Below are 72,089 nucleotides of genomic sequence, written 5' to 3'. Positions count from 1 at the left end.
TGGAGAAGGGGCACAAGCACATGGATGGCCTCTGGAGCTGTTACCTGACCCTGCTGCCAGGCACAGACGGTGCCCACTGGAAGGGACTTAGCCTAATTACGGCCAAAAAAAGAGAGACATCTTCTTCCCTTTCTCTCCCTGTCCTCCTCCACATTCTCGTCCCAACCGGGGGCTCAGTGATGGCTAACAACGCCATATAATCCCCATTACACTTCCTTGGCAGAGCCCTAAAACTCCAACTAAACGCTCCAGTGGGGAGGAAGTAATTCGATTTGCTCCTCACAGGGCCGAGGAGGCCAGCAGGGAGGCTGGGCCGAGCAGCAGGTGTGTTGTGGACACAAAAAAACCCAAACTGGCTCTTAACTCGGTTAAAGAGCACTATCTCCACGGTTACACGAGTAACACTAGATGGGGGCACTTCTTAGTGAAAGTGTTCAAGTTGATTAAAGCCGTAATCCATGGCACGAGTGATCTTTTTTGCCGCACGTGTGTTTTTTGTAGTAGTTTTTTTTGTAAAGAGCTTTTAAGAGGAGGACCTGCAGATTGTGAATGTGGGATGGAGGTATATGTGTACTTGTGTGTGATGGGGTGTTCAACTGTGGTTTGGATTCTGTGGTTCTGTACACCTGGGTCTTACACAACAGATTTATCCATCTCCAAAGCATCTGTGGTATCCACTGAGGAGCATTCAGGTTGTCCAGCATGGAAGTGAACTGGGTCCAATCTGTCTCTGAATGTCTGTGGTTTTTCTACAATATCTAAAAACAGATAGACTATGACTTTCTCCAGTCAAGCGAAATACCCATGTAGGTCAGTCAAATATCACATACACTGTAAGATATAAATCTACACACCATTCTTTCACTATAATCACATAATAGTGTAATGTCATATTCAGAGTTGGAGGTTTTGAGCTGTAGAAAGTTTCCCTACGGAGGGGAATTTCCTCTGAGCTTAGCTCTTCACTAACTTCACAGTACCATCCTGCACGAAGAAGAGAGGGAGGAACAGTCGCAGCATTCTCTTCTCAAATGGCAGCGTGATGAGGATGAAGAAATGGGCCTCCCTCCTCCTCCTCCTCCTCCGGTCTGGCCCAGTGACCCATGCTACTCAGCACAACGCTCTCCATTCACGCTCCCTCCCCACCTCTGGCCTTTCGGCACAGAAGTCACCGCCACTTTCGCCGGCGTCAGCATCATCCAGTCTCAGTGGCCGCCCCACGAGCGCAGTCACCGCAGGGCGCACACAGGACCCGATTCATTGCATTCTTAAAGAGCCAAATTCGTGTCTTAAGAATCTGCAGGGTTCTATGGGTACTTGGCAGTGACGTCGCACGCTGAGAATGCTCACGGATAATTTTGTCATTTCATGTGATACTTGTAAAGAGAGCTGCAATCCTTGCAGAGTTGACCAATGTTTGATTCTGAAATGGGATGGATTTTTAAAGCAAATGTGAAGAAGAAATGGAGAAACACTGCCATCTTGTGGTAGTACTCAAAATGGTCTGAGAAACAAGACAATAATAAGTGGAGAGAGCAACTGATGACTGTCATTTTACTGGAACTACTTGATGTGCAACATATTGAATGAATATAATTGAGGCCACAACGCACACACCATAACATAGTCACATGCCCTTATAAAGTAGCCCTGCCCTATGACTGTCTGTAGGAGTAAACTAAAAACAATCTCCAAGAAAATATCAAATTTCATGATGTTAATGAGAATCACTTGAAGGGCTTTAGATCTGTAATTTACTCCTCCCGATACCCCTATGGGGAACCCAATCAGACGTCCCTGGCTTTGCATTACAACACCACCCTCATCTAATCTTCACTTTCTTTCCCATCTAATCCCTTATCATTTATGAGCTGCCATCAATCCACTGGCCGGCAAGCCCGTCTGTCATGACGGACATAATTTACAACAGGCTTGCACAGTGCTGAGGATCGCATGGGGGATCACATAGCTGAAAGAGTCTTAGAAGACCCATGGGAGAGACTTTGGCACATGCTGCTGTGCTGAAGGGACTAATCACTTGGCAAGAGATTGCAGTGGATTGACACTGAAGAATGTGCAATTAGTGCATCTTACCTAACACATCATGACTGCAGTTTAAAATGAGCGGCCATCAAGTTACAGAGGACTTTTTCGGCTAGTCTTCTCATCTGATTGTATCAGTCTTGTGCTTTGCTACACAAGTTCCACACGAGCTGTCAATCGCCTAAGGAATTTCTCAAGGCCCTCTGAATGTAACAGCATGTTATGGTCACTGTAACCAAGGTGACAGGAGAAAGTTCGTCCAGGCACTTTGGTTTACCGAAGACCTGGGCCATGATGACATTCTTGGGGGAGCAGGCCGTAAAGCGCCTTTAACGGGAGACTTGAGACATATTAAAAACACGTGCTGATGTAGTTTTCGCCTGTACCACTGTGTGTAGATGAGACATAGAATGACTTTAGCAGACGAGGAAACTGTCCCCCAACCTAGTCAAAAATGATGACAGAACATGTCTGTGTCCCTAAATGCCCAACATTAAGCACATTTTACAACTTATGTGTCCATATCTAAAAGTCTTAAGTTTTGCTATGGAAACCAGCTCAACTGTCAGGTAATCTGCATGACAAATCCTCAAGTGACAGCCAGCTATTTCAAGGCGTAGGCTACTCTGCATGTGAATCTCTGCCAGTCTGTTTCACATGGCATAGGTCTCAACAGGCAGAGATAGACTTCTATCATAAAAGACATCTGCAATGACTTCATATCTGTACTGCCGCACCTTGTCCAAAACAGATAAAAGTCTGCTACTCTTTCATGGCGCCCACATCAACATCAAACTTCCATAACCACTTTGATAATTGATTTAACAGCCCTGTTGAAAAACAGATCAGCTAGACCATTTTAAAACTTAGTATGGATTGCAGGGAAAACACTGAGTCTCTACCAGTTTTGCTCACATGGATTTGGTAATTTGTTCCCCATACAAGATTCCTTTCGACCTTCAAGCTGGATTGGTTGTGCACAGGAATGGCCACCTTCAGGTGCTCCGAAATAATCTCAAAGGGGTTCAAATTACAGATCTCACTTGGTCTTAATGATGTTAGTATGTTGCATAGCACACCTAAAGCCCTCCTTACACTGAAAGACTTTGCAAAGATTTTTGAAAGACTATAGTCTCAGACCCTCTCACATCTAAAGACATCATAGAGTTTTAAGTCACAGACTGATTTTGCAATGACTAGGGACCTTGCAGGGTCACTATTTACAAGCCTGCAACTAGAAAATCAAATGAAACTCAAATGCTCATCAGTCACATTTTCGTGTTTCTGCAGCATTGTTTCATGCATGACATCCCTAACCAATGGAGTTGTGCTGTCACCTGGAATAGCTGACTTATAAGAAACAAAATAACAAATGATCATATTCATGGGTTTCATCAGGACCTTACCACAGGTGTATAAAATCAAGCACCTAGATTATGAATGCAGACTGCATGGTGCTTGATTAATGCACCTGTGGCAAGGGACCTGATCTAGTTGATGGGAGCGCGCTGCAACTCCAGTACAACTCCCATGATTTCTGTCCGACTTTGGACATTTAGTCGCTAACTGTACAATGTAAGGCCAGCATTACTTGAACTTCTAACACATTTGCCTTCAGCAGTGATTTGGCACGTGTCTTTTTTTTTTGTTTACCATTATTTGGGTCATAGTATGGCCCAAATGGCCTCTGGGACAATCCAATGTAATTTGTATGAAAAGCAGTCTATTTTAAAACAAATGGTGATTTCAAATTCCCCAAAATGCATCAGGAATCCTTGCCATTTAAACAACACAACAGTTGTAAGGGACTCCTAAACAAGCCTTAACAAGATTACTGCAATGTCAGAAAATCCTATTTTTACACTAAAACTCAGGTTGCACGCCTGGGTGTTTAGTCTGTACATCATACATGTTTCAGAAAAGTCTTTGGGATCATTCCAGTCTGTAGCATCAGGTCAGGGAACCTCCCTCAAGCCTCAGGTCTTTTAGCATTTAAAAAGATCTACCTTCTGATCTCATGAAGGCTTGAGGTGTTCAAATATCATTCTCCATCCACCAATGTCAATATCTCCAGTTAAGGCCCAGGATGGAACCAATCATTTGAATATCCCAAAGGTAGTAGAACACTACAGGAACAATTTGTTTTAGGGTCCTGGACTATCCGGAGCCAAAAACACCACATACATTTGCATAATCTCCACAAATTAATACACAAGTACATGCCATGTGCCAAGACACAGAAATATGCAAAATCTGTAAAACAGCAAACATTCCACCCCCTCAACACCTCCCATAGGTCACCCAGTTATCTCCAGAGAAACAAATGCATGCAGAATGCATGTGTGACGTGGCAAGGAAATTTGGAGTCGACTACGCCACCTAGGGGGTTACACCCTAGGACCAGTTATACTATATTCCCTATAATACCCACAAGGCAACACAGATTCGTACACTCTTAGGCCAGAGACAAGAGTTAAGTTAACATGATTTATTGATACATACACAGATTCAACCATAAAAGCAATGCATCAGGTGTAAATACAGGAGACGCCTGGGTCAGATCTACTGGATGGTTAATGATGGCAACCCCACTGTTACGCCGTAGCTGAACCTGTGACCCGTAATCAAAGGGAGTGGAGCAGGGCAGGGGGCTTACCACAGCGAGCAGGATTTCCAAAAAGGGGGAAAAGGAGGGACCCAGAAGACACGCCACCACACGTGAAGGATAATGGCACTGCAATTACACTGCAATTCAGAATAAAGCACCCGTTATACACAGCAGAGAAAAGTGGGGGGGGAACTCCATGCACCTGAAGGTTGGCCTGCCGCCTGTGGGAAACCCACCACACCTGTCGGAGAGAGAGAGAGAGAGAGAGAGAGGAGGAACAGAGACACAAGAGTTGGTAAAAGGCTTGACAGTAATTATATGGCAATCATTCATTCACCAATAGCCCATTTATCAAACTAGGCTACTTATCTCAGGCAGGGGGAGGGGAGGCAGTCAGGCTGTCCACCAGGGCCCAGAGGTTGATCCTGACAGTGAAGCCGCCCTGGTCACAGTAATTTAAGTTACAGTGCGCATACAAAACACACTCACACACACACACCCTCAAAGATACCAATAGGCCAACAGTTAGAAAAAGCATGCGAGTCAAGCATAGGGAGAAACAGTACAGCACTGCATAACCGCATGCACCAAATCAAAGAAAACAACAAACAAAATAAACATGCAGGTTAAACAAAAAAAGACAACACACCAGGTATAGCCGGCGATAGGCGCCAAATCAAAGAAAACAACACAGAATAAACATGCAACTCAAGCAAAAGGACGGGACAACACACCGTATAGCCGCCAAATCAAAGAAAACAACAACCAGACGTAGGCATGCAGGTAGAGCTATAGAGAGGGCAGTACACCACTGCGTAGCCCCATGCGTTGTAAACTACAAATAGTCCCCAACCAAACTAGGCACGCCGTTCAATCCCAACCGTATGAAAACGTCATCCACAAATCCACAGCACAACAGAACAGCAGCCTTTCCAAGGCGTGGAGGCACTGGCTGTAATCCACTTCCTCCCACACACGACAAGTGGCGATGAATCCCCTCTCTGGGACCTCAGGTCATGAATTGAGCTTATGAGAGGCTTGGCTACGGCTCCAGCTGATTCCCACCAAGCACCCAGCGTCAGAGCTCGCTACAACAGCCTTGGCAGTGAATATGGACCACTCAAGCTGACTTAATTAAAACACACTCGTCGGAGAAGTGGCTACACAAGCCAACTTGCCACCACACACCACCGAGTACCGACGGGCACCCCGGAAGCAAAACAAAGACAGGAGAAAGTACCTCCCCGTGATATCCGCTAAGCTAAATATCCAAATAAGAGTCCGCCCTGCAATTAGGGTGATGGTAGCTCCACCAATCGCGCCCAGAGGAAATGGCACAGAAACTATTGTGGAGGTGTAAACCAATCTGCCACACATGGAAATGACACCCCAAAATCAGGTGGGGAAATGTGCTTGCATTGTACAAGAAACTGGAAATAGTCAGGTAGAACTTTGTGGAATGTGGGCATAAGTGTGACAGCAATTGTTTTGCATAAATTGATAGGTAAGGGGGTGTCAGAATCTGACGGGTGCCGCTTCAGCACCCGTGAGCATTTTCTTTAAAATGGCATCACCTGCCACACCCCTTTTTTTGATAATAGAAAATCATCTAAATAGACAATAACATATAAACCCATCATGTATGGTCTCAAATTAAAGCTCTTTCATACAGGAATCAGCTTTGACATTAAAAACTTGAAAAAAAAAAAATAGTTTAGGTCCCTCCAGAGAGCAAAATACCTTTTGCAAAGTGACCTTTAAGGTCAAATTAGGTTCCTTTTTGCTGCATAATGGCTTATACCTCTAAATCGTGTCATGTTTGGTATTAAATTAAATAGATTATGGAACTGCCATGTAGCTTAATACATACAGGAATACAATCATTCAATAGTAATTCATTTTAATATGAATAATTCATTTTAATATGAAGTCTGATGTACCTTAGTTCACCAACTTGCCGGTTAGTTAGCACCTTAGCTATAATTTCCCTTGAATCAGTCGCTTAATTTCAGACAACAATGTTGTGAGGTACTTGTTAGCAAATTAATTATAACTGTCCTTGGATTACCCCCCAGAATTGCAGACAACGATATTTTTCATTTTTTTTAAAAACAAACACCACAGGATTGATACAAACTAGTTATGAGGTACTTGCCAGTTAGTCAGCACATTAACTATAATAGTCCTTGTATTTGCCTCCTTAATTACAGAGAAAACTGCAAAGTTGATTACAGGAGGTGAGGACAGAATCAAGAAAATCAAGGAATGACACGTATCATTTGGAATTACAACAAATATAACAACAAATGTAAATCAGGTTTATAGCCCAAGTACACTTGCATAAACAAGGAATTTGGTCTCTGCATTTATCCTATCTGTGAATTAGTGAGCACACATGAGGTGACGCACACGCTAACCCGGAGCAGTGAGTTGACTTGCTACAGTGGCACTCGGGGAGCAGTGAGGGGTCAGGTGCCTTGCTCAAGGGCACTTCAACCGTGGTTGTGGGCATGGGAGAGCAGCGCTCTTCAACATTTCTCCTACTGGTCGGGGATCGAACCGAGCCAGAAGCCCTAACCAGTAGGCCACGGCTGTCCCATATCAGATTTATTGGCCAAGTATACTTACCAGTGCAGGAGCATGCCTATGTTCCCACAGCCCTATGTCCCCTAACCCACACCTCAGGCCTAACCTTAACCCTAGAAATGTGGGAACATAGGGCTGACCCTTCCGATACAAGGAATTTGTGCTCTGCATTTTACCATTTGGGGGTAGTGTACAACTCACCCACAGACACAGGTACACCCATTCAAACACACACACTAGAGCAGTGAGTACAATAGGAGTACACATTCTCACCCAGAGCAGTGAGCACTAGGAGTACACATTCTCACCCGGAGCAGTGGGCAGAGTGGGGATCAAACTGGCCACCCCTGTCACAGGTCCGATTCCCTAACCAGTAGGCCATGGATGCCCAAAGTAATTGACATTAATGTTATGGCTGCAAAATTAGGAGACAAATGTTATTTGTTGGCTGTTCATACATTGTGTGTGTCATATGTGTGTCATATCCATATGAAAACCTCAGCAATCAATTTGATGCTCAAGAGGAATCTTGATTTGAAGAATTTTTAGAAGCTGATGAGCATCAAGGCAGGAATGGATTTCCTTTCTTGCCTCTACTATGGAAAGACTGTTGAAAGCCTCAGTAACTTGATACATGCTATTCACCAAGAAAAGAGACCCTCCTAAAATAAAGTCTTCCTCCCAACAAGAGAATATGCAGCGGAACACATCAAGCATGCATGACTGCAAGTCTTTCTGTGGAGCGCTGCTGACAAAAAAAAACATCTCCCCTGTGTACTGATGTATCCTTGTTTGGCTGGAAAACATAGAGGATGGAATTCCTGTGCCTGTTCATGGCACCACTGACATTGTACCCAAAACAGGTCTACAGCTTGTTGCTTGTGGATGCAAGGCAGTGCCAGCATGCTCCAGGGCCTCTTGCAGCTCTCAGTCAGATCGACTACCATGCACCACCGACTGCCATTGCAGTAGTGGTGGTGACGTTGGTGCAAATAAAAATTTGATGACTTTCACTTTCAGTGGATACTGATGACATCGAGGGAGAAATGTCTGAGTGAATGTTTTTTGGAGACATTTGATGTTTGTGATGTGTACAAGGCCAGCCTGGCAACATGTTCTGTATATAATTGTTTTCAGAATCTGTGAGAAAGTACTTCTTTGTTTATTTGATTAATTGTTGGGTTAAGACAATTTCAGGACCTTACAGATATTACAGATATGTTCTCTGGAGGGACTTGAAATCATTTTTAGCATTTTGTATTGACATCATTGATTTCTGTTTGAGAAGAGCTTTCATTTGATACCATATTGGGTTTATACAGTACTGTGCATCTAGTTATTCTTTTAGGGTCAAAAAAAGGGGGCGTGGCAGATTAAAAATGCTTGAGGGTGCCAGAGCACCACCCGTCAGAGTCGTGTCAGAGTCTACACCCCATAAACTAAAAATTGCATTCGTACCTTACGTCACACCTATCCTGGGGTTCTACCTGACTAAAACCAAAGTCCTTTTGGGCAATTCCCTCCACTCGGCGGCCATATTGCAACGCTTTTTAGGCACTCATCGGACATCCTATTCGCCATAAATGCGTGTGTGCAAGGCTTCACGACACCAATCTTGCTCCAGCGGCGAGTTCAAAACACATGATTGGCACAATGTCTTCACAACACACCATGATTGGCTCAATGTATTCACCTGACACCACGACTGGCTCAATGTATTCACATGTCGACGTTTTGCCAAGGAAAGGGTGGGATATGTGTAGACAAACTAGCCCCATGCACTTCTATGGAGGAATTTGAGTGCTGCGTCTCCTCATTAGAAAGTCTCTGCTAAAACCAAGTTTTAATAAAAACACAAAACAATGAAACACGTTTGGGTGTTTATTTTCTGTGGAAAAAAATGGTACAGCCTAGGCCTTGACAGCAAACTTGCGAATGGAGTACAAGCGTGACTTCCTCTGCATCTTCTTGGTCATCAGGCTTTCCTCGTGCTTGGTCAACTGCCTGCGAATGGCACGCGTCTTCTTGGGCCTCAGGTCCAGGGGCTTGTACTTCTTGCCCTGTTCAGATCACAGAGAAAGATACATTGCTGTGCTTGAATAAACCTGAAGTAGCATGCTCTGCTAGCAATAACTCCCAACAATCCCTGTCTGTGCATATCCCTTTATCTTCAAATGCAACTCATGAAACTGCCTGAAAATGGGAGCAAGAGGATACAAATGCAGCTCTACCTACACAGATATACTAAACCCCATTGTTGACTGACGCAACTGAAAAGTAGGCATTTGTTGGCTCCCACTGCAGATTTGCATCAAATGATTGACTCCACAGTGGCCAGCCACCCCCCTATCCCAGGGGACAGGTGGATCCATTTAGCAAGAAATTATTCACACTGTATCCACAGGCAACAGGAGCAGTGCTGGGTGATTGTCTTGCATAATCATTGCTCATATATATACAGAAGGGTTGGAAGTGCACCAAGCAAAAGACAGGTACAACACATGTAAAAGTCATGCTATAATGCATCTGCCTGACTGGAAAAAAGCAGCATCTGAACGTCTGAAAATCCAAACATCCATCCATAAAACTAAAAAAAAAAAAAAAAAGCCTTTCAAGGGTGTTAGACATAATTTATGTAGAGAATAATCAGAACAGACCAATCAAGACCTCTTTCACAAGGTCCGTTATAAAAACAATTCTTACCTTATAGAATTTCCTCAAGTTTTCTTTCTGGGTCTGGTTGATGACTGTCAAGACTCTGGCAATGGACTTGCGGACAACGCGACTGAAAAGACAACGCACATCTCATTAGAGGAGCTCTCCACACCACTGTTACAGGTGCCTCTTTCCTCAGATCAAAGCCACACGTATATGATTCTGCAACCAGTGAGTTAACACAATCCCAGTAATGTCCGCAAACAGAGGGGGGAAAAAACAGCATAATTTTAAACAGAACTTACAAACACCTGCATATGAGGAACTTTTAAAGCCACATTTGTTGGAAATACTCGAGTTTCAACCTTAGTCACACATTGTAGCTTGTGCAATTCAGTCCAAAATTCACCCCTTTCCAGTAAGAACATTTCTGATTTGATTTTATGCTAAATCCAAGCATTTCCACTCAGGATGCCCTTTTTGGCAGTAAGGTGAACACCCGTAACATTAAGTGGCTTCTTTTAGAGTAACAGCAAATGATTCTCAGATTCTCTCATAAATGCCATGGCAGGCAAGGCCAGATGGGAAGATACATTATTCAGATCATGGCAATAGACCATTCTTCCACAACACAAAGCAAACAGGCAAATTTGCGGTTTCATTTTGGTGAAATTGCTGCATGAGTACTCATGGTCATTTTCAGCAAGTCTGGCAAGAAATGGATGGATCTAATCACATCGCTTTGCAAATTTTATACAGAGCTAGGTTTTGAAATCACTAAGAGAAGATGCATGTGTAAAGCAAACAGCACCCAGGTGAGAAGTGACAGTACTCACATCTTTGAGAGTTTGGAAGCAGCACCTCCGGTCACCTTGGCAACACGGAGCTGAGAAAGTTCAACCTTCAAATCATCCAGCTGCTTCAACAGCTCTTCCTTCTTCTTGCCACGCAGGTCTCTAGCCTTGATCTTTGCCTAAAATTGAACAAAAGTCAAGTTAAACATGTGCATATAACAACTTAAGACAAAATTTTGGCTTTACAAGTAAAAAACCAAGGGGGGGAGGGCTCCACAAGAACACCTCCACAAGTAACTAGATTGCAATCACAGTACAGAAAGCAACGTTAACTGGGTTTGATGGATTCAATAGTTTCTTCCACACGATTAAAACCCAACTACCATAATCTCACAACATTCCACAGAATTGAGTGAGCATAATTCTCAGTGAATTGTTGGCATGAAAGTTAGGCAGATACGTAATTTAACAAAGCTAATGGCACATGAGGTATAACAAGAGATCCTGGCATGTTATGTTATGCCACTGTAGCATAAATACTGTACATCACCAGCCATGCTAATCTAACGTTAGCAGCAAATGATAACTTCATGCTACGAGCTCATTGCCCTGCTCTGAGGCACCGGCCAACTTAACTCAACCAACCTCAAAACAGAAGTTCTGTGTGTGTTCAAAACCTAAGAACTTTACAAATCGGCTGTTAGAGCATCCCATTAAGCTTAAAAATGCATGACCAAGTATAACAGTTGAAACACTAGGCCACACACAGGCTTCCAACATCGATGCTTGGGGAAAGTGTAGCAACACAAAATTGTACTTAATCTAACGGAAGAATCATGGCATAAAACGATTTAATATCTGAAGGAAGGTGGTGCAGTGAACCTATAATTCAGTTTTTTCTTAACTTGTGATGTTTACACAGTCCGTAACATTAAAGATTATTTTAGATTCGTGAATTTGGCAAAATCCTCACCATTTTCTTCGATGGCTGTCGCAGGAAAGGAAGTTGCAAGGGTCAGGGAGGAAATCTACCGGGTTACGGACCAAACCAACTCAGACGTGGGGGTGGAATGTCCCATTATTATCAATCTTCGGGGCACCCCTTTGATTAATTATCCTACATTGAGCAATTTGTAACAAATTCAATTCACGTGAATAATTTAACTACATAAAATGTTACCAGCCGTTCCCACCAGTTATATTATGTTTAGCCAACTGATACTAGTAGTAACAAATATTTTTTTTTTTTTTTCAATATATTGTGTGATAATTCCAGTGATATATGTAATGTGATGTTTAAGGGATTGGAGATTGGATTAAAGTGTCCAGTGTTACACTGATTTGAATAGATGACTGAACTATGGGAATGTGAAAGTATAATATTCTGTGATGACATTTTGGCAGATGTATAGGATGTATACCAATTATGTACAATTGCCACACTGTAACGTTATGGATAATGACCACACAACTGCATACCTGGTCGTTTGGCAGGTATTTTGACTATTTTGAGCCCTGGGGCAGTGAGGTAATTCCGTTTCCGCTCCCCCAAATACTGCCATGTTCTCTCAACAAATCTTGAGAGAAGGGGTGCTGCGAACGGTTGCGAGTACGGGAGGTGCGATTCAGGATTCACCGCGGGAAGTAAGCAAGCTTCACGCGCACAGATTTTGACAACTGCTCCATGCCTCGTGCAAGACGCATACACCGGGTCAACTCATCTTTCTAGTGCTGTGAGATCGCATTGAAAGGTTTTGGTTGCACGTAGTATCACATTTAACGGTCCCAGTAACCAAACTGGAACAGTGCTAAAGTGGACTAACGTTAGCTATTTGGTGTGTTAGCGTCCTTTCCCTCTGCTGAAGTTGCCCCGATGGCGAAAAACACACTGTCTTCTCGGTTTAGAAAGGTGGACATTGATGAATACGATGAAAACAAATTTGTGGATGATCACGATGAAGCAGCGGATCAACAGGGACCAGACGCTGTGGAGGTTGACAATCTCATAAGGCAATATCCTTTGGAGTTAACCGTTAACGTTATTGAACTGTGTGAATGATTCCAAACAATTCCATAAACGAACCAACCTCTAACGTTACCTCTGTAATATTAATGTTGTTAACGTTAGCTAGCTTGCTGGTTAGGTCCATACTGTGCGTAACGTTACATTTTAAATCAACAGTGCTGTGCATGCTTCTGATTTGTATGACTGCTGCTCATTCCTGAGTAGAAAGGTGTATACATAAGTATGTTGGAAAATTTGACGACCTGTAAACGCGCGTGTTTATGAGTGCAGCAGCAGATTATGAGTGCAGCACCAGATCTGGCACAGTGTTGTCTCAACGTTAACCAGGTTAACAAGTCACCCGAAAGTCCCAGTTGAAATTAAACAATACAGTGCGGTGCGCAGTTTTCACACGCTCTGTCGAGAATACCAGCTAACAACTTTGACATTACCGTGACGAATGAAAAAATGTTAACGTTAGATTATGTTGAGTGTCCACAAAAAAGAGAGATAAGAGTAAGAACTGTGGATCTTTTCTACATGCTAACGTTGTTACTTATGAAGGTGGATGTTACGGTTGAAGAGTTAATTTCACATTGACGTTAGTAAGTTCATTACTTAACATGTCAGACTCAACAACATGGGGTTCCTTTTTTCCAGCTAGTTCTCTCCGTGGTAGTTATACCAATAAATCCAATGACTTGAAACATTAACTGAAGCGGTATCTTCACTATGTAATCTTGTGTTAACGAGTCATTTTGGTTACTGTTGGAGTGAAGGTTACATTTAGGAATTCGTGTGCGTATAGGTCAGATCTTCCCTGTGCTTCAACTCAGTCTTATCAATGATTGCATGTTGATGATTTTATCTGTTTGTCGCTGTCACAAATCCTATTTTGGCCTTGATTTCCCTTGACATAGTTCCACAATAATAATATGCCTACAATCTAAATATAGGCATAAAACAGGATAAGAGGCTGGTAGAGAAGTATATTTTATTGAAAACATTCTCGGGTATCAAAGCTGAGACTCAGAGTATGTGAGTATAAACTACCACTAATGATCACAATTTCTTTGTGGCGTTGCTGTCATAGCACCCGTTTAACAAGCTCATACTTTTTCCTCCATTACTGAAACTGCTCAGACCAGGCCAGTTAGGCTTGTATTTGTTTTAGTGATCACCATGGAACAGACAGAGTTCAGACGCCCTCATTGACTTGACTGTAGCCCTATTGTCCTAGAAACAGTAGGCTAGGGTCACCAAAGAGGTGAATTGTGGTCAAGACACCCGTAACTTGATAGGGCACTCCAACCGAACCTCTCCCTGTGCGTCCATCTGAGTGAACGAAGGGCAGAGGTGGTGTCAAGTTTTGAATCCTCATTTGCCAATCTGTGTGGTCTAGAGCGTGACCGCACAGCTGACGTGCTGTCTTTTGCATACAATCTCTTTCTTTTTTCCTTCTTCCTTCCTTCATGTGGGCCTCTCTGACACGGCAAGTTCTTGATGATGCTGGCGATGATATCTAGGGCACCTGTGGTTCCTGAACTAACTGGCTAAGCCCCGGAGACCTGGCCCACTCCCAGCAGCAAGACGCTAATCAAGTGGAGATGAATAATGGAGAATAATGGGTTAGAGAGATGAAAAGGTTCTTTTCTTGTACATGTGTGGTCTTGATGCATCGAAAAGGCTGAAGGGCATATTTGAAATCTGAAATGTACTTAGGTGTCTGTACTGATGCATAGCGTCTATATCAATAAATGCTCACACTCACAGAGATGCACACTGCGACATACACTGTGAAGAAAACCCCACTATAGAGTCTGAGTGAGCTTGCAGTGGCAGGCTTGGCAGTCACCTCAACTAACTCCCATCCAACACTTAAGGAGAGGAGCTGAAAGGTGCTGACTTGCAGTCCTCTTCAGTCCCACACCCTGGGGTGTCGGTGTGCTCCGGCAACACCAGGTCAGCCACTCACTGAGGCGTGCACCTGACCTGCAGCCTGGACGCCTTCCTGTGTGATCTGTAGGCTGAGGCTAGGTGAGCTCATGCAGGGGTGCTGCTGTGCTGGGCTACAATGCATATCGCTTGTTCTGGTAGGCTGTTTTTTTGTTTGTTTTTTTGTGTGTGTTTGCTTAGCAGGTAGAACAGCTTTGAGGTCATGGGCTTCTTATATCAGGAAGCCAAGCTAGGGGCTGCCAAGTGTTGAGAACAAGCCAGATCAAAAAAGTGTTTCGCTAAAGCTAAGGGTACCAGAGATAATCATGAGAGTTCAAGAGTGCAGCACGCACATCCAAGTAGTTGAGTACTGGGTGCTGGACAGGAAGGCACAAGCAAGTAGAAGAACGTTGAGTCCGCACACCAGAATCAGCAGACGTTCTTCTACCAGAGATAATCAGTCAGCCCCCAATCTTCCAGTCTTCAGACCACCAAACAGACGTCTTTGCTAGTCAAAGATGGTGTGCAGAGTCAAGACTTTGCCTGTGAAATGGCCGCTACTTGGCAGTTCACACCCTGTCTGTCTTTGCCACTGTTATTGACTATCCTCCTCTAAACACAAAGCACGCCCAGTGTAAATAAGGGCCTGGAGCCCTAGACGAACAGCTGGTGCAAGTGTCTCACCAAGCTCTCCACTCCCCCCTCCATTCCTCTCCAATGTCACAGTCACAAGGCCTGTGCTTCTGAAACAAATGTGGCTCCTCTGAAGTTTTATTTTAGTGCTTAGGCTATACGTGTCCTCTTTGACAATGTGTCTAATTTGTAATGAATCAAAAGTAATGTCACTTCTGGAGTTTCAGCTGAAAGTTTCCTGTGTTGTATGCAAACCAGCGCAGCCTCTGGGGACCCGTGTCCTAACTGTAGGGATGTGGGTACTTTGCTGGCTTACTACCGAACAGGAAAGTGCTGTTGAGAATGCAGGGTGTGATCTCTGTAGATAAGACTGCAGTTTTACATGGAGGAGGTGGCACCGCTTCAGCCTGGGGGATTTTCCTGCCTGTGCGTGCCTATCCCACAAGTCCACATTACCACTGAAGCCTTTCATAACCTCCATTATGTCTCTCTCTGGTATAGTGATCGAGAAGGGAAGGGGGGAGAGCTTGTTTGGCTCCAAGGCACACACCAGGGTCATGCGCCCGGTGTATTTTTAGCTCTGCACACTCTGCAGCTGTTTTACCGCCATTCATATTTTCCCCATTAATGTAATGGGAATGGCTCAGCACTGAACTGGTTGTGTGTCTTCTGTTACGGATGGGCTGGTTGCCCTGTGGCACAAGATTGCGCCTTGTGGCTCCAGTAATGGGCTGTGGGTCAGGACGAGTTAGGCTGGCTCTGGGAACGGCATTTGTCCTCGGGAGGGATGCCTCCTCCCGGATCCTTTCTCATTTGTCTATGTGTCGTTGTGTATCTCGCCTTGTGACGGATTAGGCGTGTGTTTTGGCAAGATTTCACTGCAAGCCTGGACAACTTTATCAAGCACTTTATCAAGATCTCGAGCAGAAGGTTCAAAGATTTACCTTGTGTACCATAAATGTGTAGGATGGATTTTTGTTTTAGCCAAAGCATAAACCCGGTCATATGAAATGTATTTCTGTATATTGTGTAGCAAGTGGAGAAGTGACTGCCCTTGTCCTAAGGTACCTTAACCAACTGCAATGTACAGGGGACATGATGACGGCCTTTCACATCGCCCTGAGAAACCCGCCACTCAACACCAAGAACCCAGCAGTAAAGGTACGAAAGCCAACCTCTCATCTGTTCGCCAGAGAAAGAGAGTCCACGTGCAAAAAGCAAATGTGTCCCACGGTGTTTCAGAGAGTTGTGTCGATTTTTCAAGCACACTTTAATCTAGCAGGTGCAGCTGGTTAGTTTCCCATCAAAGCATGGCAGGGTTTTCAGCTCTGTTTCACCAGTTTCAAAAGCATTGTGCTGTTGCTAGCGCTGATGACTAATATTCTAATTAAGATTTTCAGTAAATGAGTAATGGACAGCGCAGACAGTTGTGTTCTGTGCGGCTAGTCATCCTTTTGCTGTCGCACGCTGTTATCATTAACGTGTGCTCTCGGTGTGTGTGTAGACTGAGAGGGCGTGACTGAGGGGATACTGACTCAGTCACCGCTTATCACTTCCTGAGCCACACCAAGGTGTGAAGGACATGGCCCAGGACTTGGTCATCTCACACACATGGGCATGCGTCATTGCAGCCTTTATACAGAACTCTCTGATGCCATTCTTTGCACTACGCACATGCTCTCTTTGTCAGTTTCATATCACATTCTTTCTCAGGCGTAAATTAAAAGTTGTATTGGTTTGTCCATTTTATATAACATAACCTGTAATTAGCTTATACTATAACATCCCATTCTGACACTGTACAGTTTGATACTACTATTGATAATACAACAGAGCAAAGCGATCTATAAGCCAAAGACGGACACATAGAAATGCATTGAAACCCCCTGTAATAAATGTGTTGGCTTCCTACACTCTTGCCACCGCATCAGGAGAGAGCTCAGGCAGTAGTAATGAAGGTGCTGACGTCCTTCAAAAGCAGCGACATCGAGCCAGCGGTGAAGTCGCTGGACAGGAACGGCGTGGACCTGCTCATGAAGTACATCTACAGAGGCTTCGAGAGGCCCTCAGAGAACAGCAGCGCCATCCTGCTGCAATGGCACGAAAAGGTGAGACCGGCCCACCCAGGCTGTTCTGGGTCCTACTTTTGCAAAAGTATCAAGGACGTTTACAGTGATGTTCCACTTCTCTTTGATGCGCTTGATCCTCCATTAAGCCGTTTGAATTAGATTCTTTGTGTCTAAGTTAAAGGATAGTCTGTAGGTCTGGTTTGGTCTGCATTTTTTTTAGTTGGATAATATTTTATCTCTATCCCAGCTCAAAGCATGCCAGGTTGAAGTCATTGTTGTAAGTCTAATAATGAGGTGTGTTGGTCTTACTGAGAGTGCCACTGCTGAGTTCAGTTGGTGTGCAGAGCAGAGCTGGATGCAAGACATACCATAACAAGTCTTGGTAAAGATATACAGAAATCATCCCATTGAGATGCTGTAATCAATCCCACACTTAGAGAAGACGCTGCTGTTTGCCAGTGAGTTCAGTAGCCGAGACCACGTCTGTATGGGTGTGGGATTTCTCCCATGCTCAGGGGAGGAGGAGATGGTTGCTTTAACCTCTCTTGTTATTGCATCAGCGAGTCTGTTATGAGCTGCGAGTCTTCAGAAGTGTCTGGTGGGATGTGTTGACTATGCTGGTGGCTAATATAGATGAACATGGAGTAAGTCTGTGTTCTTCTGAATGAATAGATACATTCCAAATGATTAGTTCTCAGTAAAAGGAAAGTTGAAGACTTTTTTTTTTCATCGTCATCGTGACCTCAGGGAGTGTGGTCCAGTGATGGTCAGCGGCTTGTCTGGGCTCTGCTATTTTTGGGAAATGATTCCCATTATTCAGCAGCTCTTCAGCCTGCTCTCTTCTTGGCTGTCCACCGTTAATCAGTTGGTCAACTTGTTTCAGGGATTGATGGACAGCTGTCAATACTTTTTCAAATGGAGATTCTGCAACGCAGCAATGGGGCAGATGTTGTGATTTGTGTAAAACGGGCATAACATTGTGAACTGAAGGTGATTTCTTCATTACGATGACTTGAAATGTATTCAGTGTCACTGTTGTTAGGAAGACAATGCACACATACTAAATTAATAAATTGTGTGTGTGTGCAAGAAATGCAGGATGCAATTTATGATTGGTTGATTTGTTATGAGTTGATTTCACCTATACTCATATGTCAGTAGATCGGTCAGGTATTGGTCACATTAAACCATTCATCAGTATAGTTCAAAAGGTCACTGTTCTCCCTGAATGTTTTTCAGGCCTAGTCTCTCAGTTGGTGTTGAGCAAGTGCCCTACGTGATTATTTTGATGCAGAATGTCCCGTTTTCTCACTCATCAAAGAGGAGGAAGGGCTTTCTGTAAACACGCTGTGTGCTGCCTCTAGGGCTGGATGGATGCGGCTGAGTTTTCTTGTCTTGTTGTGTCTCCTCCTGGGACCCAGCTCAGAGAGTCCGCATCCCAGAGGGGTCCTGTGTCGTACCGATTCCCTCCCCTTCCCCTGCCTCTCCAGTGGGGAGAGACTGCTTCTGGCCTCAGAGGATTATAATTTGTTATCATTATCATTTGTGATTGAAGGAAAGGTTCTGCATGCCAGTGGGAATATTTCAGTGTAATGAATGATTTATTTGAACAAATTGTCTTTCTTGTTTTGTCCTTCCCTCCCTCCCTTCCTTCCTCCCTCCCTCCCTCCCTTCCTCCTTCCTTTTCTTTCATCCATACCTTACATGCAGGCCTTTGCTGCAGGAGGCCTAGGGTCCATCGTGCGGGTTTTGACGGCCAGGAAGACGGTCTGACAGGACGCAGGGGGTCCTTCGGGAGGAGAGGTGGAGGGAGCGAGAAGCGCCACGATAAAGCACTGACTGGAGAACAGATGAGGAGGCGGTCTGCCTAAGGGAAAGTAGATCATTCTTAATAAACACCACACACACCTTCTTCCCGAAGATGAAGACCCATCAAGCGATTCTGGAAAGCGAGAAAAAAACAACAACACACACACACACACACTATGAGGAAATACTATTATTTTGACGGACATTGATATGTACACAGTCAGAATGCTGTTTCTTGAATTGGGGGGCGGGAGGGGAAAGGTTCATATATATATATATATAAAGCTTCATAAATTATTTGAGAAGTCAGTTGAAAATCATCAGCATTGTGTGTGTGTGTGATTGGAAGGGGTGATGTGATTGACATGACTAGAGAAGACAAATGCTGTTAAAAAGGCAGCAGTAAAAATGCAACATTTAACTGTGTGAAATGCGTTAGACAATGTGGCGATTTAAAACACTGTGTGTGGGTATGTGTGTGTCTAAGATAGAAAGGGTGTGTGTGTGTGTGTGTGTGTGTGTGTGTGTGTGTGTGTAAGAATTAAAGCCTGACAGTTGGTGAGCGTATTTGTATGTGATATTGGATGAAATCAGTGTTTAATAATCTGATTTTATTTTTATTTTCCTGTCCCTCATTCTCATGTTTTGTACAGAGAGAGAAGTACATTTAATATAAAGTTCTGGAGCTGTATTTGGACACAGAGGGCAATTGTACAAAAGGGCGAGGGTGGGGGGTCATTGTAAAGTGCCTGCCGTAATAAAGCTCATGGATCATCACCATACGGAAAGACTTCTCATTCATTTTGTTTCTGTATTCTTGATTATTTGCCCTGTGCAGCTTATATGATATAGCTCAGTCATTGTGCACACATTTGTATGTGTGTGTGCTCACTGTTACTCAAGAAAGGTTGTTTGACTTCTGTAGGTTGGAGGGGAGCAGGGAGCAGTTCCTCATTCCCCAAAAGCTGTTCATTCATTCATTCATTCATTCATTCATTCATTCATTCATTCTAAATACTTTATATCCTTTTAAAGGAGAATTCCGGTGTGATATTATCCCCTGCACTTCTTCCAGTAGCAGCAACTGGAATCCATGCATTTCCACGAAATTATTTTTGGAATCTGATCCCTTATCATACCTGTTCATTCTTACTAGTCGCTAGACTTATCGTGACTAAATTCAAGATGGCTGCAAACACTAAACTTCGTGAAGATACTGTCTGTATAAATCCTCTTGTAAGTAAACTACCAGTGCTTTTTAAGTTCTCAATGTCTCGTTTTAAATGTCAGGGCCCTCGGAAGTCTACCAATGAAGTGTGGAGATACATTGAGCCTCGTAAATGGTGTAGAACAGTGATTTATTTGCATGGCTAGCCCGATGCCGAAGCATCACCATTGAAAAAGCTGTTGGTAGCATCGGCTAACTAGCGCCAGATTTTGGAGTGCAGGGGACAAGCCGAGATGGGCTATGAGACATACGTTCACACTCGGTATCATGTTTCAACACACTTTAGGTCAATATCACACTGGAATTCTCCTTTAAGTTAGCTGGCTATGTGGACATCCTACCTATGGCCTGAATAGAGGTGATTTTGAGTGTTTATTTTAGTGTGACCTGCTGGCAGTGAGAGCTCTTCTCCATCCACTGCTCAAGCATAGCCCTGTGTGCTGTCCTACTTTCCTTATTGGGGAAAAAGACACCAGGCGTGATGATCCACAGAGGTGCAGAGAGATGGAGGGAGAGAGAGAGAACAGCTCCACAGAGATAGAGAGAGAGAGACAGATAAAGAGAGAGCGAATGAGACTTTGAAACTTTGTGGCTATAGATACAACTTATCGCCAGCTTCAAAAGAACACATTACCCAAAGGTTTTTCAAAGCGCTGGACTTTGACTAAAATGTATTATGATTGTCATCTGAAAATCTGCACTGAACACACAAACTGTGTATGCCCTCAGAACATTGTCTTGCTGCTGTTGCGTTTTCTTTGAAATTGGGTTTTACGGCTACCTGCTCTCCTGACTTGCATTTGATTTATCCTTCCAGAAAACAGCTATCAGCTCAAACCAAGCTAAAGACTACACACACGGCTTCTGCCCAGAGTGTCATTCCATTGAGAAATAACAAAAGCCACACAATGCAATGTTAGCAGAGGCTAAAGTAGCCTGCTATTCAGGCCATCTACAATAGCTCTGGTTCTTATCAGAATGTGGCATGCCAACCATGCAGTCTGTGCCCTCTTAGCTCTCACTGCCATCTGAAAAGCAGCCCTGGCCAAGTGTCACAAAATTGGCCTTAGACCCCCCTCGGCTCACCGGACCCCACCTCACAGCTGACCCCCTGTGAGAGCACTCTCCCTGGAGAACAGACAGGGCGTTACGGGGCGACGGACGAGCAGAGATAGAGATGAAAGGATGGTCGGCGTGGCGATGAGGCGGAGGGAGAGAGGACTGAGAGGGGAGATATGAAAAGACGCCCAGATGCATGAGCCTTGTGAATGTTTGATGAGAGGGAGCGGGGATCTGGGATCCTGTTACTCCAGTGGCGGACACCGCCGTGGCCACAGATCAAACTCGCTACCAATCAGTGTCACTACCGCAGGCTCAACACTGGCAGAGAGCTCAGCAGCTTTTGTTCAGCTTCACAGAGAGCAGTGAATTCCTCTCGTAAAACTTGAATACCTCTGCAGCATGCACACTTTATACAAGTTCATTAAGTAAAGTGTAACATATTTTTATGTAAAGTGTAACACACGTCTTTTATCGAACAGGAATCAGCTGTAAAATATAAATAACTATATTTTTGACTTTCACTTAAAAAAAAAAAAAGATTTTCATTTGGTAGGGTACTCCTTGCATGTTTAGGTAATATCTCTAAAAGACTGCTTAAGTGGATGCTTTGCAGCTTTTATATGGATAAACAACATGCCCCATGGAGAAGTGGTTCACTGAGTGTGTGAGGATTTCTGATCAAATAAGGCAGTCACCTCTACAGGATGACAGCACAGTAGTCTTCCTATAAAAATATATAATTTATCCTTCATCTAAACCTCCTTCAATTCTGTCACATGAAGTGAGAAAATGTTTGTAAAATTCTCAGTTTCACAGGAGGAAAAACCTTGGAAGGAACCATGGTTGATGTAATTGTTTGCCCTCATGATTCTGACGACATCTCTTAAAAAGATATACTCTTTTCAGCGACCTTTGATAGGTAAGAACTGCAGTTACAATTTAGCAGAGCTCTACACTGAGGAGAGCTGGATGACTGAAGATTATGTTACAGTGGGAAAAGCCAATGGGCCAGCATGACTCATTAGTTCACCAGCGGCTACAACCATCAAACCAACATTACAAAACTGAAATAAGCATTATGCTCACACACGCATTAAACAAAACAGTCATAAAGTTTTAATAGTTTTAAATAGCATTCTGAAAAAAGAAAAGCTTGCATGTTTTGGTATTGTCACATTTCATTTTTTTCTTGTCCTTTTTTATCTTAACAACAATAACATCAAATATAAGTTTGGCAACAAATGGGACACAGCACGTTTAGAATAAGTGATAAAAACACAGATGGGTGGACAATGCAAGTCAATTCAACTAGCAACTATAGAAACCCTTAACTTATAAAGAAAGAGTATTCTGACCATTACATCACTTGTGAAATCGTTCCCTCCCACAACAGTAGGAACCTGTAGAAAAATCACCCGTACTAATCAAGTAACACTTTAGCATAGGCCTAGACTCACTTACAAGACAGGCATCGTAACCCAGTGCTTTCTAACAGGTTGTTATTCAACATTTTCTGTTTCACGTCTCGGTTTTCCCTTTAAACATGGGTACATCAACAAAAGATCTTGCTCTTTTTTTGTTGTTGTTGTTGGTAGAAAAATGTGTCATGAACAAAGTGTCAGAAGCCTGGCTTTACAGCTCTTGTAGTAGTGTTCTCTTGGCCGACGCAAAACGGAAGTGTTACGAATTGTGAGTTCTCTTAACGCAAAAAAAAAAAAAGGGGGGGCAGCTGTTTTCATCTCCGCTTCATCTTGCTCAAGTCTGAAAAGCTCCAGTTTGGTCATACGCAAAAGTAGGAGGTGGGTGCAGATGTGTGCATCTAGCCTGTGCTTATTTGCCCTCCAGGATCCTGTCTGCCCTCGCAAGGGCTACCGGTCCCAACGCTGCCATACTAACCAGGATGTGTGTGTAGAGTGTTTAAAAAGTCATAAGTAGGTCATTGATGAGGACCTTGCTTTCTGATGACACTCTGGGGCCGGTAATGCACAGCTAAGCAGGAGGACAGACGATTCTGGGATGAGACTTGTGAAATCAAATCTGTTTCCTTTTGAGGGCTTTACGGTTGCGGTGTGTGTCTTCTTCCCTGTCCTCACGTCCATCGGTAAAAATCACGAGGAAAAATAAAAATCTGCTAGACTACTGGAGACTAATTCTGGATTTCTCCAGTTTGGTTCTCAGGGACTGGAATATTTCAGAAGAATATTGTGGCTGATTAAGACTGGCAGTGATTGGGTGTGTCTGCGGGTGTGAAGTCCATGTAGGCCAAAAAATAAAAAGTGACAAAATTGGGGGGGGGGAAGCAAGATTAAACAACAAAACACATTAAAAAGTCAATCAAAATGCTACATGCCATGTTTTTCAAGACATACAAAAATGTTCTAAAAAGGCATATTAGAACTGATGCGAATCACAGAGGAAAAGGGTTGTTCGGAATGCCATAAGGGTGGGGGGGGGGCGCAGTAAAATAGGAAGGTGCTGGAATGTTGGATCGACTGGCTGAGTCTTGTGCTTCCAAAGAACAGAGCTACTAGTCCGTGCCTTTTCAACACAGCAGAGCTCGGAGGGTGGCCGCTCTTGCTGTGACGCTCAGACACACAGACATGCTTGCAAACGTCCAGTCCAATGGGGAGCAGTAACACTGAGGGGGAGGATGGGACGCAGGTGTGTGCAGCAGGCTCAGTCTTTCCTCTCACTGGAACTTGGTCTGTGTACACTGTTACGCAGTGGAGACGGAGCGTCCAGCCAAGGCTATAGAGTGCTGGATGCACATAGGGTGAGTATACAGTAAGACAATTGTGTTAGTTATTGTGGTCTCTGACATGCCTCTGACATTACCAACAGCACAACAAACAACATCAGGTCAAACTTCAGTACAAGTAAAGTGCAAGGCTATTATTATTATTATCATCATCATCATCATTTTCCTCATCATTATGCTAACATTTGTGTTCTTCTCCACATTTGTTTTCCAAATTCTTTTCCATTTGTGAACAATATCACAAGTTAAATAAACAAAACAAACGGAAAAAAAGGCAATTAACATTCTGCTGCCCTATATTCCCCTGTCGGGATGGCCCAATTCAAAGTCAGGAAATTAAAAAGCAACGGACTCAGCGGCAGGCTCCTCAGCGGGCTCATTGTCAGGATGTCCTTGGAATGTAGGCTGGCTGCAGTGAGCCGAATACAACAGCAGAGGGCGCAGTGGCATGACAGCGTCGTAGTTCATTCACAAACTTCAGATCTAAGGGGTGGAAAGGGTGTGTGTGTGTGTGTGTGTGTGTGTGTGTGTGTGTGTGTGTGTGTGTGTGTGTGTGTGTGTGTGTGTGTGTGTGTGTGTGTGTGTGCGTGCGGTGTAGGGATGGGGACACTGTCTGGGCCAACTGCACAGCACCATCTCTTCACAATTCTTCTACCAACAAAAACCTCAGCTACATGAAAGACAGAAATAAAAACATCTTGCAGCCTCACATGTTCATTTTTTTCCTTGTCTATACATTTATATACATATCTATATTTGTATATATAGGGATATTTGCTTTGCTCGCCACCCTTCCATGGAGCTTCAGAAACAAGATAATCCTTTTTGGATAGTATAGTCCACCACATATACATCGGACAGCGGAATATAAAATCGTTTCTATGGACAGGGACACACTACTGGCAAACGTGCTAAAATATCCTCCTCGGTGGAATATATCATTTTAAAACTCCACAAACGTTTAGACGACACACACGCCCTCTTAAATGCATCCCAGTGCGGTGAGGAACCTGGACTGGAGGATTCATCCCCAAAAACACAGGGAGTCATACCACAAAAGGGTTGTGGCTCAAGTTAGTCAGACTCAAGTTAGTACAGAAGAAGACAAAATGGCGTTAAGAAACTCAAGAGAACCAAGAAAGGCAAGCCATTAACAACAGAGTGTCAGACAGTAGAATGCACATGCAGAAGAGAAGAAGTCAGAGGATGACAAGGCGTGAAACTTTGCGAACATATAGAGTCTGAAGACTACTGGAGGAGTGAAGCTGAATTTAAAACAGGCAGTGGTGTCTTTCCAGAATTTTCCCTCCATTCTAGTGATGATTTGTTTCTCTACCCTGTTCTCAATTGGTCTGTTCTGCATATCTTTACAGCTATGGTTTAGAGAGCTGCTGTCAGCCATATTGTTTTCCATTATCACTGCTTCAAGAAATGTCTTGAGATGTTAACTAAAAAGTGGATCGTAAGGTCGAACATTTCCACAGGAAAACATTTGGCAAAGAATAACCTAGCACTAGATAAGAAGATTAGATAAAACTGCAAAGTTCATTCAACAAGAACTATGCAAAGACTTTGTTTGTAAAGTATGTGTATGTTGGTTTGTGTGTGTGTGTGTGTGTGTGTGTGTGTGTGTGTGTGTGTGTGTGTTCTACTGCAGATGTGGTCAATAATTATCCAGCGTGCCGTCACAGAACAGGTTCTGTACGTCCAACATGGCAGCTAGTTGGTGCACGTGTTTCTGAAGAGCGGTGTTTTCCACTGTGTCTGGTTTCGGAAGCTGGGGGTAAGATTCCGGAAAGCTCCTAGACTCCTTCAAGAGCACAAAAGAGAAAAACTTGTCACCAGAAGTCATTTCCTTCAGCACCAAGTGTGAAAACACATTTCTAAATGTAACGAAATGTGTAAACGTAATCCAATTAAACAGTTGAAGTACACAGTACTTGTACAAGCTCAAATTCAAACAAGCAACGACAATAGATAACTTTGCATTCATATGAATTGATATTGCAGTAAAATTCCAGTTTACATTTTTGATGTGCCTCAAAAGTTAAAAGGACAGATAGAGTGTGAGGTTTGAGTAGACGTGCTCTTACCCGGAAGAGCTTGTGCAGTCGGAGGGTCGCTGAGCAGAACACAAACCGAATCATCAGCAACCGCAGGAACTCATCCCCATAGAACTGCAAGAAGGCTTGGTCTGCATGCACACACACACATGTACACACACATAGAAGGACATACTTAAATACAAGCAAAATGTAGGCCTCCTTCACATTAACAGCCTAATACGACATCATTTGGAGCTGTGCTAACCTCTGCTATAGAGTGCAGTCTTAATGTGAGCCTGCTACAAGTAACATCATTAAATGTAAGTGTACTACAGTGTAAAGAATGGCAGCAAATGTGCTATGGTGTGTGTGTATAAAAACACAGACTCTATGTAAGTATTTGTGTATGTACTGTATGTATGTGTGTGTGTGTGTGTGTGTGTGTGTATGTAAGTGCCCCCCATACTGAACTGTGGTGCATGGGTAGCGGTGCGTACCTATGACCCGTGAGCGCGTGATCAGCTGGCCGATGTCGCGGAACACCTTGCGGAGGAACTCCTGGGCCTTCTCCCACAATCCCTGGCGCATGCTGCTAAGCCCGCACACCGACAGGAAACCCATCAGGGGGTTATACAGGAAGAGGGTGAAGAGGCTGCCTCGCTGAGACTGGTCTAACGGGCAGAACCACACAACCACAGGACGTTAGAGAAACGGATGATGAGAGGTGTTGATTACAAAGCTCATCATCAGGGCAAAGGGGCAAGGGAGGGTGTGTGGCACAACATTGCAGATCTGTGTTGGGTAACAGAATGCAGAGAAAGCAGTGTCATCCAGATATGTGGATATGTGACATGATACATTTTTAATCAGTTTCTAAACATGTTTAAAAATGCATGATCTCATGTGTAACACATAAATAACTTTGTCCTTTTAAACTTGAACTCCTCGTTCCTGGCTCCTGTGACATGGTTACAGATCCCACTGCAGGGAGGGTACACACCTTGCATGCTCTTGGGGTAGACTGTAGGGGAGAGCAGGCAGACAATTGGCTGTCCAAACAGATTTGTGAAATTCTGCAAAGAGAAAAACAACATTAGACTTCCCATTGCACTGTGTGAATAGTCCATTGTCACTGTTAGATTGTAGATACACTGTGATTTGTCTCTCTGGATCCTCCCTGTGAAGTTCCACCTACATCATGCACCTTTCTATGAGGAGCTCCTCAGCTGATTCAAGCTTCACTCTCAGCTCTGTGCATCTGCATCTGTGCTTTTGTGTTTTCTTCTACGGATGACTTTTCTTTTTAGCTCATTTGAACTTGGTTTGAGACTCTAATCTAAACCTAGTAGTCTTAAAGTTTCAGTTGGGGTCAATGGTGGTGTGCTTTATATTCCAAAGTGTCACTCCAAAACACATTCACTTTATTTCTACCTTTGATGACAACTGTGAAGTCGTTATGTGAAGTTGTTATAATACGACGGGATGGATACAGAATGCCAGTCGTTAGCAAACCCCACCACTTCATTCAGTGGGTGCAGAGTAAAAACTATCATCAATAAATAAACAACACGTTAAAGAGTGCATCTATTAATGATGATTCACTCTCTGCTCATGAACCTAAAATCTTTCTGGGTACCCATTACATCATAACCATCTTTCTGTTTATGAATAAATAATCTTTTTTTTTTTTTTTCCAGGCGGCTGAAAAAGCGTAATGGGACATTTTTCACGGCATGAGCTCACCTTATAGGCCGTGCTGTTGGACGAGTCCACTATAACAAACAGGGGCTTCCTCGTGAAGGGGTACAGATCACCAGGATGGAGGCTAAAGAAATCAGAAGACACAGCAAAACACACCGACACACACACACACACACACACACACACACACACACACAGACAGAGTTATTACATAGATGGCACAAGAGTGAACATTTTCAGAAGCATTTACATATGTGCAAATATATATGTACCTCCAGATTAGAGCCTGATTCACACAATTCTGAGGTACTCTTCAACACTCACTACAGACTTCTCAGGTCACAATAAAGGAGACCTGCTTCACGCATGACTATGAGCAATCAGGCAGGTATTCCGTACATGAGGAAAGACCCAGGCACAAGCTGGATGTGGTGTGGGAGGCAGAGGAGGAAAGACCCAGGCACAGGCTGGATGTGGTGTGGGAGGCAGAGGAGGACACTTACCAGTGCATCTCTTTCTGTGCCTGGTTCCTCTTCTGGATGGTCTCTCCATTCACCACATCACGGTTGGTGTTGGTCAGCACACCACCGACATCATAAGGGCCTGTGGGATATGTAGTTTTATACTGTACATGAAATCACAACTAGGAAGCATAAGGACCATAAAAGGGTCTCTCGACAAAGCTGAAAAACTCATCCAGTTCCTGACCAAAAGACATGATCTGCCCTTAAAGCATGTTAATGCTTAGTTTTAATGTTCTAAAGTTTACTTTACTTAAATAGCCCAAACACACGAGAATACTGGGATATGTAGTTCTCCCTCTTCTCTTAAACAGTGAGCTCTGAACATCAAGGCAGAAAAAGAAAAATCAATGAGCTTTTATGCACTGGCATGAATCGATAAGGCCCTGGATGGGACTGCTGTTTATCTAATGTAAGCAAAGGTAAGCTACGGATCTTAAGTGGGAATGCAGGGGTGGTGTTGGGGGGTGGGGGGTTCACTGCATCGGGGAGGGGAGACTGCCATGGCACACTTTAGGAGTTGTGCCAAGTGGTCAAGTGGTCTGATCTAAGAGAATAAAGGTGTGTGTGTGTGTGTGTGTGTGGGTTGGTGTGACATTTAAATGATCTCCAAACAACATACAGTTGTTTAACCAAGAAGCCTTAATATACAAAGACTTACTTCTAAACTCCCTCTCTCATTGTGTGCTCGAAAATGAAACGTTCTACAGCATGGGATAGTACCAGACCCAACACGTTCACTGATTTCTACAGCATGGGATGGTACCAGACTTTCTACAGCATGGGATAGTACCAGACTTTCTACAGCATGGGATGGTACCAGACTGTGCAGTACCCAACAGTGCTGTGGGCAGCTTACCTTCATAATCATTGCGTGCAGTGGGGAAGACTCCAGAGGCGGAGAGATAGACCAGAAGCACACTATTGGCTGGCAGCTCCTGCAAACACGGAGTCATGGAACTCAGGTCAGCCAATCACAGACTTTGCTTCAACAAACAATAAGCAATGCCAGATGTGTGAGACATATGCTGTTCATCTGCAGATCCATTCTGAACCACACACACAAAACACATCACACTGGAAGTGCTCTTCAGTCCAGAGGATTTCAGACGAGGTTGAAATGAGCCTGTATGAAACAGCGTTCTATGTGCTTTAAGTGTGTGTGTGTGTGTGTGGACATAATCACTCAATGTATGTTTTCACTATTGATATCCACACAAACAAACATCAAAACAGCAGAGATGACGTTAAAGATGCTCAGCCAGCGGCCAACAGAGATGATGTAGCTATAGTAACAGCCAGGGAATGTGACAGAAATGGGTGGAGGGAGAGGGAGAGGAAGAGGAAGAGAGGCATTTGATACTAGTGTGTGATACTACTGAATCACAGGCGTGCGCGTGTGTGTGTGTGTGTGTGTGTGTGTGTGTGTGTGTGTGTGTGTGTGTGTTTATAGTGCCAGACTCCTTAGCACTCATGAGGCGTGCTGCGCTCCAGCAGTCAAGACAAAATACTAAGAGAACGAGAGATGGAGTGGAAGAGAGATAGGGAGGGGGAAAGAGAAAGAGAGAGTGAGGGAGAGAGGGATGGGGGAGAGAAAGAGACAGAGAAAGAGAAGAGGGAAAGAGAGGAAAGGGAGGGAGAGAGGGATGGGGGAGAGAGAAAGAGAGAGAGAAAGAGAGTGAGGGAGAGGGGGAAAGAGAAAGAGAGAGTGAGGGGAGAGGAGGATGAGGGGGATGGGGAAAGAGAGAGTGAGATCGCTGTTGAGTGACAGAATAAGAGAGAAAAATCACAGTCAAAGCTACAAAGACTGACTGAACGAGACAGAGAATGGAGGAGAACAAAATGCCAGGAGGAAAGAGTGATAAGAAGGACAGAGAGAGGGAGGAAGGGTGGAGAGAGAGAGAGAGAAAGAAAGAAAGAAAGAGAAGAGGGAGAGAGAGAGAGCAAAAAGGTAAGCAAAGGAGGAGTGAGCGCAGTTCAGTTGAGTTCAGCTCAGCTCGGCTCGGCTCTCTGCCAGGCACACTGGCATTTAGTCGGCAGCGTGGTCCAAACGAGCTGTCAATCAAGCCCCGGAGACAAACCCAAACACGACTCGGGCAGGAGGATCGTAGGCCGCTGCGTCCTCAGCCCATGGACAGCTGCCACACACACACAGGACAAACCTTCTGGCCTCCAGAGCGGCTCCACGGGCCAGCCCACATTACTGCCCAATGAGGACGCTGTAGCCCACATTACTGCCCAATGAGGATGCTGTAGCCCCATTGTCTAAAATCGCCGCGTTTCAATAAATGAGTCTCCCAGAATGCCAGTTAGGATGCTGTTGGACTGGTCTAGAGTCAGTCCTGGCACGCCAAATAAGAAACTCCCTTAGTCCAGCTGGCATGCGTGAGCCCAAAGCCCATCTATTATTTTAGAGTGACCGAGGGGGGGAAGGAGCCAGACGCAGCATGCCACTGCCCGTGCACCACCAACTGCCCTCGTCGTATTTCACTGCAGCTGAAGGTGTGTTACAGAGGAAGACCGAGATGTCCAGAGAGAGGGAGAGGGGCACGCTTGCTCAAGGTTAGGGAGTCCAGGAGGAACGACACAGCAGAGAGACAGTGACTGATTGAGAGGCAGACAGAGACAGTGGGAGAGAGAGAAAAGATGAGAGAGAGAGAGAGAGAGAGAGAGAGAGAGAGAGAGAGATGAATCAACACCAGCAGAGACAAAGGAGCTGTAAATTAGAGTGTAACAAACAGAGTGGTGGTGAGTGGTGAGAAAATTACTGGAGGATAAGAGAGGAAGGAGGAGGAGGAGGAGGGAGGGAGGAAGGAGGAGAAGGGAGGGAGAGAGAGAAGAGGAGGAAGAGGAAAGGAGGAGGAGAGGAGGTGGAGGAGAGGAAGGGAGGAGGAGGAGGAAAGGAAGGAAGAGGAGGAAGGAATAAAAGGGGGATTTAGGAAGGAAGGAAGGAGGAGGAAGGAGGAGGAGGAAGAAAAGAGGGAGGAGGAGGAGGGAGGAGGAGGAGGGGAGGGAGGGGAAGTCATCAATTAACAGATGTGTGTGTGTGTGTCTCTCTCTGTACCTGGCTGTGTGTGGGAGTGTGTGTGTGTGTGTGTGTGTGTGTGTGTCTACCTCTAATGTGTGGCTAATAATGTGTGTTTAATGTGTTTGGCCAATGACATGCTCAGCTATAGGGGTGACAACAAGGAGGCCTCTAGAAGGAAGGTGTGAAGCTGACTGAAGGTGGGCCTCTAAAACAGGTACCTGTGGGGGTTCCCCCCTATGGCTGTGCTTGTCATTTAAAGCAAACTCCCTGTGGAGGACAGAAAGGAAGACAATAACAACTGATATGGAGAACAGGTGCTTGTGTAGAAGTCCCTGAACCTCTCATTGAATCAGAGGGGAGACAAAGAGGCCTAGAGAGAGAGAGACAACATGAGGAGAGAGAGAAAGAGAGTGGAAAAGAGAAGAGAGAAAAGGAGGGGAAAAAAAGAGAGAGAGAGAGAGAGAGAGAAAGAGAGAGAGAAAGAAAGAGAGGAGGGAGAAGATAGGGAGGGAGAGGAGGAAGGGAGTGGCGAGAGAGAGAGAAAAGAAAAGAGAGTGAGGGAGAGAGAGGGAGGGAGAGAGAGAGAGAAAGAAAGAGAGTGAGGGAGAGAGAGAGAGAGAAAGAAAGAGAGTGAGGGAGAGAGAGGGAGGGAGAGAGAGAAAGAGAGGTGTAGAAGGCCTTGGCTCCCTCACCAGTGTTCCTGTTTTGCTGGTCTGCGTGGCCAGGTTGACTGGCTCGCGCTCCAGGGCTTGCAGCATGCGGAACATGTCGATGGTCAGCTCACTGAACTTCACCTGAGCAGGGACACACATCACTCAAATCAGTGTGTCCAGTCAACATAGAAAACACACACACACCCCAGTGCTGGGAGAGCTGAGAGCTGAACACACATGCACATATGCACACACACACACACACACACGCACAAACACAAACATGAACATGAACACACACACATACGTATAACCTCGTTGACACACACCAGAAAACTCACTACATCACCCTAGAAACAAAACCATCTCAAAACACATCTAGATCTCAACAATCTCAACCTCTCTGAATACCCAAGTACCTCACAGCCTACAGACCACCACACACACACGAGAATTCAAGGCTGTGCCATGGCAATGCACACCAGAGATTAAAGATCTTACCACTAAATCACCTCACACACACACACACACACAGGTCTCCGCTCTCCTGCACCATAATAACACACTCCAGAGCAGTGGAGATGTCGCTGGTGTGTCGCCATAGCGACACCCACCAGGGACCTCAAAACATAACAGCAGCCTGTCAGATGCACTGAGCCTGACACAACATAACCCCATTACCACAACACACGACCCGGCCCCTCGATAGACTTCCTGACTGGCTGCATGTACAGTTATTCATGATCAAACCTCCCTGTTTCTACTAGACAGGCACAAACAAAGGCAAAGACCAAGAGAATAAGGGAAGTAAAGTTGCCAAATGTAACATGTGAGACTGATTAGGGAAAGGACAGGTGCTTGAACCAGTGGGCAGGAAACAGGTTCTAAATGGTTCCGCCAGTTTAAAAACCTTTTTCCACATCACTATTTCAGTTTTCAAGATCAATACCAGTCAGCCATTAACGGGCAAAAATGAGACGTGACCACCACAGGGTTTTGAGGACAGTGTCTTATGACAATGTCATATTGTTTAGTATGTTTTAAAAAAATAAAGTTTAGCAAAATTTGCCATGACTTTGTTAGCCTAATGCTGTTGTGCAAAAAAAATCTTTCCAAAATCCAATGCAAGATGCCAGATTTATCAAACCTCTGTGGCTGCCCAAACCCAGATGTCACAGATCTATCTGTGGTCTTGTGAGGCCATGTGACTCTGATAAACAAGGCAGATGGACAACATAAAAGAAAAAAAGTGCTCTAGGGCTTATGCATAAACTAAGACTATGTTAAACCAGACTTCAAGCGGGATAAACAATTATTTTTCACCAAATACCATTATATTGGTTTACAACCAAATAATGCCATTAGCACTTGAAAGAAGTTAATTAGCCATTTTTTGGAGAAAATTGGAAGTCAAAATTCTTCAACAAGGGGCCGTGTGAGGACTAAAAATCTTTCAGGCTGTCACCACAATTTGGTCATGTAATAACTGTGACCATTTCATTATCACATGATTTCATTTCATAAACGGGGTCTGTGTACTGGTTTATTTCAATAAAAGCGTCCTACCTTCACTTCCATGTTATCCTGTGCAGGCAGCAAACATGCAGAGTAATACAAACAGAGTTGTCGGAGGAAAATAGCACAAAGAAAAACTTTTTTACAGCGAGACCACATTTACACCAGATCACATTTACATGGAAAAGATTTGGGGGAAACACGCGACAGCGTGAGAAGGATTGTCTTTGTAAAATGTATGTTGTTTTACCTAAGCTCCTATGATAGCACTGAAGTGGAGTACGTTTCTCCCAAATGGCTAATTTCGGTTTGATAAGTGTCAGAATTGCTTTGTTGGTGTAAAAGTGTAAAATATAATGGTATTTTGTGAAATCGATGGGATGGCCTTTTAGGGACAGCACAGGAGATGAGTTAGTGGACCACGCAGCCAGGCTTACACTGCACAACAAGTGAAACGCATGTTCATTAATGTCACATTGCAAGACTGTAATGTTGTGGTTTGACATGTGAAACATTTCAATATGCGACTCATTTGAACATAAAACAGTAGGCTATTGGACACTTACTAAACGTTATCCAAATCAAATTTGAATGACAAAGTCGCATAAAAATCAATGCAATATCAAATGCAATCTGATGCAATATGACACTGAATTGTTGGAAGACATAAGGTCTGTGGTTCAGTTGTCCAGTGTGAGCCTGGGGTAGGTAAGAGAACACTCTGGGGTAAGAGAACACTCTGGGGTAAGAGAACACTCTGGTGAAGGGGGACAGAGGGAGAACCTGAGAGGTGCAGTTGCCAATGATGAGGGCATCAGCCAGGGTGAGCTGACCAACCACCATGCCCTGTTCCAGCGGGGGCACGCCCCCCTCTTGCAGCCGATTGGACGTAATCACTACAGCGTTGTCATCGTTCAGCACGATCACCGGGTCGGCCTGATGAGACAAGGTGAAACAAACGGCAACACACACACACACACACCATACAGAAGCAACAACATACAAACAGATCAAATACACATAACACACACACAAATGTGCACACACAAGTAACAACAAACACACATCAGTCTCTCTCTCTCTCTCTCACACACACACACACACACATTAATAAATCATAGTGGATAGGTACGTCATGGGTAGCGATGATGGCTCATGATTCATTCAGTCCCTGTGCTCTGCTTCCAGCTGTGCGGTAATGGCGTGGTGTGTGTGTGTGTATGTGTATGTGTGTGTGTGTGTGCGTGTGTGTGTGTGTGTGTGCGCTCCCACACATGGGCCTCACCTCCACAAAGGCAGCCACCTCCTGCAGCACCAGGTTCCACTCCAGCTGGTCCTCAGTGTTAAACCGCTGGGTGTAGTCTTCAATCTCCTCAGACAGCTCCTGCACACACACACACACAGAGTCATAGATAGTACATGCGTGTACACACATTCACATAGGTGTGTGCGCACACACACACACACACACATTATTCACACAATAAGTCATAAATAGTACACACCTGTACACTCATACACATAGGTACACACACACGTACACATACGTACACACACACAGTCACATATAGTACATGTGTACAAACATACATAAACACACACACACACACACACACACACACACACACACACACACACACACACACACATACATACACTGTTGAAAAAAGATCCCTCTACACACCACACACATACATACACACACACACACACACAGATAATGAATTGAAGGATGTGTAATCAATCATCGTCATGGATTTAATCATGTCATGTCTGTAGCCCTCCTCCCTCTCTCTCTCTCTCTCTCACACACACACACACACACACTCACGCATGAATGATTCCCAAGGTGTCTCTACCTTCACTAAAACTTTGACCAGGTCCATCTTGTTCAGGAGCAAACACACCACAATGTAGCGGGCATAGTACCTCAGCTTCTTCACCACCAGCTCAGGCCTAAGAGGCAGGAAGAACAGAGGAGAGGAAGACAAGAGAAGAAGAGAAGAGTGGAGAGAGAGAGAAATGGAGCAGGGAGCAGATCAAAAGAAACAAGAGGAGAGGACAGGATCCAAAAGAGAAGGACGGAGAGAGAGAGAGGAGAGAGAGAGAGAGAGAGAAATGGAGCAGGGGGCAGATCAAAAGAGAGGACAGGATCCAAAAGAGAAGGACGGGTCATAGGAGAATGGGCATAGCAAAGACAAACAAAAGAGAGGCAATCAGGGTCAGTCGTGAAGTGAGGCCACTGTAAATCAAAACCTTACCAGTCTTCCCCCAGAGCAGGAGCGCAATGGTCAGCTAATGCCACTCACCTCTCCTCCTTGCTGACTTGGTAGTAGTAGGAACGCTGCCGGATGGCCGAGTAGAAGGAGAAGGCCTCGTTCAAGTAGCTCGTTTCCGACGTGCGGAGGCTGAAAGTTGAAACAGCAGGACAACTCAGACACAGACAGCTGCTCTGGGAGCCAAAATGGCCACAAAGGGAGAGTGTAGGAGAGGCTTAGAGGCATTCTTACTAATAGTGGTAGTACAGCTGGCCAATTTTGGAGGCCACCTCCCCGATCTGCCACCGCTTAAGGCCATACCGATTGTCCAGCACCTGTCTGCTCTCACACAAAAACACAAAAGGGAATACCAGCTTAAGGTTTCTTCAACACTTTCCTTACAATCATTTATCAACTGCTTATTTTCCCGTAGACTCCTGTAATCACTCTGTGATTCTCAATAACTCTCTCTCTCTCTCTCTCATTCCATCATTCCTCCTCTCTAACCATCATTCCTTCTTTTTTCCCTCTCTCAATCTTCCTCTCCTCCCTCTTCACCTCTGTCCTGTCAAAGAATTTCCTCCTTCATCTCTTGCTCTCGCTCTCTTCCTCTCTATCCCTTGCTCTCTCCTTCTCTCTCTCCCTCCTTTCTGTGCCCAATCTAACTTTAGCGGTGCTTCCTCTTTGTGGCTGTGTAATGACCTTCCGCAGCTCTCAGAGTTGAGGCTAAATATATTCAGCTTGAGATGTCACATCCATCAAATGATTTATTAATAAAAACTTTACTTTAGAACTCCTCAGACCTCATCCTCTCTCCCTTCATGTTTCCTTCCCTCTCTTTCTTTCTCTCACTATTCCTCTCCTTGAGTATCTTCCCCTCTATAACTTCAACCATATTCCTTCCTCAATTCTCTCTCTCTCCCTCTCTCTCTCTCTCTTTTCATCTGGGCCTCAGTGTTGAGCTCTGGGGCAGCAGTGCTGACCTGTGCTGCTGCTGGAACTTCCACAGCTTGGTGTAGACGTCAAACGTGCGGCCGAAGTAGGACTGCCACTGCTTGTGGCCATACTGGGGCAGATCTCTGCAGAAATGAAGCCCAAAGAGAACAGAGAGAGGAGAGAGAGAGACAGAGGGAGAGAGAAAAGGAATAGAGGGAGGGATGATAGAGGCAGAGAGAAAAGGAAGAGAGGGAGAAAGAGCAAGAGAAGATTCATGGGTCAGTCTGATTTATTTATCGCCGGCCCCGCTGCTGTGGGAAGGTGACTGGTGTCCTCATGGCTGTGTGCCATTGCGGGGGATGTCCAGCGAGCTCCCTCTTAGCCAACAACGCTTTCACAACTAAGACTCAGGGCATCCCTGGACACACACACACACACACACACACACACACACACACACACACACACACACACACACACACCTAGCAGTCAAGAGGACTGAGAGTGAAGAGGAAGAACTGTCATATTCAGTAGACCAGCCAGACGAACAGACACCACTCACACCAAATGTTACAGTCTGCCATTTGCTCGCTTTGTAATGTCAAAGGCAAAAGAGTAAAAACAAATTGAGGTGCAATGTAATAAGAGTCGTGTAAAAATGACACAGCCATTTGTGGGTGCTACTAATGTGAGAGTGGAGGTGTGTTTGCGTGTGTGTGAGACAAACCGAGAAGGAGACAGTAAAGATGAAAGAGAACAGGAGGGAGGGAGGGAGAGGGAGGGAAGAGAGAAAGAGAGAGAGAGAGAGAGAGAGAGAGAGAAAGCAGCGGAGAGAGGGGAAGAACATGGAGGAGAGAATGAAAGAAAGAGTAAACAGAAAGAGGTTCTGCATAGAAATGCAGAGACAGAGGAATGTGTGAGAGTGTGTGAAAGACAGAGAGTAGTAAAATGTGTGTGTGTGTGTGTGTGTGTGTGTGTGTGTGTGTGTGTGGGGGATCTGTGAATAAGTCAAAGAAAAAGACAGCTCGAGAGGGAAAGGAAAGGATAGTGAATGAGGGAGGGAAAGAGACGGCAAGAGTGAGGGAGAGAGAACAAGAGGAGAGAGAAAGTGAGAGAGAGAAAGAGAATGAGCGAGGGAAAGAGAGAACGAGAGGAAAAAGAGAATGAGCGAGGGAAAGAGAGAGAGAGAGAGGGAAAGAGAGAGTGAGAGAGGGAAAGAGAGAGTGTGAGAGGGAAAGAGAGAGTGAGAGGGAAAGAGAGAGTGAGAGAGGGAAAGAGAGAGTGAGAGAGGGAAAGAGAGAGTGAGAGAGGGAAAGAGAGTGGCGTGAGAGAGGGACAGAGAGGGGCGTGGGGGGCGGGCGCTGGTGACTCATAGAGGTGGTGATGTCATGAGAAGCTATGTGCTGTGCCCGTCAGTTGGAGCGCTGACCAACTCTCATTTTTTCCCCTGTTTTCCCTCCATTTTCCTCCTTTCTTCTTCCTCAAGCCCCCTTTTCCTCCCCCTCCTCCTCCTCCTCCCTCCATCTCCCCTCCTCCTCCTCTACTCCCTCCATCTCCCCCTCCTCCTCCTCCTCTTCTCCCTCCATTCCCCCCAGCTCTGGGATCCATTGTTATCGGTGATGGGGTTGCCATGACAACGCATCTGGAGAGCGGTTGACTAACGCAGAGAAAAAAAACTGTGGCTGGCTGCAGTTGAGGAAGTGTACAGACAGGCACACACACACACACACCTGCCATCAGGATCAAAATCACGCCAGCAGCAGCCACTGACATACCACCAGTGTTTTTCTCCCCTGAGTGTGTGTGGCGGAAGGGTCACCTCAGGGCAGTGAGTGTGTGTGCTCATGTGTGTGTGTGCGTGTGTGTAGGTAGCCACTCCATCTTTAAGCAATGAGAGCTGTGCTGAACACACCCCTGCCAGACACACAGATGCTGATGGAATACCGAGCACAGGTAGGATAATCCAGCCAGCTGGCTCATGGCCCAGCAGGGAGCAGTCCCTCACACACTCTCCCTCTCTCTCTCTCTCTCACACACACACATACAGTACACACACACACACACACACACACACACACACACACAGAGTACACACACACACACATATATACATACAGTACACACACACACATACATACAGTACACACATACATACATACAGTACACACACACACACACACACACACACACACACACACACAGCTCAGGAGTGTGTCTGCCAGTCTCAGTCTTCACACATACCCACACCGACACACAGCTAGATATCACTGAAATGATAAATCACTGGTTGAAAAAAACACTGCCTGATACCACACAGTCCCTTGGCAGACCATCAATGAAGAAACGCGCACAGACACGACACGCACACACACACACACACACACACACACACACACACACACACACACGTCAAAGTGGATATCTTATACATTCTGCTCAGAAAAAGGACACAAAGTACACATTCAATTTCAGCCAAAAATACTATACATCATAGTAGTGACAGAACACACACCTTACCATTCATAAAACGTACATCCATCCATGGACATAGACACACACACACACACACAGTCATTCATAAAAAAATACATACACAAATCCATGGACATGGACAAACACACATGCATAACGATGTCACCCATAAAGCTGCTGTATGGCACCATGATGTATGGATGACCCTGGCACCCTGAGTGACAGGCCCCAAGGTCGCGGGGGTCATGGCTTAAGGTGGCCGCCATCATGGGGGCCCGAGTTTCATTCCCATCTCACGCATCATTAATTCCCCCCACCCCCAGTCCAGGATTAATGCCCCCATCCGCACCACCACTGGGCTCAGCGGGAGGGGGCCGTAAATGACTGCCCCCCACCCCCACCCCCACCCAAACAACTTGTGTGTGAGTGAGTAAATCAGCGCTGTATCTCTGCCAGGCCCTCTCCGCAGAGCTGAGCTTTGTCTGATTACTGATTGTATTTACTGCACTCTGGCTTATAGGCTCTGACTGTGGGAGCCAACGTGGGCGGCTGGTTGCGTCTGTCTGTGTGTGTGTGTGTGTGTGTGTGTGTGTGTGTGTGTGTGTGTGTGTGTGTGTGTGTGTGTGAGTGTGTGTGTGTGAGAGAGAGAGAGTGTGACTGCTAGAGATGTGTATGTGCATGTAATCAAGTATGTAATCAAGTATGTGACAAGAGTCAAATGTAAATATGTGTGCTGAGGCACTACAGACCATGAATGCTTGCATGCATGTTTCTATGTGCGCAAAGTTATACATTTATATCATGTATAGTGTGCGTGCGTGTCTGCGAGCACATTTCCATGCAGCAGAGTTCCTTCTGTATCTGAACCAGAGCAGGTCTTGTGGGACATGGGAGTAATGACACGGATCTACTAAATACTGGTGTACTAAAAAGAGCCAACGCGAGAGAAAGACAAAAAGAAGAGACAGAGAAAGATAGAGAGAGTGGGAATGCGGATAAGACGGAGGAAAAGAGTAAAGAGTTAAGACAGAAAGAAAGAAAGAAAGAAAGACACAGATCAGTTGACTAAGAGTGGGGGAGAAATGTTAAGCAGGGATAATGCTGCATCATCTGTTGGTCCACCCCTGTTGCCTGCTGGTCCTCCTAAAGTGGGCCATCTCCTCTCCTCTCCTCTCATCAGTCCACCTCTAGCCCGGAAAGGGCGCGGTGGAAGTGGGCCATCTCAGACTCTCCTCTCCACACACACACACACACACACACACACACACACACACACACACACACACACACTCTCATCAGTCCACCACACACACTAGCCCGAAGTCTGTCTGGGGACAGTGGAAGGGCTGGGCAGGAGGCTGGCCCTTACTTAACCAAACGGATCTAGATCCATGATCCAGGGTATAGAGCAGAAGCCTGAGCTGACCCCTATTTTCAGCTGCCCCAAGCTTCAGATTACATGGTGTAATGTCCAGTTTGGATCTGTTGTTGTTCTGTTTGTATTATTATTGTGAATGGGGCTCTGCCCTCAACTAAAGCACACAGGCACATATAAAGCCAGCGGCGTAAACCACACTTATCACCACTTCAACATTTCCAAACAATCAAGATGTCAAGAGTACTACACACTGCAGTGAGGACGCATGGGGAAATATATACAAAAAAATGACATTGTCTGATCTGGGTGTTATGGGCGCTGAGCGGATGTGAATCTGACGTAGAACTACCACATAACAACCCATGTATAGGGCAATAGGGCAATATGGCATGTGAACTACCACATAACAACCCATGTATAGGGCAATAGGGCAATATGGCATGTGAGCTACCACATAACAACCCATGTATAGGGCAATAGGGCAATATGGCATGTGAACTACCACATAACAACCCATGTATAGGGCAATAGGGCATGTGAGCTACCACATAACAACCCATGTATAGGGCAATATGGCATGTGAGCTACCACATAACAACCCATGTATAGGGCAATAGGGCAATATGGCATGTGAGCTACCACATAACAACCCATGTATAGGGCAATATGGCATGTGAGCTACCACATAACAACCCATGTACAAGGCAATATGGTATGTAAGCTACCTGTACTTAAGAGCATAAAATATCAAAAGTGAAAACTCCACCCCAATCCCACCGTACCGCATGACGGCGCCTGACTGGCCTGGGAGAGCTGCACGCTGAGAGAGCTCCATGCACGAGGAAATGCCTCTCCGCCTCCTGTCTCCTCGTTCCCCACAACCTCAAGGGAACGAGAATTCCACCCATCACTGGCCTCAAACACTCGCTTGATTTGTCAGGCTGAAACAAACATTGGAAGGAACCTAAACAAACATTAGCCCAGAGAGCGCCTGTGGGGTGTGTGTGTGTGTGTGTGTGTGTGTGGGTTGGGGGAAGGAGCAGCACACAAGGCACTCTGTAAATGCTACTGCACCGGACTGGATTAGGACAGAGAAGAGTGGTCTGCCTCTACAGCTGCATAGGAGAGGGATTGGGAGGGTCTGCATTAGACATAAAAGCCAGTTTGCCCATTTGTGTGTGTGTGTGTGTGTGTGTGTGTGTGTGTGTGACTCAGAGATGGATACCAACACATGACCCCGAGATCCCCCCAGCTCAGATAAAGAACAGGAGGCCTTTATGTAACCAGAGAGAGGGAGAGGGAGAATCAACATTAATTTACTGAGAGAGAACAAATGGAACACATAAGCATGCAAATATGCTAATTAGAGGAGAGAAGTAGATTAAATGACAGACGGACAGGTAGAGAGAGAGAGAGAGAGAGAGAGAGAGAGAGAGAGAGAGAGAGAGAGAGAGAGAGAGAGAGAGAGAAGAGAGAGATAGAGAGGGAAAGAGAGAGAGAGAGGGAAAGAGAGGGAGAGAGAGAGAGAAAGAGAGAAAGAGAGAGAGAGAGAGAGAGAGAGAGATACTGTTCCAGTCTGGATGCTGACAGATAAGCATCTGTTTGAAGAGGGAATTTAAAATAGACCATCAACAGTGAGAGTGAGTGGGAAAGTTTACTCTGACAAGGTGGTGATCCATTCAGAGTGACAGTTCCGACACTCTGCGTCCGTGTGTCTGTGTGTGTGTTTGTGTGTCTCTGTGTGTGTGTCACCCTGTCATCATTGCACACAATAGGGAGCTAATTGATGAGATGAGATTACAACAAATGCCTCAGCTGAAGTGCAGCCTCAGTTATTCACACACACACAGAAAGAGAGAGTCAGACAACAGCACAAAGCTATGTGACATTACTATAATTGCTGACAGATATACATTAACACACAAACACATAGTAATTACAGACAGCACATAAACTCAAAATGACTGCCACAGAATAAGATCTCTCTCTCATGCACGCGCGCACGCACGCACACACACACAGCCAGAGAGCATGGCGAGGTGGCCGAGACGAGCCTCCAACACAACCAACCAGGCACACGCCACGGCTGCAGCAGCCACACAGCAGAGAGAGAGAGAGAGACAGAGAGGGAGGAAGAGAGGAGAGCGACAGAGATAGAGGGAGGAAGAGAGAGAGAGAGATAGAGAGAGAGAGCCTGCAGCTACTGACACACTTGGCCTATAAATAGCAGCAGCTAAAAATGACTGATTAACTCAAACACAACCCATTGGCCGTGGAGGAATGGTGAAAAACACGGACTGACGTGAATCCATTCCTCCTCTTTTTCCCCTTTCCTCTTCCTCCCTCCATCCCTTCTTCTCTCTATGAGAGAGTGTGTGTGTGTGTGTGTGTGTGTGGGGGTTGCAGGGGCAGCCGAGGAGCTCTCCCATTTGATTTGAATGTTACAAAAACGGGGCCACTTGCTGCGGATGCCAGCTGCACAGGCGAAAGCCCGTCGCCTCACGTTAACAGACCAGCGGGACGAGGACAGAGAGGGAGAGAGAGGGAGAGAGAGAGGGAGGACAGAGAGAGGGAGGAGTGAGGGAGGACAGAGAGGGAGAGAGGGAGGACAGAGAGAGGGAGAGAGGGAGGATAGAGAGAGGAAGGACAGAGAGAGGGAGTGAGGGAGGACAGAGAGAGGGAGGAGTGAGGGAGAGGAGAAGAGGAGAGACGACAGAGGGGACTAGGAGGGAGAGAGAGAGGGACAGAGCTCAGGTCAGCTCAGGTTCATGGTCAGTCTGTCATGTGATTCACACCCATCACTGATTTCCCTTGTCAAGAATGAAACCAGGACAATGAAAGCACATGATAGTCAGACGAATAGACAGCCATAAGCACAGAGGTCAAAGGGACAGTCATCTGGTTGGTTGATTGGAGAAAGACAATAGTTGTGGACAGCAAAAGAGCCAGGCACCCAGACAGACAGACAGACAGACAGACAGAAAGTCAGTGAGACAGAGGGAGAGAGAGAGAGAGAGAGAGAGGGAGAGAGAGAGAGGGAGAGAGAGGGATAGAGAGAGAGACAGAGGAGAGGGAGAGGGAGAGAGACAGGCAGGAGTGGCTGCTGACCGGAGGCCGTTGAAGAGCTGCTTTGACTTGTCCAGCAGATAGCAGAAGTCTGTGACCGTCTTCCTCTCGCCCAGTGGGATGTCATCCTCTGCCCCCAACCCCGTCATGGCACCTGCTGCGTGCGCACACACACACACACACACACACGCAAAAACCACACATTAGAAAATGCTCAAGCTGCAATTAAAAATGAATACTGTATTAACGCTGTATCAAGAATCATATAGCCTAACCCTCAGCTATAGGAGACAGATTGATGTACAGACGACGCCACGGGATGAGAATGAATTAGGACAGTGTGTGCTGAGCCTGAGTGTGTGTGTGTGTGTGTGTGTGTGTGTGTGTGTGTGTGCTGAGACTGAGTGTGTGTGCTGAGCCTGAGTGTGTGTGCTGAGTCTGAGTGTGTGTGCTGAGACTGAGTGTGCTGTGCTCAACACAACACAGCCTCCCACTAAACAGCTTACACTTCCACACGCCCCAAATGGACTCCATGTATGGACGGGGGATTCCACATGGGAGGAAAAATGAGACCTTCTGAAAGGGAGAGGAGAGGAGAAAAGAAAGAGAATGAGAAAGAGAGAGACCAATGAGGAGAGCAAGATGGGGAGCGATGGAGAAACAGAGGAAGAGCAGCAGAGGGGAGAGAGAGAGAGAGAGAGAGAGAGAGAGAGAGAGAGAGAAAGAAAGAGAGAGAGGGAGAGAAAGAGAGAGAGAGAGAGAGAGAGAGAGAGAGGGAGAAAAAGAAAGAGAGAGAGAGAGATAAAGAGGGAGATGGCATGGGAGCCTGGATGAGATGGGGGTGGGGCTGGCACTCAGCTCGCCATATGCCAGCGGACTGGTATGGCGCCTGCAGGAGCTGGGCGGTGGCACGCGGGCTCTGCTGGGCATTGGCCTCTCTACCTGGCCTGGCCCAGCCCCTCCCAGGAACCGCACACTGATCTGGGGTCAGCAGCAACAGCCTCGCACACACAATCACTCTACAGGCCATCGTACAGCAATGAGCTGCACCACAGTGATCATTCAAATGCATAGATATGATTTGTGCTTATTCTGGAAAAGGGAAAGTAAAATGCATGTTTTATATTTTTGCAATCACTGTAACCCTCGTGCATTGTCAGAGAGAGGACTATCCAGCGCTGTCATTCAGACAACATTTACATTGATATTCATTTAGTCCGTTCTTTAATCCAGATCAACTGACAATACTGAGAAGATGGTGTCCTACATATCTGTGTGGCCACTAGACTAATGCAGCAGACTAATACCACGTATAGAACAACTAATCCATCTCTCCTTGGGCATAATGGAGACTAGCCGGTTAGATATATTTCTCTGGCCAACGCGACACACACCAAGGCAGAGGACAGTCCAGCTTCATGTCATATACATATGAGCACAATGGTGTGAAGTGAGTGACCCTTCCCAAATGTTGGCTGATAATATGTATCAAATTACATTGCAATATTTTCACTTAACATAATTTAATTTTTGTATTTGTCAAAATAGAATAAAGTAATAAAGAAGTACTTCACTGCGTTCAGTGGTACACAACTGGTTACAAGTTACACACATGGTGGAGCTGGAGGCCTATGAGTGGTGATGGGAGAGTCCAGAGGACCTCAGAGGACCAGGTGAAAGGATACTCTTATTTGTATCCACAACATTGTCACATGCTACCCAAATCACCTATGCTCTACAGCAGGGCTGCCCAATCTGCCCTGCGCTCTGGTCAGAATTTCATTCGGTCGCAACGTTCTATTAACTGAAAGACTGGTTGCAGTTCACTATCTGGCCACAGTTTAACATTGTTTTAGATGGGGCGATATGGGGGCGCTATTGAGTTCTGTCAGCGCAGATCCATTGTCATGATGATGACCAGAGTGAGGAGGGCTGAGGAGAAGCTTAATTTGTGTTCAAATTCACATTTATTGAAACACATTGTGTTTCACAAAAAAGTTTGAAACAGTATGGGCCCATTTAAATATGTCTCCATTCCTGGAAAAAATAATAATAATTTGTTCTGAAGAATGTGTCAATTTGTCCCATAGGGGCATGTTGTGTTCTATATTAATAATTCATTCATATTGATGCAAATAACTTTTTTTCCAAGACATAAATTGCTCCATATGCTTTTATTCAAAGATTTTGATTGCTTCAGATATAGCATATATTTCTACTCCTTAAAACAGCCATATGGATGTTCAATCATTTCATGATCTTGATAAAAGTAAACAATAAACAGTGCAAAGACAAACACAGTAAAGAGAAGTGTTTTTTTTTATTTCTTAAACATTAGTCTACCTTTTATAGAATGTTAATTTTGCACAAATATGCAATACATTTCAATTAATTGTCCACGACTTGAACATTTAGTTTTGGCCTGCGGCCCTCCACCCCAATTCATTTCTGGCCCTTGATGAGGAAGAATTTGGGCACCCCTGCTCTTACCAGTATACATTATGGTTTCACTATGGAGTGTATTGTGAGTGTGTGTGTGTGTGTGTGTGTGTGTGTGTGTGTGTGTGTGAAAATGTTTCTCTGTCTGTGTGAGATATGCAGTAAGTATACTTGTGTACTTTTTATGGTTCAATGTGTGTGCACATTTTGTAGACAGGCTTTTTGCATGTCCAGTTTGCTTTGAGCATTTTGAGTGTGTGGGGGTGGGGGTTGTGATGCATCTATTTGTGCATACAACTATAATGCTTTGCTTGAGTGTATGTGTGGTATATGTTTGTCTATATGTATATATGTGTGTGTGTGTGTGTGTGTGGGGTGTGTTTCTAAGTTTGTCTGGCAGTCTCTGGCAGAGCGGCAGCCTTGGGCAGGCGTAAGACAGCTCTGTCACACCCCATCTCATCCAACAGCCCTCCGTGTGGGGGTGGGGCACGGGGGGAGGGGGGGGGACACACACAGGGACACACACACACACACACACACACACACACACACACCCCTCACTACTGCCAGAGCATTAGGTCCGTACACTTTATTTTATTCATTTCATTTCATGCAATGGTAGTGCATACCACTCACCACACAGCCTACTATGCTGTGAAATGTCATTATTTCTAGTGAACACCTATGGATCATGCTTCCCATATGCACCCATACCCATCAGCTCCATAACTCTATCTTCTCCATGATGATTACATGAAATGGGTTGGGATGGGCTACAAATCCCACATCCCAAACTTCTCTAGCAATTAAAGAGCCATGCCTGTCCTATGGGTCGGCCTCAGAAACACATGCTTATGGTGCACGCTTGCAGTGAGACATGATGTAGCCAAAAGGGATGAAGCATAGAGGATGCTGCTGGACAAGAGACTGACCAAAGAAAAGACAGTGATAAAAAAGCCATGGGAAAGAGAGAGAGAGAGAGAGAGAGAGAGAGAGGGAAAGAGAGAGAGAGAGAGGGGGAAAGAGAGAGACAGAGAGAGGGAGAGAGAGATTAGGGAGGAAGGGGTGGGAAGCTGGTCGTATTCTAGGAGCCTGGAGGTGCAACTTGCCGAGCGTGAACCCAACATGAGACTTTCTCACATGGCCTTCTCAGCAAGCACTCCACCACGTGCATGTGTGGAAAAGACACTCTGTGTGTGTGTGTGTGTGTGTGTGTTTGTTTAAAAATGCACATTCCTGCACTGGTTGGTTGGAATACAGTGGAATAGAGAGAGACAGAGAGAGAGACAGAGAGAGAGAGAGAGAGAGAGAGAGAGAGAACTGAGAAACTGGTAAAGGGCAAGGGTGTGAATGAGACAGAGGGAGAGGGAGAGAGAGAGAGAGAGAGATCTTACGCAAAAGCCAGAGAGCCTGAGGCAGAGCAGCTACTGCTCAACTGTTAAATCAGCCCAGCTGAGGAGGGACAGAGGGGAGAGAGCTGCACACGCTAACACACACACACACACACACACACACACGAACACGAGCAGTCGCACACGCAAACACATGTAAGCAGAAGGACAGATGCAAGCACGTCAACATGACAGCTAGACAGACACACATGATCTTACACAGAAAGTGTCATGCAGAAAGACAGTAGTGGCCTCTTTAAAAAAAAATACATTTGCACCTGAAACATACATGCATGAGTACATACTCGCAAACACTAATACAGGTAGGCAACTCAGACTGCTATGTGTGCAGTGTGTGTGTGTGTGTGTGTGTGTGTGTGTGTGTGTGCGTGTGCGTGCATGCAGACGGAATACTGTAAGAGCACTTGCATAACAGAGACATTAAAATGACCCTGAAGTCCACATGAGCATCTCACTACCCTGTTAGGTCAGGTTTATTTAAAAGTAGTGTGCTCCTGCAGCCTTGTGTATGAGCGTGCATACATGCATGCATGTGTGTGTGTGTGTGTGTGAGAATGTCAGATACACTCCTCTGGTCAGTCAATAGTGGACAGAGACAGAATGATATTACTAACTGCACGCATCTGCAATCAAATGTCCCAGCGATGCCACTCATCTGCTCTGAATGAACTGAACTCAATATTAAATTGGTACCTATAAGAGACACTGTACTGGAGGCTGGTGTGAATTCACACCTTGACTCTCAACACTTGATGGGCTGTTTCAGTGAACCACAACTGTATCTGGGGGCTGAGAAGACTTCAGGTGCCTACTGTAATATCTCCTGTCTGTGTTAGTGCCTTGGCTCCTTGTGATCATTTCTGTGCACATTTAATCTGCTGCAGTGAGTCTGGTGCCAGTGATTAGTGCAATGATGAAACCAAGCAAACCAAATGATGGGCATGAGTATGTCATCAAAAGCTGTTTGTGTGTGTGGGAGAGGGTGAGTCACAGCTCCTCTTTATGAGCCACTCCACCTTCAACCTGCCTCCCTCCCTCCCTCCCTCCCCCCTCACTCACTCCCTCCCTCACTCACTCCACTCACTCATTCACTCCCTCCACCTCACTCCACTCCACTCACTCACTCACCTCACTCATCTCTCTGAAAGACCACCCTCCCCTCCCTTCCCTAGCACATCTCTTTTCTTCCTCTACACTCATTCCTCTGTTTCCATTTTCATCTCCCTTTCTCTCTCCATCCTTTTTATTCATCTCTCTCTTTTGATCCTTCTCTCTCTCTCTCTCTCTGTGTGTGTGTAGAGTCAGCGGGAGCTCAGTGCATGGCGGCTCAGAGCGTGTAAAGTGCTGGGGCTCTGTGTGTTTACACACGTATGCATTTCAGCTCTCATTAGCCGCAACACGCCGCTGATGAGCGTTATTACACGGCGCGCCCCGCGCTAATATCACTTACCCGTCAGGTGTCTCTGAGTGCTCGCCGACACCGGAAAAACGGCTTACACCAAAGTCAGTCGCCACCAGGAAAGCTAGAAAAGATTAATGCTCATGGGCATGTGTGAGTGTGAGTGTGAGTGTGTGTGTGTGTGTGTGAGTGGTGGTTAAGGGTGTTCTCATATATGAGGAACACTAAATTCTGAGGGAGTAACAGGGTTATGGAGTTATGATTAAACCTCAGGAAATGCATCTTAAACTACTAGAGTACTGGGGTAAAAAGTCTGGCATATGTAGGTAGCGCAGCATCGATACCCAAAGGGGTATGTGGATGGCATGTTTTTAAGAAAATGGTACCTCCAAAGTCATGTGTTTTTTTTTTTCTAGCATTGAATAATGCATGTTGTAGTATTACAATGTTGTGAATAGTAGTGCATAATTGTGTATACTGACAATTCAAATGCAATTATTGATAATAATTACTTAATTATTTATCTCATATTTGAGTGTATTGCTTTACTGTTTGTGCTTGGAGGCTACTGGGACTCCATCCTGTTGGTCTTCTCAAGCTTTCACCCCAAAGCCAGCAGAGAGGATCAGCTTTCAGAGAGAGAGGGTGAGCCACAACGACTCGTCTGTCTAATCAATACACTGGTCAATCCCAACATGTGGGATTTAAAGGGTTCCATTTTGGGCTGGTAAGGAGCCAGTAATTGAAATGGGCATGGAGAGGGGCGTAGCAAGAGAAGGAGGACAAGGAGACTAACAAGACAGAGAGAGAGAGAGAGAGAGAGAGAGAGAGAGATAGAGAGAAGAGAAGAGGAGGGGTACTAGTCATCAATCCCCAAATACTAAGTGACTGATGGCTTTCCTACAACACTAATGCTCATATTAACAGGCAAGACCTACACACACACATTATATGCTTCCTACCATTCTAGCACATACACCTGCATGCAAACACAATTTACAATTTGTGTACATGCACGTACAAACAAACACACACACACACACACACACACACACACACACATTGTTACCCTGTGGTGGACAGCTTCACTTGACACCCCCCCACACATGGAGATGGATGGATGGAGCTGCCACTGGTGATGGTCAGTGGGCACCGAGGCGGGAAATGGCCGATGATAGATTTACACACACGCTGACGCTCACACACATAAACATGCACTCTCGCACAATAAGGACGACCAGCCGACGTCTCAGCAATCTGCTTAATTCTCCAAACCACACACAGAGAGAAACCCCATCCATACTCTGCCTGGACATACTGGTAAATGGCTTCGGTGTGGAGATGCGAGCCTGACCCACTTACTCTCCCTCTCCTTCTCTCTCCCTCCATAAAAATGCATGAGCTTCACATCTGCACAGCAGCAGCAGGAGGACTGCAGAAGACATGCATGAGAGTGTGTATGAGGGCATCTGTGTGTGTGCGTGTGTGTGTGTGTGTGTGTGTGTGTGTGCGCGGCTAACACATGCAACAATGCTGGTATGACTTCAGGGAGACAAGGTCACTGTATATTCTCCATATTATGGATGCTCTATCTGAAAACTGGAACAAAGCTCACCAACCATGCACTGTAAAACGCATCAAACTCAAACTAGTCCCGGTTAATCACTGATTAACATTATATTGGAAACCACATGAAATTGCATAGGCCAATCCTCAACCCAGCATATGATACCAAGAATTGGCTTTCATTGGTTTCGTGGCAGTGCACACAATCCCCACAAACCAGCCACACAAGGAACTAGATCATTAACAATCCGCATTGCCAACTGAATCGCTGGGGAACAAGACAAACTGTGAATAGCAGATAAGCAGTCACCATTATGTCAACACACGGCAATGCATACACCCACTCCGACAGGGAAAAATTATAGTGTCAGCCAGAGGCTCCCCGCAGACCAGTGTGTGTTCGAAGCAGGGGATCAATGCTGACAAGATCTTATTACTATTATGGGTCAGGAAAGGCATCCATTCTTTTAATCAGATAAGGACCTTTTGGCCCAACACGCAGATGATTACACCGAGCAGATATTCATGCCGCTGCTTTTTATTTGATTGTCTTGAGTCGTCAATCACAGCTACTGGCCCTGGTCCAGGACACGTGTTTACTACCGTGTAATTACTGACCAGTAATATCACAAAAAAGAGAACGCTGAACTCAGATCACCTCGGCTCGGTTCAGGACCGAGAGCTGCAGTCGTTTTACTACGCTTAAGAGCCGAGGTCTAAGTGAAGCGTCATGATGCACCTGCAAAGTGGCTTTGGAGAAATGAATTATTTAAGGAATTGTGGACACACACAGAGAGATGCACATGCGCACACAACACACACAATCATACATACAAACACATACAGACACACACACACACACACGCACACACACAAAATCATTTTCTTGCAAGCTTGCAGCCTGTGCGCTGGCTGACGATGTGGAGAGTGTATGCTGGGGGTGATGGGTTAGTTTCCCACAACAGATTGTTTGCACAACACAGTCCTTAATCCAGCTCCATTAAATCAAGCCTCTTTAACACAATGTGCCAGAACATCTTACTTAGACTCTCAACAGCCAAAACAGTAAACGTCTTCAACATGATTCTTTTACGAGCTCTCCATCAAACTGGGAAGATGTGAGCGAGCTGCAAGACCTTATCCAGCTCACGTGCTGCTATGAAACGCTTCGAACAAAGAGTGAACATCTGTCGGAGAGGAGAGCAGTCCAATGTTTTTTTAATGAACATGGAGCTTTGATGGATGGATCGGACCATCAACAGAGAGAAAAATCTCAGAAATGTAGACATAATGAATTTGGAAATGGGTAGAGTATAGTTTGCCACAGATTGAAATATCAAGAACCAACCTAATTACTGCAAATGGATCATCGAGGCCAGGTCAGTGGAAATCGTTCACTTCCCAGAAGTTCCCACCAATGACACCAATGATCTTTTTCAGCCCCCATCATCAATACAGTTTGCTTCCCAAATGCTGAAGTTACAAGGATGTTGTTATGGTAAACGATTTCTGGAGGCTACATGTTGATGCATTATTTATGAGTGTGATTGTAGCCATGTTGGAGGTGGGACCTCTTTGACTGCCGGTCGATCGGTCGGCTGGCTGACCGTCACTGGTGCTTTGGCCGGAGACCCAGCGGGAGGAGAAGAGAGCAGCGATGGGGCCAGATGGCGTGGCAGAGCAGGTCCAGGACCAGGAAGGGACCGGTGGTCCACGCTACGGCACTGTGTGTTCAGATGGGCCCATGCGACAGAAGCTACAGCTTGTGACTGGTCGTGAGTGTGTGTGTGTGTGTGTGTGTGGGGGTAGAGCTGATGAAAAACAGAAAGGGCAGTGCGGAGGCGCTCACACCAACATGTTCTCTTCCTCACTGTGTGACTGAGAAAGACATGTCCCTGAGAGTTCTGTTTTCTGAGAGGCTTATCTTAGCCTACATCACCCAGCACTGGGCTACACACACCTTCTTTTACTCACTGAGTGACTGAAGGGTCTCAGAAAACTCCTGGCTCTGAGAGGCTTATCTTCCATATCTCAGCATTGGACTACACATCATCTAGTGAGCTGTCTTTTCTACTCCTTTCTTCTTTCTAACACCATGTAATAAACAGTGGTGGGATCATCATCAATGAATTAGATGAAAATGGTAGAAAAGAAGAAAAATAACAGGCAGGGCCCCATCATGACATTCTAAAGTGCATCGTCACTCATCAAAAACTTATTCAAATTTAGTAGGATGTCCAGTCCACATTGGGAGGGGTTTCGTTATCAAACGTTGAGCGCATGGCACAACAAGGTGTTCCTGGGTTTTTTAATCAGTCATATGGGTGTGTTTGGGGCGTAACATCATTTAAACAAATGAGAATGACATCTGTCATTCCCTTTAACGGCGCAAAGCGCGATATGTCAAATAAATGCATCGGTATTTTGGCATTCAACGGCGCATTTGAAGGTGGCTGCTTGCGATGTATGGAATAGTCATTCTTAAACCATGCTTTACTAAAACCTAGCATAGCCTTCACGCATTTGCACTCGTCTATTATTTGAACTCATTGGCAAAGTGAAACAAACTTCACCAAGGTGTCAGTCAACGACAAGACAGTTATATGCAGTTACTTTCACTATTGACTGACAATGGGTTACCATCGAAAACATAGGGCGAAAAAAGCAACACTTACCCAAATATTGCTCAAATGACTGAACAAAACAACATTTATCCTGCAGAGGAGTTGCGTATATCTCGTGACAGTGCGTCTTCAGCTGTGCTCCATACGTGTCTCTCGCCTCTCCCCTAATCGCTTTTAACCGTCATTACCAATTTGCAAATGATGGTTAATAACTACTCATCATGAGATGTACAGTATTTCGTAATATCTTTATTCTAATTATGTTTCCCATTGTAATCTTGCAATTTGTAATGTTTTGCATGGACGTGCGCTGGTGTGCGTTCATGAATGATAGAAGGATGGTGCGCTCTTAAAATAACATATAAACAACTCGGCATAGATTTCTGACCAGGTGTACAATAGCGATTTTTAGACAATGCGCCAGGCCCCTCCCTAGGTTGTTCATTGCCACACCCCTGGGCGCATTGTTTAAAAAATAAAACGTGCAAAATACCGAATTAAACTTTGCGCGGTGTGGAAAAAGTACTGGGGAACAAGAACACACAGAGTTCAGACCTCATAAGCATGCAAGTACACGACATGGATGGGAAGGAGGGAGTTTCTCATTAAATCAGAGGTGCATACAGGGGATCTCCAATCACTCTCCTCTTCCCAGCATGTTTACACTCCACAGCACCTCAGCCCACTCTGGGACCATAAACATCCCCAACAACCCTCTCCTCCTCCTCCTCCTCCTCCTCCTCCTCCTCCACACAGATTGTAACACAAGGTAACAAACATCTAGGTAACAAACAACTCTCTCTCTCTCTCACACACACACACATTTTTTAAAATGTTCTATACCAATCAAATGACTTGACTTGACACACAAACTCCAAGAGATCGCCATACTCTGAAGGCAGCTCCCCCAATGACGCACAACATTTGCAAAAAAAGCCAAACACCCTCACGCTTTCCCGTTATAGGCCAGCATGACGCTGGGAGAGAAGGAGAAGAGTGAATAACAAGGTCCAACGCACAGCCTTGAGTTTGCATAAGCTGGTCTGCCATCCGGCCACTTGCAACTCCACCTACGGGCTCACGCCCCGGCACATGTGAGATGACACAGAGAGAGGGAGAGAGAGAGAGAGGGGAGAGAGAGAGAGAGAGAGAGAGAGAGAGAGAGAGGGAGAGAGAGAGAGAGAGAGAGGGGGAGAGAGAGAGAGAGAGAGGGGAGAGAGAGAGAGAGAGAGAGAGAGAGAGAGAATGCAGGCTGCCCACGGACAAGAACCCACAAAGGACAGAAACGGACGCGCGGAGGCTACACGGCCAAGGTCACTGCCGAGAGTGATGCTGACTGAAACAAGTGGGAGTGCTGTCTCGGGAGGCAACACTGTCATGTTTGGATTGACGGGCATTGACTGTGATACAACACATACCAAAAAACAAATAATGCACCTTTCTGTAACATCCACTCACTATTGTTCCATCAACTTCTCCCCTTATAAGGGAAGGTGACGTCATTCTGAGCAAGCTTGAGAGTGGCTGACTACAACCTGGTGGTGTGATTATCTAACCCATTCAGGGATAACCACACACACACACACACACACACACACTATAGGGACACACACGCATGCACACACAGAGAGGCAAAGGGGTTCTAAAAGGAGCAAGCATTTCTACAGCTATATATCCCACTATTAGGACTGTTTGAATCAGAATCAGTGTATTGCTTCTGAATACACGATAAAAATCGTTTTAATATTATGATGTACACAGCAACACAACAGCAAATCGTAGAGATTCCATGATCAACATAAAGTCTTCATCCTGCTTTTATATATAATCAAACATTGCAAAACGACTTTCAATGCAAAGACTGTCGGAAGGTCAACATTCTCCTTGACTCGGCTGAATGAACACATCGCTTGTGCGTTAGGTTCGTCAACCGGGAGACGTCTCAGTTATAGTACCATTTCAGGCAAAAGGGATGTAACCTAGTCCCGAATAATAGTACAACTGCCGGGATTATTTTGGGTGGGGTACCGTGCTGCTGTCCTGTTCCGATCACTGAAAAAATTACACATCTAATAATGATGCGTAATAGTTTCTTCGAGACCTCACTGGGACGCACCTGTATTCAAATCCCGACCGCAACTCAATTAAATGGATACAAATCCTAGTAATTTTTTTCTTGGCTATGTTCTGTTTAACGTCCCCATGTTCTTTTAACCACAGATGTTGCATTAATTGACAGAGGATGCTGCCATACGGCTATCCATAATGGTGTTTAATTGAATGCGATGGTCAATGGCACAGGGGTTTTGGCAGGCTCCATCCCCTGTCTACATCTCAATAAACGTTTATATGGACACGTTTCAGATCATTATTGTTACATTACCGGTCAAACAAACGTTTCAACGACACCCGATGGCATGCAACATTCATGTAACGTTACCTCCTGATAGATGTGACTGGGTGCAAGTAATTCAAAATTACTTACCGCCTTTCAGTGGCTCGGGTCTATTTGGTCGCGTCACTTTCGTGGATGGATGCAATGATACAAGCCAAGGCTACAGACCACTCGCTGACTTCTGCTGAAAGATAGACATTGAAGGGCTAGACTGACTACATGTATGGGAAAAGCGTTGGACGAAAACGAATGTGGGCATTATGCTGTATAACTAGCAGGCTATTCACATCTTTACCACTAGGATAGCTAGTAGTTAGCCACTCAGGTCAAGAAGAGCGACGATTGCCTGCTTCTGTCAGACCCCCACAAATGGGCGACAGACCAAAGCAGGACCACGCTCACCAACGTCAACTTCCTTCACTACATTTGGAGCCAAGAGTGATGTTGACACTTCACTACAAAACGCTCACCGAGAGACGTGCGGTTGATTTCTGCACAATCTGCAGTGATGCCGAGTTGCGTCTAACTCGTCAAATGTTAACATTTACCAGACCGGTATGGTACACTGTAAGGGGTTTGCTGTGGCTTTTTTGTTGGCTAGCAATACGTATCTGAATGACAGATCAGATCATGTGAATCACAGATTACGTTGGGCAAGTCATGTAAATGTGGATATAACGCACGTATTAAAAAGACATTCAGTAACGTTAACGTACAGGGGTACAGCGAGTCAGTTTTGTCAGTCACCAACATTGTGAATGCTGGCTAACATGAACTGAATTTACTAAGCTAACAAGCTAACCATCTCTACCAACGTTCGCTACCTGTCAAGTTACCGCTCCAGGCGGCTAGTAACTAGCTAGTCTATGTTCTGGCTAGAGATACCTGTGTTGTGTCTCACCGTAGTCCTCCGGGAGACCGTATCCAGGTGGAGCAAGCCGCTAGCTATGTTAATGTGAGCCCAATTAAGTCAGAGCGTCCAATACAATGTCGCATCGTCATTTACCACTAGCAATGTCAACCCTCCCCAGCCGTGCACAAGAACCGTCGTTGGTACATTTGAAGACTAGTATAACGTTAGTCTCCTCCAGCTGGGCTTCGTTCATTGAGTAACTGTCTTGCACCCGAACTTGATGCTGTTCTTTCACTCCCTTAGGGAGAGTGACGTACAAATTAGTCCATTGGTTACCTACCGTGTCAATCATATTTTAACATCCCTGCGATTGGTCACTGTCGTTAGGGGCATGGCTACAGACTACTATTTCATGATTCCGCCACCTGGTGGCCATGCTACATTTCTAAAACAAATGCATCTCACTTGACTCCCAAAATGAATCAATATTATTTCTCAACACGGAAATAAGTTAATAATAAAGGCGTTTTTATTTCAATATTTAATGGTAGGTGGGTTGCAGTCTCTACAATAATAAAATACAACAAATCTGCGAAAAAAGAAAAATCAATACAATTATTTGAATGTACAAAATAATCACTGCCCTCTGTCCTCGAGACTGTCTGCCCTCCTACCTGACAACCCTGTTCCATTTTCAGTACAGCAACAGGAGAGTCCACCGACACAGAGTGTCTGATTTTGGAGGAAATAAAACGGAGATAGTACTGCACTACCAAAAAGAAAGAGTTTGGAATTCCTGTTACGGACATGTGTTGTTGACACAACCAAGCCTGGCTTGAGTGTTCCAAGTGCCTCATCATTCTGCAGTCCAGTACAGTACTCTGGTGCAACCTCTCGCCCAGACATGTCAATGTAGTAAGACATTAAATAAAAAAGAAAAGAAAAACCGCCTAAAGGCCAAGTAAGGATTTGACCACATCGATGTCCAGTTCTCCACTTACAAATCATTATTTATGTCATTTGTTTTAAATCACACCATGAAATGTGGTTGACTTTAGGTATTCACTGAAGTCTTGGCTTGTGGAGCACCTAACCTCTCCTATGTGGAAGGGCAGATACTCATCTCAACTCGACTTCATCTTACAGAATAAGAGGCATTTCATATGATGCCTATATGGGCATGTAATATGCGATCTCTATCTATAGGAAAAGTCACTGAATCCATACCTTCCACCACACATGTAATAGTGAGGAAGATAAATGGCGATAAAATAAAGCTCAATTAAGAGAATGGTGAACACTTAAAAAAACATTTGATAGAAAAAAGGAGGGGAAAAGAAAAGCAAAAGAAGAACTGGTGTGTGTGTGTAGGAGGGATTGACACGGGGGGGTTGTGGGGTAACCGTGGCTCTTGTACTCAGAGGAAGTAGGGAGTCGTTGTTCTAGGTGGTATGACCCTCTCAGAGTCGGGCACAGCACGGAACAGCTTGGGTTCTCTCGTGTTGACGTCCTTGAAGACCATGATGGAGGCAATGTTGCCACAGCGGTAGCAATAGTTGGGGGCGGACCACACCGTCACCAGCTTCTCGTCAAACATGAACTTGTAGCCCTCGTGGACCAGCTGATGGGCCCGGCAGATCAGCTTCAGGTTGTTGATGTGAACAAACTTGAGGGGGGATGAAAAGCAAAGCTTAGAGCACACATTTTGAGAACTATGTCTAGGTTGGGTTGTGATGAAAGTTACCATACAAAGTACAAAGAAATGTGGACGTGTCTCAATGTGCATACATGCCACAATGCAAACAACATGGATAGTGTTGCATCATAAACACTACTTTAAAAAGTACTCAGTGCTATTACAACATCGCTATGACAACCCTATTTAATGAAGCAGTAATGAGTTTGGGTTTTAATGACCTAAAAGCCATGCATATTTTGGATACACCACCAATAGTCTCAATGGAATGGATAAAAGCTCACTAGCATGCTGGTGTCTTTTGGTGATATAGTTGACAATGCCATCCTGTGACACATCCTGTCAAGCTTTTCTTTCATGTCAACAAACTACATGGCATGGCCTAACTGGTTGGCAAGACAGATTTACATGTGTAACTGTTCTTCACATAACATGTAGCTTCCAGATGACTTTGAAGGTGATACCAAAACTAGTTGCCTTACAAAATCTCAACTTTATGTTGCATTGTGCTGCTCTACCGACTGTGGAAACATTCTGTTTTTATTTTGTAGATTAGTAGGTAGGCCTTGTAAATTACAAATAGTAACCAGTGGGCCTTACCTCATTGGTGACTTTGGCTCCAAACAGCCAGCCAGCTCCTCTGGGGCTGATGGCCCAGGTGTCCACATCCTCGGGGTCAGACCACACCAGGTCACAGAACGCCCCCTTGTGGGGAATCTCCTGGTTGCGCTCTATGGTGCGTATCTGATCGAGGGTCTTGATGTCTGGGGAGAGGCCTCCATGCACACAGAGGATCTGCTCATCTATCAACTGCAGTGAGAAATTTGGATGAAGCGCAGGACATCTCAGTGCCTCAGCTCTTGAACAGAATAGCTATGCAATTATTTACACTGGTGTTAAGAACTAATAATAATAATAATAATAATAATAATTATTATTATTTTGGCTATGGTCAGATTTCCACTTTTCCAGCCTCATTACCACATTCAAGTTTGACCAGATTTTAAGTGAAATTTAAAAAAAATATAAAAAAAAACCTGGGACCAGGTTTAAGGACTGTTGTTCATGCTTAAAGGGAATGCAGAGGTACTTACAGCTGCCACAGTCAGCATGTCAAAAACCTGGGACCAGGTTTAAGGACTGTTGTTCATGCTTAAAGGGAATGCAGAGGTACTTACAGCTGCCACAGTCAGCATGTCAAAACCTGGGACCAGGTTTAAGGACTGTTCATGCTTAAAGGGAATGCAGAGGTACTTACAGCTGCCACAGTCAGCATGTCAAAACCTGGGACCAGGTTTAAGGACTGTTGTTCATGCTTAAAGGAATGCAGAGGTACTTAAAGCTGCCACAGTCAGCATGTCAAAACCTGGGACCAGGTTTAAGGACTGTTGTTCATGCTTAAAGGGAATGCAGAGGTACTTACAGCTGCCACAGTCAAAACCTGGGACCAGGTGTCAAAAAATGCAGAGGTACTGCAGTATGTCAAAACCTGGGACCAGGCATTTGGACTGTTTTTACCATACTTGCAGTTTGGCACTCATCAGCATGTCAAAACAGAGATAAAACAAAGTCTTTTAATAACCTTCAAAAGTTATACTTGTGTAATACTAATGTATAGCCTACAACTTAATAACCATCAATCATATCAGTTAATAAATACTTCAATATATACAAATTTAACAACCATCAGTCTATCAAATCTCAAATGATGCGGTACATAATCCATGCGAGCTACCACAGAATGATGTTAGCAGCCATGCTGAGACTGTGGAGCCTGCACTGCAGAACTTACCATAGAATCCATACACCTGTGTAATCTGCCTGCTCTCATGGTTGCCACGCAGCAGTGTGATGCGGTCTGGCCACTTGGCTTTTAATGCTAGCAGATACGTGAATGTCTCTAAGCTGTAGTAGCCTCTGTCCACAAAGTCTCCCTGCGGGGGGGAGAGAGAGGAGTCTTAGGCCTTGCACTCAACATAACAGACTTTCATAGAAATGGTCGTCATAAAAGCCGTGGGTTTGATTCTCGGCAGCCACCGCTTTGCCCTTGAGCAAGGCACTTAACTCTGCGTTGCTCCAGGGAGACTGGGTCGCTTTGGATACAAGTGTAAGGTAAATGCATGAAATAAAAAGATAAATAGTATGTACAGGTTGTATTCTGGTATTTTAGTCCTGAGAGAACTGGCAGTACCCTCCTTCCCAAACCAAAGAACATTCTGGTACAGACTGTGCTAATTATGATCAATTCAAAAATGATCTTGTAATTTTAATCTCATCTGGACAGCTGTGTCATTGGCACAGCATGGTGAAAAACATTTCTCACCACTGTTACACACACTGGCCTATCTTTGCACTGAATCACAACAATGTTAAATCTTATCTTCAACTTTGCCCTTGTCCTAGAAATCTTAAAAAAAGTTTGCATTAACACATATCAAACATCAAGGTCCCCTGTTTACATCTGTGCTATTTAGAGATGTTTTAAGGTGTGAATTTCCAGGCATCTAGACACACAACACAAGTTGTATTATCCACAAATTCGCAAATCTTTTATAGAAAGGAATACTATCCAAGTAGTGAATTTACAGTTCACTTGAAAATATGGTATTGTACCAAGAAAACACACTTTGTACCACTGCAGCTCTGAATCCATCTTTGAAGCCGGTTAATGTTTCAATGGTCAACATTAACCATTTCTGCAACACCACTGATGTCAAAAGACTTATGGGATTTATGGTTGCTTGAGCCTGAATGCAGAAGGCACATGAAAACAGAGCAATTAATGACTAGAAGAGAATGAGCTGTCTGAGCTCTGCATTTTAGAGCTATCATATTCTTCTATGAAGCCACAGACAAAGTAGCCCATGGTTTGTTGTGTAAAGGCAAGTTTGTGTTCATGGATGGTTTATTTGTGATAGAAATATGGCCGATATCTCCCTAAGGGTTGCCATACCTTCTTAAATATCTACTTCAGGTACTTCCCAGGCCCAATGTATTCAACATCAAGGACTGAATGACTGTTACAACTAGCGGTGTATGGTATGCGTATTCATACCAAACCGTTTAGGTACAGAACATTAGGTTCAATACAGATGTGTACCGAATGTACCAAATGCAGTCTTTAAAAATACTATTCCCATTCTGCATCAAAAACATTGTCAGTGAATTTTAGGTTAGCAATACCTACATGCTTACTGTACTAAATTAACCGAACTGTGATTTCGGTACCGAGGTACACTCCCACCCGTGATTTTTGTGTACCATTACACCCCTAACTACAACACAGAGAATGTTTCATAATAAAAACTATAAGCCTATTACAAAAGTTCAGACAACAACGGAAAAGAGCAAGAGGCATAAACGTGAAAACACTTCTCAATATTTCTTACTTCTGCGGTTGCAGTGATGGTAGACTATGTGGTCTTTTTCCTAACACATTATAGCCCATTTCTCAAATTCACAAAGTTTCAAGGATTTTAAGGACCCATGGGAACCCTGCTGACTTTTAACAGGGATATCCCATATTTAGCATATTTATGAATCATGGATATGGAGGAAAAACTCAAACAATTATTCACCATTACTTACCATAAATATATAGTTTGTGTCTGGAACCTGACCTCCAGTTCTGAAGAGTTCACATAAGTCATAAAACTGAAAACAAACACAATACAGTTAAGAGTCTACTTAAACAACTGAAAACATACATGTAGTTGATTAAGCTCATTGTATTTCAAGACGCACCTGTCCATGGATGTCTCCGCATACGGTAACTGGGGTGGATACAGGCTGTACATTTGATTCTTCTAGTAACAGGTCACATACATAATCACACAACCTCTGCAACAACACAGAAAAAAAAAAACAATAATCATAATCACTTTTGGACTACTATGGCCATTCAGTTTGAATACAACTTGTATATCATATTAGTATTTATTACCACAGCACAGCTAAAAGGAGAACTGAAATTTAGCTAGTCACCTATGCTCTACAAAAATACACATAAACATCGTTATATGGCACGGTCTAGTTTTTAAGTACATAGGTGTGTTAGTAGCCTATGCCCATTGCCCAGGCGTTTACGTTAGACAACCTGAATAAGATTCACAAGTCTACTTTCGCTTTCCAATCACTTGTCTTGCAAGCAGTCAAATGCTTGACTACCAGGAACGACCTGCCACCATCAGCAAATTACTAACCATGGCCTATTTTACAACTTATACTACAAGTGACAGTTAAGTAACTAGCGTTGTCGAGCTATTCTTACACATTTGTTAGGTTAGAAGCTAGGCCTAACGTTACAACATGCAGGTTGTCAAGTATGACTATTTGGATAGTGCCCCAATGGCCTGTGCAATAAAGATAAGTTAACGTTAAGTTAACTCACACCAATTTATACAACTTAACTCAGCTAAAGTTACAAATGACGGCGCCAGGCTCAATATTCTAGCACTTACTCGAATTTAACTATTGTCATGATATTCAATAACTGGAAGGTAAGTAATGCTGTAACTAAACGTTTATGATACAAATAAGGTTTCGTTAGCTGCCTGTGAAGAAGGGCGACATTCAAGTCATGTCTAGCATAGCTTAGCCAGGTAACGTTAAATGCAACGTTAGGGTTGACATCGTTAGCAGTCAGTTAGCCGAGCTAGCCGTTCATCACTTACCCTGATTTCAAAAGTTGTACTTCTTGATAACTTCAGTCATATAAGCCATTTAACTTTAATGTCATTTAGATTATTAAGCATTTATTCCAGTTAAGTGTTTTTGCAAGCTGTCTGGCTACGTTTGCGAAAAGCTAGCTAACGTTAACATGTCTTAGCTAACGTTAGTTAACGGCAACTAACGCTAACATTTGCTTGGCAGGAAACAGAACTGCCAGTCGGGCCGATAAATATTCTGACTGCAAATGTACTGATCCTAAGAACTACAACAATATATTTTATAACTTAACCAATCATTGTATAGCTTACCTTTAAATCGTTCTCTGGGAGATATTTGCACTGTCTCGCAATCTCGACATATTTATCCAAGTCTAACGGCGCCATTTTAAGAACAACAACTAATGCTGAATCAAAAAGGAAGTACTCTTACGTCATTACCGCTTCTTCTGTTATATTATTGGTAGTTGGTGTCATTCCCTCTTTAGGCTAGGCTAAAATAATCAGTTTAATATTTGTATTTTTATGCACAAATGCAAATATGATCAATGACGAGGCACTCCTCTCTATATTCATCAAACATAAAGGTATAACAATAGGATTCAAACCATAACGCTGGTTATGGTTTGAATCCTATTTTCACCACTGTGGATGACCTCCTTTCTGTATGTCCTTTTTTAAGTTGTTAACTATTTAAGTAAATACTATTATACACGTCTCTTTAAATGTTAAGTCTCCGGGTCTTGCAATGTGGTTTATGTCCTGACTTGATGTATAACGGTCAGAATAGTTAGGCCTTTAGGCATAATAGTTAGGAAGTTGAGAGACAGCATCACCCTTTACTGTGAAAACAAACCTGACAACAAGCTCAGGCAATGTAATGGCTATAGAAAGTGCACCCTTGTTAATCAGCCAGAGCTTGTTATGTTTGGTACATAAAAACCTTTCGCTTCACCCTGTGGAACACCTCTAAAAACTCAGAATTCAGAACATTACTGAGCATAATTCAGCAGTATCACCACACTGCCACAGTTGTAATCCGACTGTAGGTTAATTTATGCAATATGCAGAGTGATTACTAACTGTAAATATCCGAGTGGGGATGTCCTGAGATACGGCCTCTCGCGATGACTCATGGAATGCCTCTCATCCAATCAGAAATTAATAAATAGTTCAACTGGACCTAATCAGAGCCATATAAAGGTACCTTTATATGGCTCTGCACCTAACTGTTGTATAAACTCGGAATTTAGGGCTGCTTTTGTTGGGGACTGAAGAAACGTTTTCTTTGAAGGTGAACTGTCCTCGGACTGGGTTTAATTGTTTTGTGTATCTGACCTCAAAAATGTGCTTTTCATTTCCCAAGATAATCTTCTTAGCCCTACTGTCATGTTCACCATCAAGTTGTGATGGATTTAACTTATCAGTGTAAACGGCACTGCATCAGAGGAAGCATACTCATTTGTGTGGCAACATTCTAAACATCGCATTTCTTCTTCTTCCTGTCTGTAACCACACTCAGGGCAGTTGTTTGTGGGGCCAAACACACCTACGTCATTCGCAATCTTCGGGACCTTTACTCTCAGCTCATAGTGATTGGTGTTAAAGCGAGGAATATGGAAATGAAGACACGTCTGAAACAGCCAGGTAGGCTACTTCTCAGTTATAATGTCTTCTGAAGGTCTAAACAGAGCCCAGCCAAGAACTCCAATACAATTTTGATCGACTTTGAGGGAAAGTTATGACCATGCAGGATCATTCAGACCAAACGTGACAATTTTGCTACATACTATTCCTATTTATGTACCAGCATGCAAAATTTGAGCCTCCTACATGGTTTAGTTCTTGTGCTATGGGCTTGTGAACTTTGACAAAAAAAGAGGCACCCCCCTACCCCCGTGAAACTGCCTGTATCTTGGAAAGTATTGATCTTACATACAAGTAATTTTACAGTGTGTCTCCTGGGTAACATAGGTACACCTGTTAATTTTTTTGAGATCTAAGTGCGTGGGCCCTGGTTGAATTGACGTGGAATGACCGTGTTCTATATTGTGAGAAATTAATTAATGTTGGTTTAATACTTGTTGTAATGGGATAAATTTTTGCTGGGTTCATTTAACAGATTTCCTCAGTTTCTGATTGGACCAAGATTGGTGACAGGAGCTACAACCTAATAGGTTGGGGTGTATTGAGGTAAGGAGGCATAGAAATAGCCTGATTAACTCAATGATTTCCTTCATGATTTAGGTTCTAAAAACTTCACATAACTGAGAAGGTAACTGATTTAACACTATGTACACTAAATGGTTACACAGATTTAAATGTAAAATTAGCCTACTTAAACAGTTTCAGTTACTGAATATTTGCCTATGAGGTTGTTGTTATTCATTTTTACTTTTCTGAAAGCTGCATTAGAAATTTGAAATATCCAGATTCCTTTTTCATGCGCACAAGTTAAAAAATTGAGACCAACATTTTTCATTTGTGTGAACCAATCACTGCACCTGTCCTCTAAGTTTACTCCTCCCAACAGAAATCTGCACCAAAGACTCCTGTAACAATGAATATCTTCAGTCACAGAGATGGACAGCATGCTTCTCACAGTTGTGATCTCACTCATATGTAAGCTATCCATCATTGTTCTATGAAATTCTGCCTATTTTTAAATACAGCAAAAAATGATTATTATATAACTTTTTTCTAGGTGTGAAATTTATATGTCTCGAGAAGATCTCTGTGGCAGAAGTAGAGCTGAAAGTTAGACCAGGAGATGACATCATCCTATACTGTGACTTCAGTGTAAGCAGCAAGCTTGAAATAGAATGGCATAGGAAGTGCACCCATGTTAATCAACCAGAGCTTGTTTTGTTTGGCAACTTTGAAAATCCTTTCCCTCGCTTCGGTCTGAAATGGAACATCTCAACAAAATCAGTTGATCTTAGTATTCAGAACTTCACTGAGCATGACCTGGGTCTTTACCACTGTGAGGGGAAAACGAAAGGAATTGCTATCAATGTCTTGTTTGAAGGTAAGTCAGAACTCGCAAAAAGTTTTTCACTTCTTGTAAGAATTATTGAGAAAAACATATCAGAAGCGCTGCCTGTGACTATGATAATATATAATACTGCAATTATAATTGCAGTTGGTAGGCTACACAGGAAATATATGTGGTCTATGAAATGAACTGCTCCAGCTCGATATTAGTTACTTCAGAATACAACTCAAGCAATGTGTATTTTCGTTACAAGGTTATTTCATCAGGCGCCACGGTCGACTTTAGTCGACAAGATGCGGTACTGAATAAAACGGCTGATTTTGTCAAATAGGGTGTCATATTTCGTTCGATCTCCACTCCACTAGATGGCAGACGTCATACGTCATCCCCGAGTCGAAAAAGGGGCATGCTTTAAACAAAACCTTCTAGCTACAGCGCATTGAATCAGTGCATGAAATATCGGAGCTAATGTGCGTGTGAGCCACTTTGTCAGAGCGATATTGTCAACGTCAGCGAGTATTTGTATTAGATTATCGTCTAATGGCATCAAAAAAGTTTACCTGAAATGAAGTGTTGGGTCTTCTATTCGCGGACCCTGATTCTGAAGGGGAATATCTGCCTTCAGAAAATGACGGTGATTAGTTTAGTGAGGCTTCAGATGCGTCCCTGCCTTGCAGTGATGCAGCTGGACAAAGTGAGAGTTTACTCCATAGTTTAGCTTACACCAAGCACAAACGTGGAATCGTTTGCCCAATGTCACTGGTGGGAATAATGTTTCACGGGTTCGGAGTGTTCATCGGGAAGTTAGCAGGGTGTTAGTAGTGTGGCTTAACGAGGCTGGAGGTAGCCTAATGTCCATAGCGCTAGCTTCTGTCTTCTGAGCGTGTGCCTCTCCATGTCAGCGGGCGACAGTAACGCGGTGGGGCCTTTGTCTAATGCCACTGGGTATGTTAGGCGAGGTCGAAGTGCTCATAGGACAGTTAGGGGAACGTAGAGGCAGTGTGGGGAGTCGCAATGAGAATGACAGTAGGCCTAGTCCGAGCTGCTCGCAAATTCTCTCCACTCGGCCCAGCGGCCTTGAGGCAGATCTGGCCATGCTGCTCGCAACAGGAGCAGAGGTGGTGACACGGGGCAGGAGAGCCATTAGGCCATGCATAGTCTATCACAAGATGATGGGAATGCCGGCCCTGTATGGATAGGATATGGATATGGATAGTCATTATCTCTACAGCAAAAGGCCTGCTACATAAAAAAAAAAAAATTGTCAGCCATTTATTAGTAATGATTTACACTGTTGATTATCTATTTCCCTGACCATTTAGGACATATATGTGTTCTTTTTTGTGTGTTGTGTGTTCATGTCCTTGTGATGTGTGTGTCTTTGTCAGCTAAGAAAAAAACAACAAAAAAACATCAACAAAAACAACAAAAAAAAAAACAAATACTAACATTGTCTCTTGTCTTGTCTCGTCATCTCACTCCTGATCTGTGCCTTGCCGTGGCAAGTGAGCTTTTGAACTAAACAGGTCTTGTCTACTTGTGTTTGTGTGTCATCTGAATAATATATATGTGCCCCATACATGGAATCAGAGTGCCTACTGTATGTAGTAAATGGAAAATCTCTACAGCAAAAAAAGAAACCTACCGCTACATGCATTTGGTTTGTTTCTGCCATTTATTAGTAATGATTTACATAGTTTGTTTACTATTTAGTATTTACCTGAGCATTCAGTATTGTGCAATATAGCAGAATACAGAAGGTGAGGGACATTTTGGGGGGAAAGAAGTGGTGCATTTTATCATTCAAACATGCGACTTTTCATGAAAATTCTATAATCCAAGATGGCTGCCACCATATGACGTCATAATATGCAAATTAGATATAAACATTTAATCCCTACATAAACTTTGGGTCATCCTTAATATTTCTCTAATTTACAGAAAGTCTCTATCTCTTATCACTTTTAAGATATAGCCTTTTGAAATGAAGATGTCAAAATCGAACGTTTGGAAAAAAAAACCCTCTGCCGCCTAAAGGGTTAAGGTGTTACTATTGCTTCTAATATGGTCAAATAAAGCTATAAAGAGAATACCCTGTACGCTATCAATTAAAAACAAATAAAGCTATAAAGAGAATACCCTGTACGTTATCAATTAAAAACAAATAAAGCTATAAAGAGAATACCCTGTACGTTATCAATTAAAAACAAATAAAGCTATAAAGAGAATACCCTGTACGCTATCAATTAAAAACAAATAAAGCTATAAAGAGAATACCCTGTACGTTATCAATTAAAAACAAAAGCATACATGTGTGTGTGTGTGTGTCTCTGTGTGTGTGTGTCTGTGTGTGTCTGTCTGTGCACGCATGCTTTCTCTAGACCCCAGCCCCCAGCCCACTGGTCCTCCTCCAGATCATGATCAGTGCTGGATACTGCTGGTCAGTCTGTGTCCCGTTTGTGTTTTTCTCTGCGCCATCTCTGTGTACTGCTTCATCCGTGAAAAAGGTACAGTATCCCATATATGTATACATTCAGTCATATTTACAAACTGATGAACCTATCAGCTGCTCATAGTTATACTGTTGAAAGGCAAAAACAACTTTTCAGTCATGTTTTCATGTCTTCACTTCTCATTCCTAATGAACAGAATCGGAGAACAAGAAGATTTATCAGACGTTTACTGGCACAGCAGACAGCACAACAACAGTAGTCATATACACACATGTGGACCAGACAGACACAAACCCATCTACATAAACAGACCTAATACACTGGACTATGAATGGCATAAGTATGAATACAGTATGAAGCAAACGATGAATAAAGGACTCTTCAGAACAATTATTTATGTAGACGAAAGGTAGAGTGTGTTACAGTTAGAGTTTTATAGATCCCGCGTATAGTGTGATGTTTATGCTTCAAGGATGTGACAAAGTATGGCACGATCTTGTTATCTTGATGAATTCATCAGGCAAAAATAAATGTTTTTAATTTTTTAAGAACTGTCTTCTTGGTATTATTAGTAACAAACTGTTGACTGTATATTTAGCTAGATCAGAATACCACACACAGGGAGCACTAAACAGGGTGTTTGTGTGAGTATACCTGGCTCATTTTACACAACATCTTATTTAAATTAATTGTGAAATATTGAACAATAGGCTGCACTGAGGTAAAGCAAGACATGCTGAATATGTGCATATACCTGATCTGATAAAATGAGCCGGAAGTCGCCCATTCTAATTGAAAATATTGATTTTTCATTTTTGGTGTTATATGAAAGAAGAGGCGTTCAAAAATAATTTCCCTAAATTTCATACATCAATAAAAAAAAACAAAATCTCAATTTTGACTCATTTTTCCAGATAAGGTCACACTGTACAAGACCTCAGACTGTTGTGGTGCGTAGCAGTATGTTTTGTTATATACTTAATAATTTGGTTTGGTTATATGTTTATACTTATATTTACCATTTCTGCTGTAAGTGCATGTTGTGTGTGATGTCTGTATGCTACTGAGACCTTGCATTTCCCCTTGGGGATCAATAAAGTATCTATCTATCTATCTATCTATCTATCTATCTAATACCATATGCTAATGATACACAAGATGCGTGATGTAGTTGAAGTGAGGTAGAAGAGTCAAAACAAACACACATTTATTCATGCAGCAGACACTTATGTGTCTCCTAAACAACCATTTATGTCCAAGTCTATTAAATCAGGTTCACTCCACCTTTTTTTTAAAACAAGAACTGGGAAAGCCACAGAAGTGTATGCAAATACAATAGGAATCAACGTTTGTTTTTACCTCTGATCTCAAACTGTAGCCGTGCCCCGTGTCCCACAGTTGGCAGTGATGAGGAGGCCCCAGGGTCACTGCTAGTGAGGGGTATGGGATATCACCCATGATGCTGAACCACTGGCTGCGCCCTGCACTGCAGAAAATGATATCTTACCAAGTGTTATAATCTTACTGTATATTAAGATAAAAAATCTAGTAAGTATTGTTTTTAGTATACTTACTTTGAGCTTTCAAAGATTATTTGACTTAAAATAAGTCAAAATCTTTATAAAATTAAGACATAAAAACATTTATCTGCCAATGGATTAAGTAAATGTACCTTAAATTGTCTTAAATATACAATTACTTAATCCATTGGCAGATAAATGTACTTGTTTTTATGATTATCATTTTTTGCAGTGTGCTTAACTTCCTGTCAGTAGACGCACTCACTTCTGTTATTTGTGAGGTCAAGCTCAGTTGTATCAACTGGAAACCACAGGGCCTTTGTGCTCCATGTAAGGACAGCTGGTGTTAAAACTGAGGTATACATCTGTGAAAAAAGGAGACAAATAAACACATGACACATTAATATTAATGTTTATTAACAACTCTTTATTATTCACAAATTAGGATGGATACCTGCCAAGGCATTATGCTATATGGGCTAACCAAAAGATATGAGCTATCTATTAAACAAAATATAGCAAACAAATGACCTACTTAAAGAATCCAGAGATTTTAACACAGATTTAAATTAAAAAAAAACATAGATAGATACTTTATTGATTCCCAGGGGAAATTCAAGAAATTTTGATTGTTATATGTCAGTGCAGCTATGTGATACAATGAAATTTGACACTATTTTTAAGACCCCATTCTGAATAGTCAGTTGGGAAACATTTTTCAGATCAGTAAGGGATAGACGACACAGTGTTCGGGTAGCAGAAGTCAATGCATGCATGTTTGTTGCATGTAATGCATGTTTGTTGTGGTCATGCAGCCACAGCAATAAACAGAGGAGTTAGAGGTACACACGCCTCTGTTCTCAGAAAGTCAGGTTTCTTAACAGCTTCATACCCCAGGTTACTTTAGAAACATCAACACTCCTGTCACTCACCAACCACCCACACACACACACACACACACACTCACACACACACACACACTCACACACACTCACTCGTACTATTAACCATCAATTGTGCAAGACAGATTTGATCCATCAGGAGTTTTGGGTTGTTTTGTGCAACTCATGTGTGAGTCTATCAGTTGAATACTTATGCACATATAAAAAAATATATATATTAATTTTATTTTGATTTAGTATTTTGAAATTATTCATGCACACCAGGAGAAATGTAATTTCACTTTGATTGTATGCAAGTGCATGATAAAATGGCAATAAAAGTCAACTTAAATTCTTCATATTGAGTCTTAAGATAGCCACCAGTTCAGAATCAGGACCCTTACTGCCTGACTTCCTGTCTGTGGCTTGTTTGTGACAAACTCACGCAAATGTGAAGGCTTGTTTGGTGTTAAACGCTAAACACTTGTCATAAAACATATGACATAAAACTTTTCATGCTTTTCCCTCTATTCCCAGCTCTACGTCCTGCTTCTCCAAGAACTTCCCTCTCTTAAATGTAAATGTAAATTTAAATGTAAATGTAAATATAAATGTAAGTGTAAATAAAACTCACCAAACCATCTTATCAGACTCCAGTTGTGTTCTCTACTTTCTACTTCTCAAAGTTCTCTACTTTGATTTACACCTCAATTCAACCTAATTTCCAAGACAGAAAAACACAGCACAATTGTGTATTTGTGTTAACCACTCACTGAGCATACATGTCTTGCATCTCTCCTGTACTACTTCAGCTCTCCCCACAGTTTTACTGATAAACATCCTTAGTGGCGATTTACCTATAACCTGTGCTAACTATAAGTTAATTGTTTTTTTCTTATTGCAAAGATGTTCATTGACATTACTCCAGCTCTGACAGTGGTTCTAACATTTGTGTTTTGTACATTTTTGTCATGTGTATTTGTTTTGATTCTTTAATTGGCACATGGTTGGTTGGGAGTCATTTAGTGATTAAATTAAAAGTGGATAGATTTTTGTTCTCTTATTTAATCTATGTTGTGAGAAAGAGGGTGGAAAGTGTTCTGTTTTTCTTGATTTTTCTTTGACCTACTTAAAGAAACTGGGATCCACTTGGTCTTTATGAACACCTTCTTTGCACACCATGGTCCTCTCTTGCAAATGTGTTGCACCCTTTTGCAAAACAGTTAACGCAGATGTCATTCAAAGACCCCAAACTCTATTGGTTTCCCTGTGCTAAACAAAAGGAAAACATCTATTCACAAAGATTCCTTGCATTAGTCTGAATTCATTACCTCTCATTCATTATCCATAAGATATACCATGTCTGTTCTATGTTACTATTTGCAAGTATGGATGGAAGGCACATTATAGAGAAAAGTATACTGTTTTGGC

The 72,089-nt window shown here is 43.9% G+C and overlaps 4 protein-coding genes across 5 annotated transcripts; 1 reads left to right on the top strand and 3 right to left on the bottom strand.

The window, feature by feature from the left end:
• Positions 1-9,105: 9,105 nt before the first annotated feature.
• On the bottom strand, positions 9,106-11,761 carry rpl35 (ribosomal protein L35). The gene is made up of 4 exons (XM_048259063.1): positions 11,660-11,761; positions 10,729-10,865; positions 9,941-10,022; positions 9,106-9,297 (listed from the first exon to the last, which is right to left on the bottom strand). The coding sequence occupies exons 1-4, from the start codon at positions 11,660-11,662 to the stop codon at positions 9,148-9,150; spliced, it is 372 nt and encodes a 123-aa protein (XP_048115020.1). The 5' UTR covers positions 11,663-11,761; the 3' UTR covers positions 9,106-9,147.
• A 468-nt stretch (positions 11,762-12,229) lies between these two features.
• Positions 12,230-19,919, top strand: LOC125305126 (actin-related protein 2/3 complex subunit 5-like protein). 2 transcript variants are annotated; one of them, XM_048259736.1, is made up of 4 exons: positions 12,230-12,699; positions 16,348-16,420; positions 17,191-17,367; positions 19,039-19,919. In XM_048259736.1, exons 1-4 carry the CDS (start codon positions 12,560-12,562, stop codon positions 19,099-19,101), a joined length of 453 nt encoding a protein of 150 aa, XP_048115693.1. In that variant the 5' UTR covers positions 12,230-12,559; the 3' UTR covers positions 19,102-19,919. The 2 variants fall into 2 exon arrangements, with proteins under 2 accessions (XP_048115693.1, XP_048115694.1); XM_048259737.1 differs by lacking the exon at positions 12,230-12,699 and adding an exon at positions 15,584-16,058 and having other exon boundaries at positions 16,350-16,420.
• Positions 19,920-23,874: 3,955 nt separating this feature from the next.
• Positions 23,875-56,881, bottom strand: scai (suppressor of cancer cell invasion). The gene is given in 19 exon segments (XM_048259844.1): positions 23,875-25,995; positions 26,279-26,379; positions 26,728-26,901; positions 27,231-27,303; positions 27,974-28,055; positions 28,435-28,534; positions 29,312-29,390; positions 29,435-29,438; positions 31,639-31,723; positions 32,115-32,274; positions 34,432-34,584; positions 34,934-35,032; positions 35,508-35,604; positions 35,958-36,056; positions 36,159-36,245; positions 36,890-36,985; positions 43,801-43,915; positions 55,684-55,777; positions 56,479-56,881. Coding segments are annotated over 17 exon segments (1,743 nt in total). The 5' UTR covers positions 43,908-43,915; positions 55,684-55,777; positions 56,479-56,881; the 3' UTR covers positions 23,875-25,848.
• Positions 56,882-56,953: 72 nt separating this feature from the next.
• ppp6c (protein phosphatase 6, catalytic subunit) lies at positions 56,954-63,236 on the bottom strand. Its single transcript, XM_048259846.1, has 7 exons — positions 63,122-63,236; positions 61,887-61,982; positions 61,731-61,796; positions 59,881-60,076; positions 59,401-59,426; positions 58,743-58,952; positions 56,954-58,112 (listed from the first exon to the last, which is right to left on the bottom strand). Exons 1-7 carry the CDS (start codon positions 63,194-63,196, stop codon positions 57,864-57,866), a joined length of 918 nt encoding a protein of 305 aa, XP_048115803.1. The 5' UTR covers positions 63,197-63,236; the 3' UTR covers positions 56,954-57,863.
• Between the last annotated feature and the right edge of the window lie 8,853 nt (positions 63,237-72,089).

The sequence above is a fragment of the Alosa alosa genome, chromosome 12 (assembly GCF_017589495.1).
Source record: "Alosa alosa isolate M-15738 ecotype Scorff River chromosome 12, AALO_Geno_1.1, whole genome shotgun sequence".
Lineage (NCBI taxonomy): Eukaryota > Metazoa > Chordata > Actinopteri > Clupeiformes > Clupeidae > Alosa > Alosa alosa.
This window is presented reverse-complemented; position numbering and strand designations above follow the sequence as displayed.

What these genes read in the sequence shown, in the direction of transcription:
- rpl35 (XM_048259063.1), bottom strand. An exon ending in GCTTCCAAACTCTCAAAGAT is followed by an intron (nt 10,023 to 10,728) that starts GTGAGTACTGTC and finishes TTGTCTTTTCAG; the next exon opens with TCGCGTTGTCCGCAAGTCCA. An exon ending in ACTTGAGGAAATTCTATAAG is followed by an intron (nt 9,298 to 9,940) that starts GTAAGAATTGTT and finishes TGATCTGAACAG; the next exon opens with GGCAAGAAGTACAAGCCCCT.
- LOC125305126 (XM_048259736.1), top strand. Translation starts at nt 12,560, where the DNA reads ATGGCGAAAAACACACTGTCTTCTCGGTTTAGAAAGGTGGACATTGAT. An exon ending in CCAAGAACCCAGCAGTAAAG is followed by an intron (nt 16,421 to 17,190) that starts GTACGAAAGCCA and finishes CCACCGCATCAG; the next exon opens with GAGAGAGCTCAGGCAGTAGT. An exon ending in TGCTGCAATGGCACGAAAAG is followed by an intron (nt 17,368 to 19,038) that starts GTGAGACCGGCC and finishes CCTTACATGCAG; the next exon opens with GCCTTTGCTGCAGGAGGCCT.
- ppp6c (XM_048259846.1), bottom strand. Translation starts at nt 63,196, where the DNA reads ATGGCGCCGTTAGACTTGGATAAATATGTCGAGATTGCGAGACAGTGC. An exon ending in TCCCAGAGAACGATTTAAAG is followed by an intron (nt 61,983 to 63,121) that starts GTAAGCTATACA and finishes GTGTTGTTGCAG; the next exon opens with AGGTTGTGTGATTATGTATG. An exon ending in ATGGCTGCTAACATCATTCT is followed by an intron (nt 59,427 to 59,880) that starts GTGGTAGCTCGC and finishes ACCTGGTCCCAG; the next exon opens with GTTTTGACATGCTGACTGTG.